This window comes from Centroberyx gerrardi, chromosome 13 (assembly GCF_048128805.1).
Source record: "Centroberyx gerrardi isolate f3 chromosome 13, fCenGer3.hap1.cur.20231027, whole genome shotgun sequence".
Taxonomy (NCBI): Eukaryota; Metazoa; Chordata; class Actinopteri; order Beryciformes; family Berycidae; genus Centroberyx; species Centroberyx gerrardi.
Window position 1 is genome coordinate 23,627,569 of NC_136009.1, and position 72,089 is coordinate 23,699,657.

Sequence of the window (72,089 nt, forward strand, 5' to 3'; positions counted from 1 at the left end):
TATTTCTACCTATTTAAAATCTTGCACTTTTATTTTAAAGGCTAAACGGCCAAACTGGAAGTCTTGTTTCTGGTAATTCGCGCTAGTCTTACCTATCGAGGCCGGGGTGCAAACGTTACGTTTTTTTTTTTAATCAACAGCTAGAGTGGCGATTTCAGCTAAATAATGGTGTAAATGTCGGTCTTTTCAAGTCACTCTGGGGTCGTTTGGCTTCCGGAGACTTGGATTATGCTGGACGAGCTGCATGGAGCCATTTTATGGATATTTTCCGTTATTTTTTTAACTGTGAAGTGAGGTCCCCAGCAACTAAAGTTGATTTGGAGAAGGCTTCTTCTCCGTTCCGCTGTGGAGCTCAGGGCGCTGTATGGACTAACAAACTTCACCCGAGTTTCAGCTGGCATGGGAGTGAGTAGATAATGACTGAATTTTCATTTTTGGGTGAACTATTCCTTTAAGGATTCATCCCCCTTTAATACTACCCAATTAGCACTTGTTGCTAGGTATGTGAATATCAAAACGATGTATGAAAGGTGATACCAAAGCAGCAAATAATACATGATTTGTATAAAAAACATAGCTTATTTTTCTTACACAGGTGCAATTAGAGCCCCTCACACCTCTCACAGTCGGTCACAAACAGAGCGACCCTTCACCCAAGCTGCTGTGTGCATACAAGCAGTAAGTGTAAACACGTCGTCTTGTACACAGCCTTAAAAAGACCTTTCATGGTGATTAGGTCTGCTTTACTTGCAGCGCCTCCGCTCCCCAGTATTCCCATTGATTGTTTTCTCCTGACTTGGTAAATGGATGGAAGTCAATACGCTCCTACAGTGACGTCAGGGTTCACCTAGCTGCAGGTCTCCTGGGCTTATCAATTACAGCGTTAAGAGTGCAGCCAAGGATTTCATTTGTACCCTAAGCTATTATTAGTAACGACAGGTGGGTATTGAATGTGGCGCAACACTGTGCTGGAGAAAATTGTGATAAATGACAGGAGAGAGGCTCTCTCTAAAGAGCCGAGCAGATAGACGACTGCTGGTCATTAGACAGAAGGTGTGTGTGTGTGTGTGTGCATGTGACACGTGTGCACGGATGCATGTGCTTGAGAGAGAAAATGCAATAAAACAGACCCAGTCCAGTAATGTGTTTATAATGTAAAACAAAAACAGCAACTGGTTTCACTTTCAAATGCTTGGTGCCTGCTTTGCAGCGCATTAGCCACACATTTGAAGTCATTCATCCGCCCACCGCTGCATTACGGGAGACACACACACTGCCACATCTGTTTACCTTATGGTCGATGATGCCACTGTAGCCCTGGAGGACCGGAGGGTGAGGCTTGGCCACCCTGACGGGGGCCCCAGTGGGCCGGCGCAGCTGCTCATGCTGGCGGATGTGCGTGTCGTTGGAGTCCCTGGAAGCGCTGTTGAAGCTGCCGTTGTACACAAGTAACAAGCTGGCGCACAGGAGAAGGACCAGAAACACGGCTACCCCATGGCGCTGACACAAAGACACAGACAGATGCTGACAAATTAGCCTTTCTTTTTGCATAGGAGGTTACACCTATCCAGGCTCGAGCAGATGAGAGCGCAAAGTAGCCTGGATACGGCATCATCATCATCATCATCATCATCATCATCATCATCATCATGTCAGGTTAGTTTAGACAGGGGCGTCAATCAACCCCAAGGTATGGAAAAGTCCCTGCAATTCATATCCTTTCCTGCCAAAACTTAAAAAACCTGCACATATCGACTAAATGTCAGGGGACTTGTGGATCAATGAGTGCTGAGAGACAAGTTATTAATGATAAATCATTAGAAGCATGCGCACAAAGCATACAGGCAACATTGTCCCTGATTGATCCCCTGATGAGCTTTTTATTTATATAGCCTGTATGGGGGTTTTAATTTCAATTTCTAGGGATTAAAAACTAAAAACGACAACTTCAAATCTGGACTCACTAAAGCAAGACAAGTGCCACACCTTGCCATACCCCGTGGACGCCCATTAATTTAAACCATAAAGTTATAGGCTATATCGATTTCCTGAATCTGCAAGTTAAGAGGTGGATCCGTCTGAGCTTCTCCTCCCTATAAATCCATATTAAGTTACAGGTGGATAAGCAGCCCGTGACACTTTTGATTGGTTTCATGGCAGGGCGCTACGCGAGGAACACATTATAGGCTTGTTTTTTTTAGTTTTTTTTTAATGAAAAATTCAATTTCACAGCTGCCTAGATTTAGGTGACGTGCATTAAAACAGCACAGCCAACACATTTTCCGAGTAATAAAATTCAATGCAATAGTTTTTCTTAATTGGTCTGGATTAACCTTAGAATAAAAAAAACTGTCCAGCGCGCTGTGATCCATGCTGTAGTGTGTACTATAAGAAATGTCAGAGCTTAGTGGCAGACAGAGCGCGCAGCTGGATGTCTATTGTTCAGATCCTAATCTTTTGATCCGACAGTGTTCACACAGCAGCATTACGGCGATTGGAGCGCACTTCAGAGAACAATGCTTCATTTAAAGCGGACACAAACAGTTGCCTGCGGGTTACATGATATTAAACCTTTACCATAGGTGTCTTCATTTTGCGGCGCGCGGTCTTATTTCTGCGGCTCGGTGCGTGTGGCTCCACTTTCTCTCATGGTCGAGCATCATCTGTTCGCATCCCGGATCCACTCCAGCCCGTCCACACCGGGCTTCTCTGTGCCTGCCGCCTGTGTGTCTTCAGACTGGAACCAGGCGCAATTCATACAGCGGAGACCGAGGCGACAGATGTTGACTGCTGTCTCCTCCGCGGGGTCCTAAAGCCCTCCGAGTTCAAGGCCTGGAGAGTCGGGCGGCGAGGCGCAGTTTAATTAAAGCGACTACCTGCAGGAGGATGATAAGGACGTTTTGTTTAATGGTTATTTCCTACTTAGAAATATATGATGTAAATCTATGGTCGGATGACTCAAGAGTAGCAGAAACCCACTTACGTAATCCTTTGACGGTCGAGTGCATAAAAATATGAAGCGGAATATCACTAAGATGCAAGACAATTTTATAGTAGCCTAATCATGTGTGTGTATGCCAATATGCACCGTGTGAGTGTGCGTGTTGTATGTCTATGTATTGAAGTCATAATCTGTGACATTTTCATATTGTGATTTTGCCACTCTCTATCTGTTGATTGGTGAGTTTTGCTGTCCGGTGTCTGGTAGGTCTTTCCCGGAAAAAAATCCTCTGGTGCACAGGAAGTGATGCGTTTTATATTTCTGGCAGCAGCAACATCTGTTTGTTTGGGATAAATAATAATAATACGCCTACTAATAATAAACCTTATTTATGGAGCACTTTTCAAAACAAAGTTACAAAGTTATAGTCTCTTCGCAGAGCAGCAGAAAAGGAAAACAATAAAAACAACCAACAGCAGTAATAAACAATAAATGAGAAAAAGAGAGAAAAGCGATCAGCAAGTTTATAAAAGTACTTCTTAGGAGTGATTTAAAAGAAGGCGCTGATGAAGCCAGCTTGAAGCTACCGGCGCCCTGACTGGGAAGGTCCGATCGCTCTTCGTCTCCGGTCTGGCTGTTGGATCTCAGGCTGCGATTTGGCTCGCAGGGGATTAGAAGGTCAGAGCTGCAGCTGGGTGCGAGTCCAACACGAGCCTCGAAGGTGATCAATCAAATCTAAAAAAAAATCGATTTGCAAAAATTTACAGGCAAACAGTGTAGTGAGGCTAAAATAGTTGTAATATAGTCACGTCTCTTAGATTTAGCTGGAAGCCTCGCTGCTGCAGTCTGAACTAACTGTAGACAGCAGAGGGGATTCTGACTGAGACAGGAGTAAAGGGAATTACAGTCTAAACCAGACTGGATCACCTTTACCAGGTCAGCAAAGGATGAAAAAAAGGACTGTATTTTTGGAGATGGTTTTCAACAGAACTGTTCAACATGAATGTGATCGTAGAAGAAGAACTGGGTAGTTAGCGTGAGCAGCGATAGCCACCACGGCTGAACAGACGAAGAAGAGAGCGTCACCTACAGAAACTCAAACTTTATTATCAGAAAATCCAAGGAAAAAGATAATTAGATACGCAATACGGGGTTCACGCTTCGATACAACCATGATACGATGTAATAAATAAAAGTTCAATGACAACAAAGTCTGACTGTGCAGAATTATGTTTTTTACTGAGCCACAAATCTTTCTAGCAATGGCATTGGCTGCTAGAATGTAAACAACAATTTAAAAAAGTGACTAAATAGCATAAATAATATAATTTAGATGGAAAGCTTGTTAAATTGTGATGGGCAAGCTGTCTCATTTGTGATTACTACAGCAGAATAAAATGTAGCTAACATCGCTGTTCAATTTTCTGCCCCATGATACATATTTTCACTTTTTTGTATTGCGATATATTGAATTCCGACTTATCGTCCCATCCCTAAAAAAGTACTGGACACACTGTTTGATTGACAGGTGATCCCTGGGAAGTGCAGTGCAGAAACACCACAGTGATGAGCAATGAGCAACAAAGATGAAGACATAATAAAAAAAAAACAAGAATCTAACAGAATACCACTTTAAAGAGTATGTAGACACACATAATCTCCATGTATTTCCTCCTATACCTGTAATCACCTGTATCACTGCAGCCTGCACACACCAAGCTGCCTGCCACACTGTGGGCAGTTAACCACAGGCTGCAGATAACAATGCATTAAACCCAGAGAGGAGCTGCTGCATGTTTCACCCCCATTGCGAGCGATTGTGTATAATCTGCTTATGAAAACATGGGTCCTCCCAAAGGAGAGGCAGAAGAGACTTCCTAGAAGCAGTAATCCACATCAATGTCACCATCAGCGTCACCAGGGAATAATGTGAGATAACTCACCATAAGGTAGAGAGAGGCTCGACAACAACAACGGCACATCTAAAAGCAGTTTCAAACAAAGGCTGTCTTTGAAGTGTGCACTTATTGAAGGGCAGTGAAAGGACGGCAGGCGCATGTCTCCCCGAGTGTCTGCGAGTAGCGAAAACAGACTATACTTTATTTTTTATTTATCAGGGACAATTCGGCAAATAGGCAAAAAGCAGGCGATAGCAGAGGCAACCGTTGCATAAGTCCCCCTTCATGCATTTATTTTGCATCTTTTTCGCACTAAAGCTGCAGTCAGTTCTCGCTTGAATGTTATACAGCAGACCCCAAACAGTATGTTGAAACACAAAACTCTAATGTCTCTCAACCAGACCATTCACTGTAACTTCCAAGGGCTGAAAGGAGAACATATAGCGGGATTTTTCTGAACAATTCCTCTTGGGAATGGAGCCAAAGTGTACTTGTAGTTCAACAAGCATACAGTAAATAATAGCTACATCTGTGCTTTAATTTCCCCAGAGTTAGTAAACTACTAATTTTGTATCTACAGTGGAGCAAAGGCTACATTCACACATTTTTATTTCCATTATTTACAGAGTCTGTGGTCAGCGAGCTCATGTGAACATGAGGTATAGTTGTACATGCTCTCAGTACTACAGCTTCTCAGCAGCACAGCACAAGATTTACTGTCTGATTCTGTGTTTTATTCATGTATTCTGCTCTGTCTGTGTGAGCCGTATCTTGATTTGTGCTTTATTCTGCACATTATATCGCTGTTCATGTTTCAGTAATGGAATTAAATGCAAGGAAATTTCCACTCTCTGCTCAATTTAGAAATTCTACTACTATATTGTTGTGCAGGTATTTGAACATTATACATGACTCTATGGCTTGGCACTTGATTTATTAAAGAAACTTGCATGGATCTAAGTGTGCAGAACCTTCTTCCTTAATACATGACTCTATAGTAAAATAAAAAGATCTTCCCCCTAGTGTAAGTTTGGCCAGTGACTTGACTGTGCAAGAAATGGAAAGTCACTAGTTGCAGCTGCTCTAGTTAGAGTAAACTTTCCCAGGCACTTTTTAAAAGTCTGTGCTTATACTTCTGCTTGAGTCACGTTTATTTACCTCTACTTTTACTTCAATGTGTTGTATTTTTAGACACGAGACTGGTGAGTCATATCTCATACTGTAGCTTTATTGGTATGAGCTAAAAAAAGGAACCATGAGCTGATAGTGAACCAACAAAATACTTGCAAGGACTCTGCCCCAAAAAAATGGTAATATGCTAATTATGGAAGGTGCACCAAATCTCAAAGTAAATACTATTTTATGAGGAAAATTCTCATTCAGAGAGGACAGCAACTCCCAAGGACTGCAACAGTATTTCTCTTAAAATAGCTCTCTCTACTGTTAAAAACGAACTTGTTTCGACATATTATTTTCGTCACAGTACTATTTTAGTGAACTTTTACTTGCGTATTTTTTAAAAGTTAACTTATTTAATTAATAACAGTACTTATAAAGGGCCAGGTTAGCTGTTTGGGTGGCTCAGGACTTAATACTCACCGGCCCATAGAGCTTTGTGCACTGGTACAAATCACCAGACAAGCAAGCTCACACCCGCAGCACCAGGCGCGTGTTGATCAGCGTTAATGATCCTCGTAACGCTGAGGTTACGGCACTTACAGAGCAGCACGTGAATGCCAGGGCCGGGCTGGTGATAAGGCTGCGGTGAAAGATGGCTGCTGAACACTCGGAGAGCGGCGGGATGCTGATCAGCAGGTGTTTACGATGCCTATAACACGCAGGGGGCTCAGGCACCTACTTATTGCCTGTCGTTGGCCGTTACATGGTTGATTGTCTAGGGTCCACACGGGCCTATATTTCTCCTTTTATGTTCTCTCTAATCCGCTGCAGATCAGTATCCCCCTCCTGATTTACGAGGGAACGCAGCTCCCTGTGGTGCCGCTATAGGGGGACCTTGACGAGGGAATCTCACTGGCTTTTTGTCCTTTCCATAATTAGAGAGTACAGCCAATTCACCCTGTTCATTACCCCCGGGCCCAATGACAAATGATGAGGAGGCCTGTTTTAATGCGGGCTCACTGGGTGTCCTGTGTGGGGTGAATGACCAGCAGTGCGTACAGGTGGATGGGAGAAGGGAGAGGCATTCACAAGGCACTTCAAACACTATATGGCACAAAATGTAATTAGGAGTTTCTCTTTTCGCACATCCCTCTTGGAAAATACCTGTGCGTGTTTCACAGGTCCTTGCTCAAGGACACTGTGACAGGGATTTGACACGCCGGCTACTGTGGGGATCGAAGCTGTGGTCTCTCTCCCATCTCTCTGTGAATTTTGGGGTTGGTTCTTTGTGTGATAAACGCATTGTTAACATGTGATAGCAGCTGACAGGTCATTAGGGAGAATGAATGGATCGTATTACCAAATGGGACAAAAAATGAAACCCATTCAGTTTGGACTGCAGGTAAATTAGAAAATAGATAGGATTTCCCAGTAATGGATTCCATTTAATAATGTCAATCATTAGGCCGTTCTCATGAAAATAACTAGATGCTGAAACAAGGTTCAAATCTGCCCCGTTCCCCAGTAAATTATAGTGTTTAACATCCCTCCTAGTCATTACACAACAATCTGTTCAGCTGTGTGTGTTTACAGTTACTGTAGCGGGGCCAAGACATCGTCCGCTAGAGGATTTGCTCTCCATATTTGTTGACTGTAGAGGCGTCAAGAATAGGGTGATGGGTGTCCGATGCTCTGCGTTGGCCTTTAATTAAATTGTTCCCTCAGGCATGATGGAAGAGGGAATCTAGTTTCAGGGGTGACTGGGCCACGGGTACAGAGGGAGACCCGGCGCTCTGTGAATGCCTGGCTTTGTTGTGCGTCTCTGCTGGAGGCAAGACAAGCACTCCCAGACTCCGACTTTGCCAAATGGGAAAGCAGCCCTGTGGTGATGCATCACTGGCTTGCACCCCCCCCACACCCACCCCCACCCCCCCTCTCCTGCGATGCCACCAACCAGCTCGAGGTGCACATAGATGCTTTATGCTCCTGTATCATCTACATTCCTTTCCCTTTCCTGCGCTGCTTTATGTCGACGCATCCTGCTGCCAGAGCGGCACTGTGGGATGCTAAATGCTTATTAGTACTAGTATTATTGCTTATTTCAATATTAGAGCTTAACCAAATACAACTGATTTGTTCCAATTGTTCCTCTACTTCATTGTATTAATTGTAGGTGTAGTGCAACCCTTCCTAAAACACTGGTTTATGTGCACTGCCATTAAGTTGTCCATCTTCCGTTCAAACTAATGGAAATGCACATTTAGTGCACCTAAGTGCTCTCTCAGAGTACCACTCTGAAGTCCCATTCTCAGTGTTTGCCCTCCATTTGAATCTTTATTGAAAGTCATACGCAAATCCAAAGAAAATTCCCCCTGATGGTCTGTGGTTGGGAGGCAGATTACAGTTTGTGTCCAAGGTAATTTCAACGCTGAGTGACTTTCTCTCTACTCCAATTTGCCTGTGAACAGGACAACCTGGTCTCCAGCTCGCCAAGCCAAGAGGCTGGAGGCCAGACTCCCATGAATGAAGCCATCCCCTCTCTCTCTAATTTCATTCTCTGGTTATGACTGACTGAGTGACAAGCTGGCTGGGTGAGCGGCTGTGAACGGCCCAGTCCAGAGTCTGTCTTCCTCTCTGGCTGACAAATGGTTTGGCTGAATGACTAATGGCTAATTAACTTCCTGAATATGATTGTTTATCTGACTTTGTGAGCTGACTGCGTGCCAGTTTGCCTGGCCGCCCGTGTGTCGGTGAGTCCGTCTGAAGACCCGGCCTCTCCTGACGTTAGCGCAAACCCACCAGATGCTCTGGCTGCACGCTCTGCGCTCCACAGTGCTGGCAGCGTGCCACTGCTGCCGCTTCACTAGGCTAATGTAAATGCACTGTCTCATGGTCCGGGCCCTGAGGGAGACACACTCGTCTGCCCCCACATGCTCACTCTCACGGGGGGAAGCGAGCGGGCCAGGAGCCTGGGCAGGCTACCTGGGTGACGAGGGAGATATTCGAGGTGAGGAGTGAAGGATTGCAAAACAGGCAGTCTGAAACCATTTGTAATCCTGTCAGAGAGTGCAAAAGCCAAGGGAGCACTGCATTTGGAAAGTCTGTAAGGTACGCACCCCTTCAGACCTAAATAGGTTCAGCCGTCGTTGGTGAGTCCAGCTTTCTCCAGACAGAACACTTGCTCCCTGTTTTTTACAAGAAGGTTTTGCATTATGTTAAGGTAAATTTTTAGGCATTTCTGCTTTATTTTGGATAGTCACAGTGGAGAGGAAAGACAGGGCAGAGAGAGGGGATGACATGCAGCAAAGGGTACAGAACCAATGCCGCTGTGATTAGGACTTAACCTTAATGGTACGCGCTCCACTGGTTGAGCCACCCCATGTATTTTGTTCTGAAGCTTCGATTCGACACCTCCTGTGCATGGAGAAGATTTCTCGTCAGTGACCATACCCGCCAATTTAATTTGGGCAAATAGGGTATATCTATGGTATTTATGGACAATAATCTTGCCTAGTGCAGCTTTAAGTCCTCTGCTATCCTTTAAAAGGTAAACTCATTTGTTTTCATTTTATGCTGTGCAAGAATAGATGTCACTTTTTAATAGTTTATATAATATTTTGGAGCCAAACCGTGTGTTATGCAAGATGGTGGTTCTGATTCTGAACCAGCTCCCTCCCCCCTTACATCTGTAACGCCATCAGAGCTACAGATGTACCACCGCTTGTCAACAAGCTTCAGACAGCTGCATGGTACAGCGAAACAGAAAGACAGCTCCACTGTGGAAGAACCATGAATCCTTTCATTGTTTCGCACAATTTTTTTTTTTTTGTTGTTGTTGCGTAAGTAGTCTTGCAAGATATGTGATTGGGTTGGACAGATCTAATTTTTGGTGAGGCTTTCGAATACTCCTCTATCGCTGTAGTGGGAGATTCCCCGGAGAGATCAGTGCCGCCTCAAAGGATTGGACAGACAAGTAAACTGCTCACCATACACGCTCAGTTTCTAAGGCAGGGAAAATAACTCTGCTCATATAATGAGAGGTTTTGCAGGAGAACAACAGTAGTGTGGGGCTGTGCTGCATTTTTCCTTTGCTTGTTGGTAGCATATTTCCACCAGAGAGTCGGGATTCATAAAGCTGTCAATGGATTCAAAATTTCACCCAAGTTGGAGAGCACAGTCAATGAAACCCTTCACGTCTTCAGCTGTCTGGCATGACTGTGAATGCGCTGTGAACGCTTCTCTCACCGCCTATAAAATCACCGCTCAGACGAGGGGAAGGCAGCGCTTTTCTCATTTCACGTGGGGTGGCTGTGGCCTAAGGGTTAGCGAAGCAGGTTTATGAAGTTCAACTCCCCGGACAGGCTGAAGAAATTTAGGCGCGGGGAATGAGTTACTGAGAAAGAACATTTGTGATCAGCAAACCTTCCCAGCCATTGAGAGATCCCCTTGATCCCCTTGAACCTTGAAAGGAGCTGACATCTCCCAGCAGTGTGTCTGACAGAGCAGTCCATCACTTCTGCCCGATGTCACTCAAAACAGAGCGTCATCAGCATAAAAGCTGAAAATGCGTGAATGAATTAAACAAACCTCTGGCTAATGCAGCTGGAGGCACATACATAGACATCAAAGAAAGTGATTGATTGAGATGGGCGAAGGCGGCTGTGAGGAGATAAGAACTTTTAGAGCAATTCAATTACCATCAGGCCCCCAGAAGATGTAAGATGTTGTAAACTATGATTACATCAAGGTTGGTGAAAGGAGATGGGAGGAGAAGGGTGTAAACAAGGGCATTAACCGAGGCATTATTTCGCTTGTGACAATAAATTACACTATCCAGGCTGGGGTTGATGCAAAAACACTTATTTCTGTAATTGTAGGAAGTGCTTTAAAAATTTAAAGAAATTTCCAGGGAGCACAAACACAGGCTCCAAAACGAATATAACTATTCATGACAGTGCAGAGATTTGTTTTGTCAGTGCCGGGGTTGCAATTGGTCACAGCTGAATGTTTTCTGTTGCTTCAGATAATCTAAAAATTGTTGACATTTAGTGCCAGCCCGTACACTTTATCCTTCGAAAGCTCCCGATTCCTGACAGGCTCGATATGCTTAGAGAAAGTAAAGATGGGGAGGATGAGCAAGTACCAGAGGAGGTGGGTGTAATCAATAAAAACATGAGGCAATTAGTGTAGCGCTCATATTTCTTTAGGGAGGTGGGTGTAAAACGTGGCGATCAAAGTAATGTCTGCTGCGTGCGAGTCATTAATGAGGCACCAGATCTACTACAGGGAGATATAGTTAAAGAGCCTTTAGGAAGCCGGTATGGAGTAAAAAACCCAATGCAAGCACCCCATCTTTCATGCACTTTACAAACGTTACAGATAATTAGTTAGCGCGCGGAAAAGAAAAATGAAGGCTCACCGATCACTCCCACTTCCCACATTGCCTTTCTCACTAGTTCCTGCATCTCCTGCCAGACACTGTCAAGTGGCCAGCCATTTCTGGACTGGCCTGCCACTTTGAAACCAGCGAAATAAACCAATTAGCAGGATCTGGCGACAAACACAAGCGGCGTGCCAAGTGGACAGGACAGACTCCAAGGAGCATGATGTCACTTCGTCCACGGGAGCTCGTGAAACGCGCAGACGAGCGGCTGCAGCTCTCACAACTCGGGATGCAAACATTCGAAAGCAAACACTAAACAAACTCGCGCAGGAACACGGTGATCTTGAACGCAGCTGGAGTTCAGCGTTGGGGAGGTAGGCGTTGTGTTATGATGTGCTTTGACTGGATGCGTCCCACACACACACCCAACTAATTGGATGCACCTGTCAAGGAACAATGTTTTAAAATTGTCATTACTGTAGTCTGTCAGGGTTCATTTAAGGGAGCAGACAACTTGGACTGAATGAAACGTCAGAGACAGAGATAATTAGATTCAATCGTTTATTAAAAACAACTTTCAGACTGAGTGTACAAAAGTCATGTGATGCAAATGGAGATTTGTTTTTTTACAGATATCATTGCCTATGGGTTAGAAAATGATCTCGACAATGATAAACCTTTACAGAGAAAGAGGATGAATCATAGACAGTACAAAGAGGCAGCACACACACACACACACACACTGCCAACTACAAGCGTGAAACATGAGCACAAGGAAGAACGAGCATCGCTTTATGTTCACCCACAACAAATGTAAACTTACAAACAATACCACGGAAGCATTTGCTCAGTAGCTGTAATTGTTTGGCAAAAAAAAACATTTTCAGATGATTTATTCTCTTTCAGTGGCTTTGAAAACAGAATCTGCAGAGTAAGAAGACTCACATGCCAACTGATCACCTTGAAAACAGCAGCTTTTCTGCACTCTTTAAAGGGATGTGATGCTTTCCACATATCTGTGTCCACATTGATTTTTTTTCTACATTTTAGACATTTAGCTGACGCTCTCATCCAGAGCCATTTAAAATGAGAGAACAGGCAGGAGGCATTTTGTGATTCTTTATACTTTTACTCATTCAGAGGGAAATATTGTACTTTTTACTCCACTACATTTATCTGACGGCTGTAGTTATGAGTTACTTTGCAGAATAAGGTTTTAAGTGCAAAACATATGATAGGCTCATAAAATATGATGCATTTTTAGAGTTTAAACTAACAGTATATGGAGCAGTTAGACCTACAACATTAAAATACTTCTTATAGGTTAATGCATCAATAATTTATCACTCTGAAAAGGGCTATTCTTCAGAATGAGTACTTTTACTTAAGTACAATTTACTGCTAATGCTTCTGTACTTTTACTTAAGTTAACTTTTGAATGGAGTATTTTTCCATTATGGCACTGCTACTTTTACTTAAGTAAAGGATTTGAGTATTTTTTCCACATCTGTTGAAAAGTAACACAGATGTGCTTCAGACAGGTGTGTTGAAAATGACACACCCCTCTTCAGAGTGCAGAGACAACACTTCTGAACATCATGCACCATCCTCCTCCTCTCTCCAGTTCGGGATAACTGGGGGAGCGAGGGAAGACTACATCTTGTAGCCCCATCTGGCCCTGGAGAGCACATTCCCTTGAAAATACGTTTCGGAGGTCAAACATCCTGCAAGAACAAATTTGCCAACACAGAAACGAAAAGATTCCAATTGTCTCATTGACCTTGCTCAGTTGTGCATCTAACAGAAAACGTTGCGGCGTACCAGCTGCCGGCGAAACAAAAATGATAAAAAATAAGGTAAATAGTGGGGGCAGGCAGAATCTAACTGAGGTCTAACACAGTCAAGGTAACGGAAGTGAAGTGGGAGGATTTTTCCTCTCCAAGGTAAGGCAGAGTGGAAAGTTTACTAGTTTTTTCCATTTAGCCAATGGCTCATTAGTTTCTCTATTGTTGTAAGCTTGTGGAAATTACATCATGTCCATTACTCTCATTGCTCTCTGTCTCTGCGACTCCACCCATGATGACAAATGAATGGAGTTTGGAGGCACGCTCGCAGCTATTTAGTTATTAGTTAATACATCAGCCATGTCATTGTACTGTCGACAGCATTCATAAACATGACTGAGGAGCCTGATGATTTGATGCGGCTCCTGAATAACTCTCTACTACTGTATGTCACTCTGACTGTGTGGACGCCTGACACCTCGGCTGTAAGATGCATTTGGCAGAGTCTTCACCGACTGAGCTGAGCGGAGCTGGACTGTGCTCATGTTTTGACGATGCGACTCAGCTGCCATAATTGAATCACCACTGCAGGGCCGGGGAAATTGTTTTGATGGCGGTCAACTCCGGCAGACAACATCTCAAACTAACAATTAATTTAACTAAAGCGAAGGGGAAGTAATACCATTAGCCTAGCCCACTTTTCCTTTACAGTCTTTTTTTCCCTGTGCAGTGAAACACTTTGATAAATGCCACAAAAGGCAATACTTGGCATCCTCCTGGGAACTGCATGGCAGTTAGTGATTAATTTTTTTTTAAATGAGAGTGAAGTGTTACGCGATTAAAATAAACCCCGGCCAACCGCATCTGAAGTTAGTGCTGGAGCTGAAAACATGTCCGGCACCAGGGCATGAAATGAGACAGGCTCAGCTCGCCGACCCACATTTAATTTTCTATCTTGATACTTTATTCATTACTCCGGCATAAAAGCCATGAACCATGTGGGCATTACTATTTCATACTCTTGTTAGTATGCAAAGGTTACATAAAAACCTCTTACGCCCACCTGAACTCCAGAGAACTGTCTCAACGCAGCACATCTCCGCTCCATCATTGATGTTTTAAAAATCTCATGAGATCCCACAATTGAGAGGTCAGCTGAGCTCGGGCTGTATTCATATAGCATGAACACAATTCACAGAGTTTCTCATGTTCTCACACTGCTTACTCTGGTTTTAAGAAGGAGTTAAATCACATGAGCGGTTTGAGATTTTCGTTAATCTCCCCACAGAAAAAACAAAAGACACAGAAGACAGACTCCATCCAAAAATAAAAGCATTCACAAATACAACAAATTTGACATAATGCTTAGAGTGAACAGCAAACAACAGGACGTTACATATAATTACTGCTCTTATTTTTTTAAGAAAATGTACATTTGAGAAGAGTCATTCAATCCTGCAACGATCCATGCAGCATTTGGAGAATGTTATTTCACCGCGGGTAAAGAGGAGTGTGTTAGCTGTTGTCAGAAACAACTTTTCTGTGACAATAACAACCTCAGTGTTATATTACATTCTATAAACCTCAACCACACTCATGGTTACATGCTTCACAAGGACACTTGACTTGAAAATGAAAAAGGAAAGTGCTTTACCACACAAAAAAAAGAAAAAAGTTAAGACATGGACATGGAAACAAACATTTTTTTTCAAGGTAAGAAAGCACTTGAGTCGTTTGAGAAAATGGCAACGAGAACAACAGTCTGGAGGGAAATGGGGGGAAAATGCTACATACTGAACTGAAGGGATTTCTAAGGGAAACCAGACCAGTTCTTTTGAATCTGATCTCTCACCTCAAAAATAGATAGTAATTACCTCTACTGATCGCGCCAAAATAATGCAAGTGTCTTAACGGTGAAGGACATTGTAATTCACAGCTTTGTTCCACTGGCCTCAACACCCAGACCTTCTAATCACAACTCTGTTTTCTTTTCTCGCCGATCTCTGTTTTTAGGGAAGTGAACTTCAATTTGCTTTAAACGTAACGTTATACAGCGGCATACAATTGGAGCCATTCCGCTGACACTTCAGTTGCCAAGCCGCACAAGCAATGCTACTGTTTTTTTTTTTTTTGCCATTTGCATATATACAGCACGGGACAGGTAAAGATAAAACTCCGCTTCAGGTTTGAGGATGGATGAAATCATTACCAGCTACATTTCAGTCAGGAGAGGGAGGAAGAGAAAGGAGAGGAAAATAAGACCGACGGTGGTATGGATCTGGCTGTAACACCCACTTTGCCGGTCTAAATACTTCATACTGCAGTACTCGAAACGCTACATTAGCCAAGGTTTGACCGGTTTAAGTCCTGGATCAGTTCAGGCTGTGGAGTAAGGGTCAAAAATGTCCTTTAAAGTTCACAAAATGCCCATGAAATTAAAAACGAAGGGGCAAAAATAGCCCCTGATAATTAAGAGCGCCCTTTTTTGCATTTCACCCTGTTCACATTTTATTTGTTGAGTAATTTGTTGAGACTACTGTCCCCCGAGGGCCACCACAGGTGATTCATGGGAGCTGATGACTGGCCAATTCTTTCCAGTGTGTTCTGGGTGAGAAAAACGGAGCAGTTTTTGATCAGAAAACAAGCGAGTACGCAGCCTGAAGCAAAATATTGGCACGATGCAGCCAGCAGTAGGAGTGAACGCCGCACACAAACCACTGCATCAACAAAAAAATAAAACAACCAATATTGCAAAAAACTCGATTGAGGGATGGAAGATGAACAGTCTGGACACAGAGAGGGGAAAACATCACCATGATCTTCTGTAAGGCCTGCTGCCAGTTTCCAGCAGTGGGTAAAGAATTTAAATCAAATCTTAGTGGCACAAATGTATATTATATTAAATTTATGTATTTGCCAATAAGCAATGCAAATGTATTATTTCATAGTTCAATAAAATTGACCACAATGCCCCTAAAAACTAAGATCAAGGGTGCAAAAAATGCCGTCTGAAAAAGTTCATTTCTTCCTCTGGTGTGAAGTACTTTATCATTATGGGGGATGGATGGTAGCCGCAAAACTGATTGGTGCACAGCTGCCAGATGATTGCACAATCAAAAGCTGAGTAGAAATGTATGAAAAGATCTACATTAATCATATAAAATGCATGCTATATGAAATCATAGATTCAGTATCTACGGCTGTTTTCCCACAGGAACTGGAAAAAAAAAGAAAAGATTTTCAAACACTTCCTGACCCAGATCTCATCTTCTCATGGCTGTCTAAACAGGGAAAATCATATTCCATGATGTTCCAGCCCTCTCATGTCTCTTCAGCGTGCGTCGTCCCGGTGGGAATCGAACCCCTGACCCTGCCACTGTTTCTGCCACGCTCTACCCATTCAGCTGCACTGGGACGAATCTAAAGCAGGACATTTTTACATTTTGCTGATGCTTTTATCATCCAGATTGACTCACAATGAGAGAGCAGGTGACAACAGGACAAACAGCTACTGGTGGGGGTTATTCGGCACTTGACCGCCATGAAAACCAGAATATAAACTGCTCGCCAAGATCAGATGCAGCTGGACGAGTTTGTAGCGTTCTGATTTTTCCTTCCCATTAATTTGAATGAGGCCACGAAAATAACCTGAAAACTTACATTTAACACGTTGGTGAACAGATTCAACAACAGATGCTGCTACTGTGATTTTCAACTGAGTGTGGGTTCACTGAACAGCATTTTTACGAAAAACATAGCAGAGGAATACCATTGACGAGAGATAATTCCTATTTGGGAAACCTAGTTTTATTTTGAAATACAAATTTTAGTGCAAAATGACGACGGACCCAGGATGCTTTGTTGTCTTAAAAGTGGGATCTGTTGATGAATCTGTTCACATACGTGTTAAATGGTAGTAGTAGTAATATTATGGTTTTCATGGTGGTCAAGTGGCAAATAATCCCCATGTTAAAAAAGCGGATGGCTATGCAACGATTTCTGTTTGAAAAGCCGAGAGAGGGTAAGATCTGTGCCGCAAAGAGATAAAACTCAGATTTTTTCCGTTCTCGATGTGAAGGCAGCCTCTGGATTACAGCATTAAGAGACCTAGCAACGAAAAACATGCAGCTGACAACATGAGAAAAAGCCTAAAACGGAGCGGTTATGTGGTGAGTGATAGTAAACAGCAAAATACACCGTGGTGGAGGTGAGATTCAGATACTCGGCTGCAGCGTGTTACAGTAGTCAGCGACCCGCTGCATCAAGTCGCCTGAATTACAAGTCTTTGAATCCCTCCACTCCTCCCCTCTGGGCCGAGCTGCGGACCAGGAGACTAATCACAGCCTGGGGGGGGGATGGGGATTGGGGATTTGGGGGGGAGGCGGGAGTCACGGTCACAGTTCACACAGCCAGTCTGTCTCGGCCGTCCGCAGATCCAATACACTTCAGCGCTTCATTGATTATTCCTCACCGACACTGTCCTGAAAGAGCTGCATTCAAATGTAATGGCCCGAACCTGGAGACATGCATGTCACGTCCAAAGACAAATGGGAAGATGTGTTCACACAGTGATACTGTATACGTAGAGGCACAACACTGAATGAGAAGATGAGTGAGAGAGAGAGAGAGGAACTCGTGCATCGTCCTCTGTCTCTATACAATGAACTGCAGAGTATATCGGAGGCACAAATGATAATAGAACGCAATTAACTTCAAACGGTTTCACTGCACACATAAATCTCTCCCTCCGCGGGGTCACAAATGACTTAACTCCGTCCATAAGGATGGAATTTCTAATTGCACATTGCTCTATGTGCTGTGATGCTCACATTGTCAAACAATGGCACACAATGAGAGTGTTAGGAACTTATCTCTCTGTGCTATAGAATAAATTAGCGACCGAGCGTCCCGGGCATCAAGCCGATGCCAGAATGTGTCTCTTACAACTCCATTTCACAGCATTAAAAAAGAAAAAGCTGACATCCTCAAATTGGGTGAGTCTGCACACACATAGCGAAATGATGAAAAGTGGAATTGGTGGGAAAAAGCAGATTTACACCTCCGACTAAAACCCCCCTTGGATTAAGAGTCTTGACTGAATTCTGATATAAACATTAATTCTGTTTGCTTCTGATGCTTTTCAAATGACCTTGTTTGCTGAAGCTTGTTTGATAGACAGAGGAAAGCAAATTGAAACTGACAGAGCATCTGCCTGCAAAACTCCCTCAGTCAAAGATGAAGGCCTGAATGATACTTATTATAGATTAATTACAGCTTGACAGGAGACAGACACGCACAGGAAACAGAGTGAGGGAGCCTGTCAGACGTCAACGTGACTATCTGTGCAGCGGCTGGGCTGTTCTCCAGCAAAAAGTCTTGAAAATGAGTTTGAATTCAGCCTCTGCGATATACAGCGCTGGCGGACATCTGAGGCGGTGAGGTCACTGCGAGTTGACGGACGGTTGTTTTTCCTTCATGTTTTCTCCCTTCTATAGTCGGTCTTCAAGGCATCCTTTGCTAGACTCACAGAGCAGCAAGTGGATCGATTTGTCAATTTGCAGCCTCATTCGCAGTACGACGCTGTGCACTTCCATCAGCGCTCAAATTCAAGAAAAGAAAGAAAACAAAATATTCAAGAAGCTGGAGATTTCTCATTGCCTTCCAGGTTGCCCGTTACTTTAACAGGCAAGTTTGACTGATTGAATGGCCATTGTCAAATCAGGAACTGCCTGGCTCCACCTCCAAACCTGGACATTAACCAATCAGGACTGGACAAGCAACCCTCAACCTAAAAATGGTTAATGAATGGATATGGAGTGGAGCTTGTGCAGAAATGAATACTTGCACGCGTTCAGACCACAAGAGGGGAACGCGCCGAGAGTGTGAGATTTGGCTAGTCCCTGGATGATGATGTGGCGTTTCCGGATTGGTCCAGCCGGGGTCACGACAGCTGCCAGGGCGGGTTGAAGAACTTGATGGCGTGAGTCTTGGCCCACTTGGCGAACACGGCCTTCTCCGTGATGAAGCGGTGCCCGCCGTAGGGGGCGCTCTCATGAAGGAGGTATTCCGCGCACTCATCCCGACTGCCTGCCTCATAGTAGTGGTAGGGGACCTTTCTGTAGCCCTCCGACCTGATGGAGAGAGAGGGACAGAGAGAGAGAGAGAGGGAGAGAGAGGGAGAGAGAGAGAGAGAGAGAGAAAGAGAGAGAGAGAGAGGTTATTCATGTAGCTACTCTTCAAAAGGATGTGCCACTTACTAGTTCAGTCTAGTTTGTGGCAACACACGTTTGTACTGCTTTTTAAACCCAACATGTCAATGACAACATATTCAATTCAATTCAATTCAAAAATATCTTTATTGGCATGAAATACCAGAGTACATGTTGCCAAAGCAAACGTATACAATGCAGAAAACAAAATATAGAATGATAAATGACTCTGTTACATATTGTTTATATAAATATATATGATCCATATATATGCTCCATCTATACATTTTGATATGATTATATATGCTGTGTTGAAAAGTAACTCAAATGTTGATTCAAGCTAGACACATGGACATGCTGAAAATTGCTTTTGTACTCTATGTGCAATATCAGTTTAAAGAGGCCCTAGAGAGTTAAACAGAGTTCAGATTTTCTTCTATTTATATGAACATATAATATATGTTCATATAAGTAATATGATAATATATTGTTAAAAGTTTATTTTGTTTGTGTAGTTATTGCATTTTCAAAAATTCATCTATTTTACAGGCAGTTTGGGACAATCTCCAGTCAATGCATCACAACTGGACTTGGTCTTGATTGGCTCAGCTCGCAAAACTATTATCGAAACTATTAAGCTACACAAACTAAAATCCCTCCAATCAGCCAGTTTGCAGCTTTGAACTGACACTGCCTGTGGCAAACTCAAATTAGCAAGTTTGCCTCATTTGAATCAGACGAACTGCTGCTGTCAGCCAATCAGGTTCCAGTATTGTGACTGTTCCACCTATCAGGACTTAGTCTTCCACCTTATTTCATAAATACCCTTTAAACTAAACAACATTTATTTGCAAAACACCATGAGGAACATTGTATGTGTCCTGAGCCATAGTCTAAACAGACAACTATGAAAACTGATGTATGGCACCTTTAAACCATTCCAACCTTAAGTACATGATCTGAGTCGCTCTATATTTACAGTTTGCATCTTCAAACCATTTGAAAGAATGAGAGCGATCGATAAAGAGAGAGGACGAGAGACACAGCAGTAGAATAGATTCACTGTGCACTCCTCGGTTATTCTCTAATAACAAATGACAGCTTTATGTGAGGATGACTTGTGTAACAATTTCATTTGGAGAATGAACAAAAACAGAGGAGAAGCAGCCATCATAACAAGCAGCCAGTGGGTCCAGAGCGAAAAGCCCACAGAGCGGCTGTGGCTGTCTGCCAGCTTAATACACGGCCCAAGCACCGCTTCTCTTCTCTGTGTCACACAGCGGCGCGCACCAGTGTTAACAAATAAATTCAATTTCACCCTCTCTGCGCCACCTGTTGAATCTCCATTACCACAAAACTGCCGAGGTCAATTCTGACAAAGCCATAGAACATCGTAACACAAAAGATGGCTTCCTGTCGTACCGGCGCAATCCGCTGCCTCCAGTACTTTGTGCGACTCTAAAATTGGCCGCTGAGAAACTCAATGAAACACAATATCCTGTTGTCTCTCGCAGGAGGGAAGAAAATGAGTGAGAGAAAGGCAGCGAGAGCGCACCGCCCCTTAACTGCCTCACTGAATCATAAAATCCCCCTTGCTGCTTGAATTATCACTCCTCTCTATGATGTGGCTGCCGCTATTTTTTTTTTTAACTCCCGCTGCGCACGGGGAACACGGGATGGATAAAAGGCAGGATTTTCACCGCGCATTAGGTAAAAGTGTTTGATTCGGGGGGGATAGGGAGAGCTCAGGTTGAGTTGTAAGAGCGGTGGGGAGACGGAGGGAGCAGCGCCGGCTTCGATTACGGCTGAGATGCCTTGAGAATGAGCAGCCGAGCCCGGAGCAACAACATCTTGTTTGTCATCCCTCCTACGGCCCCACAGCCAACACAGTAATCACTCACCCTGGAGTCAGAAAGAAGATGCCAGGCCAATATACAAATAAAACTTCTAAGGAGAGGAGAAATAGGGTGCTGCAGTCCAGCCACCCGCAGCGCCGGAGATTCTGCGCCAGCAACCTGCTGGGTATTCTAGGCAGGGAAACATAATGGTATTCACGGCACAGGGAACCCAATATGGATTTCTGCATAGAAATTCATCCATTAAATTCAAACTGTGGCATTGAAAATATATTCCAACAGGGCAGTCCATGGTTACAGGAGGGAACGACTGGCTGCTGCCGTGAATGCGAATCTAGTTTTCTGAGTTTTGCAGGAAGGTGTGTGTTTTTCATGGCGGTGCGGAGGGGTGATAGTTGGTGTCTTACTTGCAGTAGGTGTCATTTATCATGCCGTAGATATGGATCTCTTTGCACATGTCCATGGCGAGGATGAGCGTGAACCAGCCAGTACTGAGGTAGGAGCCAGACTGGATCCTGCAAACACACAAAGACAGCTCTTATAGTGTGATATTCATTTGGATTAAAAAAAAAAAAAAAATCCCAACCTAAATACTACATCATTTGCATTAACATCTGTTTTCGGGGCGCTGTGGCTCTGACCCTTGCTCTCCATACTCTTGGTTGTTTGTAATGTTGGTGATCTGGGATTTGAGATTATTCTTGGAGCTGCTCTCACTGCAGGTCGCTCCGGATAAGAGCCTCAGCTAAAGATCGAAAATGTAAATGTGAATGCATAACACAGGCATCCGCAGCACAGCAACACGGCCCTGTTTTACCGGAAGATTTCAGATGAGAATTATTTTTTCTCGTTCTCAATCCAATTACGTTAAGACTGACTTGCTATTGTGTGCATTAATAGTTTGAGACAGCAGGTGGTTCTTGGTCTGAAGGTTGAGAGAGATGAGGAGAACACACTCCTGAAGAGCTCACCATGGTATAACACAACAGCACAAGGCAACAGTAAACTTGAATGATGCAGGCGCCCCATGGGCCGATCAATAACAAGCTGCATCACGCTTTCAAGTTTAATAAACACTGGATCAGTGGTGTAGCAGTTCAAAGTTTGAAAGTTTGAGCTTTAATTACACCGTCACCATCAGGCAAATCAGTGTTGAACACAAATGCATCATCTCAAGTTTTGTCAAAATTGGACGAGTAATGTATGGCTGGATTTGTGTAGCAAGGTTCTTGTCAGTTGGATTTACAGTGTAGGAGTTATGGCCCTTCAAATTTAGAAATTTTGACCTTTATATATGGGACACACATCAGGCTAATCAGCGTAATTTCTTTGAAACACCAGAACAGGATGCCATGACGCATCTTCCCTCCAAGTTTCGTCAAAATCGGACCAGTGGTGTCTGGGATATCACGTTTCCAGTTTAAAATTTGACCTTTAACTATAGCGCCCCCATCAGGCCAACCAAGAGCAACGTTTACACCAAACTTTCCTTCATCCGGGTCACAAGAATAGACTTTTTTGGGTTGTGGTTGTATGGAGAGAGAAAACACAGGGGACCTAGTTGCACAGGCATTATAAAGCAAACTCCCACACACACACACACACACACACACACACACACACACACACACTGGCATTCTGCGGCTTATGACCTGGCCTCTTAGAATATATTCCACAGTTGCTGCAAAATATTATGCAAAAACATGCATCATTATATGCAAGGGGGGCAATTTTAACATGGGAGCTAAATTTACATCTACACTGCTTTTACATTTCAGGTTTATCTAGAGTGACTTACAATGAGGGCGGAGTGTGAATGACAGTGTGGAGTCACGCCCCCCTACGCACCTGGGCTTATGCATGCTAGGGGTGGGGTGAGGATGGGGTGGAGGGGGTGGGGGCTTTGGAGTTAGGGGTGGTAACTTGATGATGGATGAATGTGGAATACCTGCTAACATGTCATCATTTCAAGAATACATTTTCCACTGCTAGTTGCCGTAAAAAAAAAACAGGATTTGCACATAAAATCCATGAAGACGACATTATGCAATGTATTGTCACGATTACAACATGGATGCATGTGTTTCATCACAAAATTGGAAAGAAGAAAAAACAGAGGCAGGGCTTCCTTGCATGCAAAAAAAAATCCCTTTAGTAGAAGTAATTGCGTCCACATGTCAAAAATGAACAGAGGTGGCACATCTTCCAAAGTCAAGAACAAAATGTGCCTGGGTCCAGACCTTTGAATCCGCCGACTCCACCGAGGTGACTGCTTCTGGTCTGGCATCGTGACATGAAGCGGTTTCTCTCGGTTGAAAAATGATCGGTCCAATCAGCACCACGGGCGGGACTAACGCTGTTGTCAAGCTGTTGTCAAGCATTGTCGAGCTGTGCACCAGAACCAAGGAGGAGTAATAACAACAATGGCGACCGCTGTAGACAAGGTAGACGCTGCTATCGAGGCTGTTCTAAATCCATTCAAAGTACCAATTACTTTGAAATCCGAACAGCACTCTGCTTTGAAGGCATTTATTCAAAGGGGAGATGTTTTTTTCGCATCAGTGTCGACTTAAAATGACGTTAGATTCAGGCGGATACGTTGGTCTCTAGTGATTGGTTAGGGAAAATCGAATCCCCCTCCCCCACGGAAATCGGTTAGAGTGAAGGCAATGTCAGACTGAAGATGGAAATGGAGTGTAACGAGATGACAATTCTGTCTGATATCAGGCAAGAACAAAATAGCATTCAGCATTCAGGTACCCAAGTGGGCAGGTGTGATTTTTTTGCATGCAAGGAAGCCCTGCCCGTTTTTTCTTGTTGCCTCTGCCAAGTTTCCCATTGATTAAGAGATGAAAAAAGTGAATTTAGGGTTTCATCCCCCTTTAATGATAATTAGGGTTACTCAATGAGCGTAAACGACAGATACAGGCTCAAATTGATTTAGAACAAATTAGTTAACCAAACTGAACAAAAACATTTCAGAATCCATTTCTGTCCAGGGCCCGATGTGCAGCGTGTGGTTTTGGTTTGGGCAGCCCAACACGCTCACACACACACACACAAACACTGGGGTTGTGGGGAGGTGAAATCACAAAAAAGGCAATTTGTTGTAATAAGGGAGTGGAGTAGCACAGAAGGGAAATGGCACATTATCACTGATACACAGCTCGGCAGCTCTCAGCCGTCAGAGCTGTCAACACATCACTATTACCCTGCATTATTCATTAGCCATTTGCCACTCTAGCAGTCACACACACGCACACACACACACACACACACACACACACACACACACAGACATACACAAACACACTCCACATCTCTAGTTGAGTGCCGAATGTCCCGGAGCAAAAAAGCTTGCTGGAATAAATAAGGGGGTGGGATCTGCTGACCTGATAAATAACATTTCAAAGCAGATATGTGGAAGTGGAGATGTAGAGTGAACGATTGACAAATTCAAGGTCAACAACATGTGTTTACCTATGATAATTATAATAGGGCAACTTTGCAGAAATTGTGTTGTTACTGTGTGGGCAATTTAAATGAAAGATAAGGCATGGTGTGAAGCAGCTTCAGCAGACTACAAATAACAATCAGAGCCGGAGGACACAGAGAATGCAATTTGCTTGTTTTGTTAAAGGAGAAAAACACAGTCCTTTATTTAAAGAAGGCAAACAAAGGTGTCATGAGGTCCGACTGTTGCCTGGCTTTTTACGGACTCTCTTTCAGTCCCCTCTGTCGCTGTTGCTGAAAAATGAAACATAATAAAGCGTGTTTGGGCATGGATGAGGCTGGATGGAAAAAAAAAAAAAAAACAGACTTCAAAATCCCTCTTTTTCTTGCTCTCTCCGACGTGAACCTGAGACAAGTGAAGCAGGAGTGATTGGGACTGACATTCGAGGACGCTGCTGCGCTACCGGCGCTGGGAAATGAAGGGTGTTTGAGAAATGAAGTCAGACACTCTGAGCGGGGTCTAAGTAAATAATCCCCTAAGTCTGACTGAGCTGGAGCTTGTTGTGCTTTACCTGCCGGGTGCCAGAGGCTAAGGAGCGGTGGAGAGACTCCTCTACCTCCGACTCTGCTCAATAACACGCACTTGACATTCACAGCAGGGGAGCTGTCCATGTGTGAGAGAAATCCGCATTGACGAAGTGGTTTATTCGAACCGCGCTTTATAATGCCTGTGCTCTCGCACAAATATGATATGACACCTGTCAAAACCGCTTAGCGGAATTTAGCTCAACTCTATTGTGAGAAGTGTCTCTTTACTTTGCCAGGAAATCGGCTTGGCTGTAAAATGTTATACTTGAATCGTCACTTAATTATTATACAAATATTACACAGACGCAAGTATTCACATAGTAATACCACCTGCGTCACACCTGCATGATGCTGCTTTGCTGTATACACACAGCAGCACCTGCTCTCATCATGCACAGCTGAGGGGTAACACTAATCTAAACTTGTTTTTTAAGTTCAAACACTAATATATGGTAATCCAATCAGTGCAGTGCAGTAACTTTCCACTGCTTCATGAAGGTCAGTGTTGCTCGGCGTGGAGAGAACTGGAGAAGCAGACCCTCCAAGTCATCCATCCTCCATCGAGTGACTTCACAGACAATCTGGAGAGAGAGCCTTTCATCAGGCCAAACCAAGTCTCCCTCCTCTCTCCGAGGAGGATGGGCATTATATCAAGCATCTATCTCACTCTTTATCTCCTTCTCTCTCTCTCTCTCCCTCTTCTTCTCTTCTGGCTCAGAGAAATTGCCACTCAGGCAGAGCCTCGGCGGTATATTGTTGGGCTGGCAAACGCACCATATAGCCATCCCGGGGAAACACAATGGCTTTTTAATGATGGTTTCTCCACTAGGCGTACTGCTTTAAAAGCCGCGCATTGATCTGAGCTCCAAACATGAACAACAGACCGCCCACCCCGCCTCTCTGTCTGTCTGGCTCTTTCTGCTGTCAGACATGTGATTTCCTCTTCCTGGCGTGACACACGGATGTAGCCTGATGCAAATAACTGCGGTCTTCTTTAATTGATTGCCTCATACAACATCAGGCGAGGAGATGAGCTGACTTTGCCCATGGGTGAGTTTTCTATAGAGGAACAACATATTGTTTCTCCCTCTGCCTGTGAAGCAGCTGAAAAGCCCCTGGGACAAAACAATGACAAAACTCTGAGCAGAGCCGCAGGGTGAAAAGAGAGTTTTTTTTTCTTGTTTTTTTTTTTTAAACTTCTTCTCTTACACAGACCACAGAGCACGGCAATTTATTTTAATGATGGGAATGAGCAATGCGGCCGCGTAGGTTTGCTGAGCCGTTTCTTAATTCTGCCGGGAGGCGATAAGAAGGATCGTGAGTGACCTCCACAACCTGCATTACCAAAAAGACAATTTGCTTTCCCTGAGTTAATGTTTGTTTACCTTTGGCGCCACTATGCGACGCTATTAATAACCGGGGGAGAGGAGCGGTACCCCTTGAAGAAAAGACGTATGTGGCTGCAGGAAACACTCCAAAAAACTCATCTTTTGTTTGGATGATGCCAGGTCAGCAGGAAGCCTCGGGGTAATTCCTCTCTGAGCCGCTTCTCTCTCTCTCTCTCTCTCTTCCTCTCCAATGACCCTTTGCCTCGATCACTTTCCGCCCATCCCTCTTTCCCTGTCCGCCATCACTCTCTCTCCCTCTCTCTCTCTCTCTCTCTCTCTCCAGCTACCCTTTTCTCGCTATTTCCTGTTCACACTCAATCTCAACTCCTCTCGCTGTATTCACCATCTCTTTTCAACCCCTCTATCCACCATTCTGCTCTCTCTCTCTTTCTCTCCAGCGACCCTTTTTCTCGCTATTTCCTGTTCACACTCAATCTCTACCCCTCTCTCTGCATTCACCATCTCTTTTCAACCCCTCCATCCACCATCCACTCTCTCTCTCTCTCTCTCTCCAGTGACCCTTTCCCTTGCTCTGTCCTGTTCACACTCATCTCTCTCTCCCTCTCTCCATCCCTCCCTCTGCCCTGCTGTCTCTCCTGACCCTCTGTTCCCTGCCTTCCCCCCTCTCTCCCCTGAGTTAATGGCCTCGTTGTCCTCCTAAAGCATATGTCAATACGAGCAGCGCGAGCGGACGGAGGAGCGGAGCGGCTCTGAACTCCCCGTGCGGACGGGCCCCAGCCGCCCATCTCAGCCAACAGCCAAACAGTTGTGACATTGCCCTGACATTTAGCGCAGAGGATTTTTTTTAGTAAAGTGAAGTACCCGCTGAATAGCTAATCCTGGGTACACCGAGCTCACTGCCATCGGTGTTAAATTGTGCTCCGTTTCAGCGGCTGTGGGGACCAGGAGGGAGGCAGAGGAGCGCCGTTCGCCTGCAGCACCGTGATACCAGGAAAAAATGACACAGCACCTCAGAGATGTATTCCAAACATTTCACGCCGTATCCCAGAGAAACATCCGAATGTGCTGATGGTGATATTCTTAATTTTCAGCTACGCCGTCGTCATTACTCAAGTGGGAGAGCTTGTTTTGGCGTGACATCTACTTTGTGCTTGTGAAGTATAATTTCTAGCTATTTAGGGAGGCAGACGTCACGAACATCAGCGTTAAAAGAAAACATTTACAGGACCTTTAAGGCTGCCCTAAGCGAGATTTTTAGGTAAAAATACACCTGTCATATCAGGCTAAAGTGGGCGTGCAACAGCAAAAAACATCCCATCACCCTTATTTCAGATGCTGTAGAGCAGTGATTCTCAACCTTTTTCATATCAAGGACCACTAATTTAGTCCACATTAGAGCCACGGACCCCCATTTGATGAGATTTTGTCTCTCGGACGCAAATCTGAGAATATTTTTATTGTTAGATATGATTTTGTCCAGAATTCCATGACTATCTGTATTGCAGGTAGAGAGATAACAGTGAAACTATGATCAAAACAGTCATTCTTCTACATTCTCTAATTGTGTAAATGAAATAATGGTGAAGTTTAACAATTCATCAATTTGCTGGGGACCCTGTGGAACCCCCTCAAGGACCCCTGGCGGTCCCCAGACCCCACGTTGAGAACCACTGCTGTAGACCCTATTTTCACCAGAATTAAACTCTGATGTCTGGTATGGTCACTGGCAGGAAATCTCTGACACACAGACGCACAAGTAGGAACAAACTGAAACACAAAACTTGAAGAAGCTGAAGAGCCACTAAGAAGAAATGCAGCTCTGAGGAGTGAGCAGTTTACTGAAGTCACGTCACATGATTGCTGCAGCCCTCAAAATAAAACAGTTACCTCTCGCTGTGACAGCATTTTTAAGATAAATGAGGGAAAAATCTATGACAAGCCGTTACATGGGGAAACAGTGTTGCCCTTGTTTGCTCTCCTCTCCTGTTCTCCAAGCCTGTAACACTGTAGTATCTGTAAAACTATTAGTACCATCTTTGTAGCTCAATTTTATACTGGGTATAGGCGCATTTTTCATATATATTGGTACAAATCTGTTTTAGCACATCAGTATTCATGGCTCGGAGACTTATGCTCAATGTTTGATAATGTATTCATATACTAGTAAGAGTATTAATACCATCTTTTCAGGCTTGCTCAGTTTTTTACTTGGTATTGATAGAGTATACATATCGTATCAGTACAACATATCCATAAGCACATCTTTATAAGACGACTAACAGTTATTGTACTCAATATTTGAAAAGGTTCTACTACAGCTGTTAGGAATTAGTACTAATCAATATTCTCTATTCAGTGCAGTATTTGATTAGGAAATAGTAATCTGTACGAATATATCATTAGGCCATTCCTGCTCCATTAGGAAAACTTTTTTGTTGTTATTATTGGATCTCATTATTATTTCTTATTTGCTTTTGTCTGTTTAGTCTGGAAAGTTCCTCACATGTATGGTTGTTTATGTGTGTCAGGGAGATATATGGGAAAAGGCCTGTGCCTGTTTATACTTGGCACCAAATAGTGCTACAAGCATTTAATCTCCAAACCTAACCTAGACACTGAATATCTATTAACTAACTTTCACACTACTGTGAGTAGCACCTGAAACTCAGTAGATGTTTCAGTGACACATGATAGTCACTTGATAGTAAGTTGAGTATCAGGATTGGACTATCCAAAGTAAAGTATAAAGTATAATAAAGTGTGACTGAAGCACCTTTAATAGAGTTAAAGGAGAAGATACTTATGTCTTTATCTTGTTATATTTTTTTTTAGAAATATACTAAAGTAAAAGTAAAATCCATGACAGGATGACATGAAGTGCTGCTGTTGCCCCTGAGCACCTCATCTCTGACATGTTGCCCCCTGTAGGCTGTGTGTGCAGTTAGCATGAGCCAAGCTCCTGTGTTCGCTGACACTCTGCATGTGGAGAACATCCATCATCCCAACTTGCACCACACTCACAGTTTTTGACAGCAGTCCAAGCATTTGTTCTCCCGTTGTGTTTACAAAAAACGGAAACACCCAAATGCCCGACCAGATGGCGCTAAACGGCGAGAGCCAAAAAAAACATATTTTTCCCCCCTCCGGTATGTGCTTTGCATCCTTATGGCGCTCCTTTTCCCCCTCACTGATATGCATGAAGCCCAGCGCGAGCGGCCTGGCACTGATCTCCCCATCTCCGCCTGGCACCCAGCACTTTAATAATTCTCTCAGTGTAAGAAGGAGGGATCTGACGCTTTTATGCTCACCACCACCCCAGCAGTTTTCTCTCATTAATTTCGTAGCACCCTAGCGAGCGCGTGCCTGTGAGGCGAAGACCTGGGGAGAACAAAAGAGAACTCCCTCTCATCCTAATCCATTTTTTTTGAGTCTAGGTCTAAGGTGAACGTGCGAGCCGTGCATCCTCTTCCCCCCCCAAGCAAAATGAATGTATGATTCTGCCATACCTAGTTCCTATTTAGCGTTACACCCTTGTTATAATTCATAATTCAGGAACATTCAGTGTTAGATTAAATGCATTACAGTACTGCATATAGCTCTGAGAATAAATCATAATTAGCTCTGTGCTTATCCCTAAAAATAGAGCTTTGCTACTGCCATTACCTTTGATGAAAAGATCCTGTCTGAAGTCCTTTAAAAAAATTGGATACAGTAAAAAATATTACATTCCTAATTTTCTATAGCCCTGGGGAACAGAAGATAACTTTTCTTTTTTTTTTTCAAAGGAGCAAAATGATGTGTGTATGATGCTGTAATATAACTTCCATTTATTCTTTTAATTGAGTTCAACTGACTGCACTCAAATGACTCAAAAGAGAGTGAAAGTCAAAAACAGTCTGCCGCAAGCCTGCGCTGATAGTTGTTTCACACAATTACCGCCCACAGATAATTTCCCTGCTTCAGTCACCCTCAGCCAAACTTCAGAGTGAAGTTTCACTCCCGTTTCATTTGAAGCAACTGGATAGATATTTCAAACTGATTACATAACCTTGCATCTCATTTTAAAAGACAAAGCCCGCTTAGTCAACAACAGCTCAGTAGTGAAGCGTAATGCACCACACAGCATGTTTTATGGTGTATTTTAGGCGTTTAACTGACACTTTAATCCTCAGCGACTTACGAGTGCAACAGCAATAAGCTTCAGCTCCTACTAGGGTTTAGCAATATCAATATTTTTAGACTCAAGTCACCGATAGCTGATATTCTGCGCCAATATTTTGTGCCAATACTCAGTATCTTTAAATAAGACCATTTTCATGCCAGAACGTTACAAGTATTCAGTCTTTCCCGCAGAATTTTATTCTTTACCAGGGTGGAAAAGCCTCTGAAACAGCATTTACCCCATCATGTGACACTAAAACTCTCCACTGAAACAAATGAAAATGAAATAACAAAACAAAACAAAACAAAACAAATGAAATTCTTTTAGGGACTTAAAGCCGCTCTTTAAGGCCGGGTACATTAGCTCTTTAAATGAAGAATTCATCTACAAAAAACATAATCAAACAATTGAATGAACAAGTAAAAACAAAGAAAATTTAATTTAATTGCAGGTTTTTTGGACTGTTTTTGTGTCATCATATCAGAGGTGGGCGATATTGACTGTCTGATATCCGATATGTAATAAAAGGCTGATATTGCTGATATATCGGTCTAATTGCTACATCATTAAGGTTACAACCAATCATAAGGAGAGTAAGGGTCGACGTCACGCCTCCCAGACAGCACCTATAGGTGGCAAATATCCCCGTGTTAGCAGAACGATCAGGTATGCACCGCCGGTCTCTCTCCCTACATATTCAGATGAGAGTGGGCTGGCCACATGTAGCACTTGTGAACTGGTAATGAGTGTGTGCTGTGGTGTCATGGCAACAGGCCACCTGTCAACCAGCAACCTTCCCACAACCCACCTGTCATCTGTCAACAACCACAACATCATCGTTTTAACTCAAACACAATCAGCATGAAGGGCGAGTTCAAATTTTTATCGGTCTGCTCTAAAAGCTTCCATTATGATGAAAAGGCAGTAACAATAACAAAAAGATTTTTTCAAAAGCCTCCCCCGCTCCACTAAAATCAAACTGGTCAAAGTAGGATGCAATATGAAGTACTTCACACTGAAATATTGGGATTATTTAGTTTTCACTTTCCCTCCTCTTATTGTACATCTCAAGAATCCCATCAATATTCCTGTTTATTTCAGTTTCATTTGCATTTAACAATATGCATCGAATTCCCTGAAGTGAATGTGCATCTTCAGATGTGCTGCTGCTGCCGCCGCTGCGGTTATTTGGCTTCTTGCCTTTCGCAAAAAGTGCCTCAAAGAACAAGTAGAATCTGAATGGCCCAGCCGGAGTTTCATCCCATTGCATTTGTTTTCTGCCTCAGACTGCCTGATAACCTTCAGACTCCGAGCAATTCCCCGATTCTCTGATTAGAATTCAAGTTCAACTTCAGTTCAAGTTAGGCTTCTGCAACTTCTGCAGACTCGATAAAACATGAAATCTGAGTGGATAAGTGAGCAAACCAGCAAAACATAAACAAACACTCGAAAAATCGAAAAGTAGTCCCATGAACGAACCTCAATTCTTTGGAACAGTTTAGATCATTAGTAGTTAAAGACCGGCCACTGAGCGAACCATACTCCCTAAATAGAAAGAAAGAAAGGCCGTTTTGTATCCTGCAATAGCAATTACGATCGACTTCAGCGTGGTGACAAAGTGAGTTTCACAGGTGATCCATGCAATAGTTTTATTCATCATGCAATTCACAGAATGATATCTTGATATAACTCTATATAGGCCTGTTAGCTCCACTGAAAAACACACAGCCCCAAGTGAAAGAATCCCATCAATATCCGCTAAGATCTTAACACACTTTGCCAAGAGTAAACAGCATTTGTTTTGCTAAAAGAGAGAGGATTCTAATTTAGATATTTTTCAAAATGGATAGATAGCGTCTTGGAAATGAGCGTCTGATGTGGGTCCGGAGGTTTGTGTGTGTGTGTCTTAACCATTATTAACCAGAAACATTAAGTGCACGCATTACTACACAGCCGTAACCCTGGCAGTGTTAGTGCCACCGTCTCCGGGCACAAGAGCTATAAACATTGTATGAAGATTTATTCAGCAGAAAAAAAGTAGCGAGTAGAAAATGGCCAGTAAAAAGCAGGAATTTGAATAGGTTGGGTAAAAGCAAGCCATTTTGATAAAAAAAAAAAAAAAGTTGCAGTACAGCTGGACAAAGACAGAGGGAACAGAAAAAGAGTCTGAGGTAAGTGGCACACACTACGAGCTCCGCAGCCTATTCAACATGCTAATGGGATGCCTGTCCAAGACCGAGGGAGGAAAAAGCAAGGATTAGCAAAACAGATGAGGACCAACTTAAGAGATTTCTCTAGGGACCGAGATCAAGACAAAGACCTAACATCCAGAATTACACACAGAACTACTGATTATCATTGATTTAAAGCTCAATAATCAATTAATCCCAGATGTAGTGCTGAATAATTTAGAGCAGCTCTCTCCAGCTTGGCGCCGCACCTTGCAGAGCTGAACAATAGGGAGTAATCCCATGCAGAAGTCCAATAACCATACAACTATTAAGCTCCCCCCGGCTGCTCAGGGTGCTGCTTAAGCCACACTGGGTCCTCTCTTACAGTAAAGAAGATTTATGGCGGCTCAGAAGAAAATGTGTTATGACCTTAATATGTAAAACCCTCTCGCTCTGACAATGCGGCGCTGCTTCTGGTTTTACAGCAGGCTTACGGTTCCACATGTTCATGCTCGTGACACTACATTATGAAGATGAAAGATGGTGCCGCACGCAAATCAAAACACTTTGAAAGGTGTGACAGGCAGAATAGTGAAGTGATTATTCTTTCTTTAACACGTAATGCATCCACTCATTTGACAAATTTCAATGCCAGATCTCATATATGTCTTTGTTTCCATATATAGAGTAGAGTTTCATTCCAACGTGAGATATCTACTATTTTGAAAAATGAGATCCGTACTCTGGCAAAATGAGTATTGGCATAAAAGCAAAACTCATTATAGAATAATCTCGACATTAGGTTTCTTGAGTCCCTCATTTACAAAATAGTAACATCTTAGAGGATGTAATTATCGGTGCGTTTTAGATACTGAGCAGTGAACATCAAATAACACTACTGAACACAAAGTATGATATGGTAGAACTTCTACTGAGGCAAGCATCCACATTACTGAGACTTGAAAGGCCCCGAAATCCTTGGGAGCTGCATTGAAAGCTGACCAGAAAGTAAACCATCTCATTTCACACGGCTCTGCAGACGCACAAGAAAAACGACACTGAAAGTCTCTCACTGGGATTACGATGATTTGTGTGTCAATGCCTTTAAAAAATCGAAAACAAAATGCGAAGCAATAAAAAGCCGGTTTTCCTGATTTAAAAGAATCCGAAAGCTCCTGTTTGTCGGGCCAAATGACTGAATTATTATTTGTCGCTGGCTGAGAAACTCTTGAGAACAGGCGTTGCACTGTTTGGGAGATGACGGCTTGACAATTTTACAAGCGGATTTTAATACTGCTGCCAAGAGGTGATTGCTTCCCTTTTCACACAGCGTCCTACAACTATAATCTGAAGTGACTAGTTCACATCCACTTGAGAGCTGAACGTATAACAGAACATGCGCATCGCTGACAGAACGCATTACGGCTGATGCTGCACGGAGCGTTACAGCTGCACTTATTCTCTTTTCCTCTGGACACTGATAGGAGATCCATCAGCGTCCGGCCCGCGCCATTAAAGTGCGTTACTTGACATCACAGAATGAATGTTGCTTCACTCCGTGCATTAAAAATCATCCACCATTCTGCATATCTTGCATATTATGTTTCGGCATATCTTGCAGATTATTTATGATTGTGCCCCGCAGTACAGTGAGCATAGAGAACTGTAATTGGCCGAGTCGCGAGTCTTTAGTCAGCCTCGACATCAGAGAGGCGCTTATTCAAGTTTCAAGTTTGTGTTAGAGGGTCCAGGAGGCGTACGGAGAGAGCGAGTCCGCCCCGGCCTGTGAGAGACTTAAAATTCTGCACCTGCTGCACTTAAAATGTCAAACACTGGCTTGGGGAAAGAAAAAGGGAAAGAGTGGGAGGAGTGGGAGGAGAGCAAGTGGTAAAAATTTACAGCGTATACCTGCAAAACAGTCTCATCCCTGACCACAGCGTTCCACATTTCACTCGCTCTCAGGCTCTTCACTTTCACAGCCGACTCCCAGCTTCCTCACACGCACACACACACACACACACACACACACACCAGTACAGTGTGTATCGTCTGCTGGCTGCAACATGCATGATGTGTCAGAATCAGAAACACATGAATCGCTTTTTTTTTTTTTACACCGCTACTTCACACATCTCAACACTTTCTGTGCATATGTATGGCCTGTATCTGGAGACACATTTGCCATTTATATTGCTGTAAATTCACATACTTGATTTCAGTTTTTCCACATTGTTACAATTATATTCTGCAAATACTGATCATATTTTATGTTTTCAGGATCCCACTATTTCATATACTTGAATACTACTATTAAATACTACTATATTTATACACACATACAGTATATATAGCATATATGTCTACACATACCTATATTTATATATATTTATATATCTACTTATATTTAGTTATATATACTGCAAAAATTTAACCTCCATTTGCTACACTGTTTTCCCTTCATATTTCAGCATATTCTCCTTCTAAGTGTTGAAATTGTCAGCAGCATATCCTATTTTATTGTTTTCATTGTTTTACTGTTTTTTCTTTTCCTATTGTTTCTACTGTTTTTTCATTGCCTGCTTTGTATTCTGTTGCTTGTGTAGAGTATATTACAATTTTCTTTTTCCCCGCTGAATCCTATTACTTTTTGCTGCTGTAAAAACCTAATTTCCCCACGGGGATCAATAAAAATTCATCTTATCTTCTTACCCTTTATAAGGACAATATAACTCTTATAAGGGCAGTAAATATGCAAGAATTTATTTTGTTGACACTGGTGAACCGACATAGTGGTGTTACATACTGACACATGCTGGGGTCTTGTGTTATGAGGCAATTTTATCTATTTAGTGTTTTATTTTTCTAGAGCCAAACAGGCGTTTGATCTAATAAGGCTTATTAAACGGAGTCTTACATGACTAGTGATGCAGGTGTGTGTCTGAACATTGTGCCCAGTGGAGCTTATTCAATTGGGTTCAGCAAAGCAGAGCAGAAAATGCATTTACTTCTTTTGTGGCTCCGGGGTACCCAGCATGTCTACCTGCGTTACTGCTCGGCTGCTAGAATACATGATTCCTACGAGCCTGACATGATTTGGTTAGCGTCCACTCTCCTGCAGAATGGAGACGTTATTCACAAATGCTACAGAGAACAGACAGCCACCTGTATGTAAAGAGCTTTCTTTTCTACAAAGAGGTAAACACCATTTGAAAGAAAGTCTCATCTTGCGTTACAAAATTATTGTTGACAGAAAAGTAAAACTCATTTTGTAAAAACATCAAAGTCATTAGCAATTTTAAGATCGTTGCCTAGCAAACAGCAGCATTGTTAATGACTGAATCATCTATATTTCTGAACTACTGAGTGATGAATTTCAAGCATTATTGTTTTTGTAAACATGAATATGTGGAGCATCTGGGAATAAAACCCTTCATACTGAAGATGGAAAACAGATTTAGCAGCGAAGGATAAAAGGATTTTTGCCACTTTCCAAATGGAAATCCAATGGCCAATCCACGTCCCTCCCCCGCTAATAGTTTTGCTAACATCCTCACAGTGTCATTACATCATTACAACATAAATGCAAATGGGCTTTAAGGAACACTGCACGTCGCCTTCAGCTGACAATTGCTTCCCTCCCTCTGCCGATCGGCTCATTTCTCTCTCCGGCGGGGTCAGAGGAACACAGAAAATGGCTGGCCTCTTCCTTCAGAGAGGACACTGAACACTTTTTTGCTCTCCCAATTTGACCGGTTTTGACCCGTCAACGACCGCCCAGAACGCAGGGTTATTTTGGCTTCCAATTTCCAATGGCTTCATTTAATAAGATAATTTCACAGTAATTACAAGCATTCAGCACAGAAATGTAATGTCATTACACGCTTGCTCAGTGACAAATTCTTGGTTTGGATTGAGAGCAACACACTCGGTGTTGATTTTCAAGGCCCTATAGAATGAGAATCGCAGCTTCATGCGGTGAGAAACACCATGAATCCTACTGTTCTCTTTTCTCTTTAACGGCCCATCGTGATAAGCATGAAATTACAGTTATGCGGTGATGCTACGAGCATCGCCGGCTTGTGTTTCAATCTCCTAAACAAGTCAACAATAAGGTTTCTACTATCTACAGTTTCTCCTTCTCTTGACATCCAATACACAAAGCAATTACAGATACAGTCACGTACTACACACTCTGTAAACAAAAGACTTTGCGCTGGTGGAGAGTCGTTTGACATTGAAGCCAACGGCTGCTCTCTGTCACCTCGGGACGCAGATTGCATCAATAAACTAAGTTCAGTGAGCGGTACTTTCTGTCACATTCCCACACTTTTAAGTTTGAATCTTTCGGGGTCAGGGAACAATTTGTACCTCCTGTGTCTGGAGCATCACTCACTCCAGAGCTGCACTGGCAAAAATACACTGTGATACATACTGAGGCTGCAACTGAGAAGAATATCTCCTCCCCTCTAATTGAGATTCGCCCCCTTTTTGCCAAATTACATTATTTTGTCAGATACAGTAACTTGTGGGAAAGATAGTGACGCCCAGAAAAAGCTGAACTCACTTTTAGATGTTTTTCCTCCCTTTGGCTTACTTTGGTATAAAGCATCATTGACCAGCTTGAGCTTGCTGTGTGCAGTTCACCAACGTCTCTATACATGGTTTCTTGGCACTGAAGTCAAAAAATTCAATTTGTTACTTCTCGCAGCCATTTGCGCCCGCCAACGTGCAAAGTTGCCTGGTGCAGCTTTAACAATATACTGCATGTTAATCCGATCGATATTTTTGAGCCTGAACAACTCTCTCCCAAAGCCAAGAAACCAGAGAGCCAAGACTCAAATTTGCAGCGTCATCAAGCGTAAAGTCTGGAGCTGCTCCACAGACAATAAATGGGAGACTGAATTTGTGGATGACCACAGTGTTTTTCTGAGTGTTTATATCAGAGTAAGCTTTTATTCTGTAGCAGCGTTGTCAGTTTTGAACCAGAAAATACTCCCACATCTCCAGAAAATGCCTTTGGGTGCTCTGCCTTTACTCTCTTTGACTGTCTTTCACCAATTCATTCTCTATGGAGCCGCTCCAAGCTTCATACCTGCCAACATTGCAAGAGTGAGTCTCATCTCGCTGTTCATGTTCACAAATATTGAATAGAATCTCCCGTATTTCCTCTAATAGTGGCCCGGGCCTTTATTTACCTCAACTGCAGAGGGTACCAGGCCTTTATTGGAAGCAGGCTTATATTAGAGACAGGCCTTTATTTCTAATTTCCTCTGTTTGATAAGTATATTTGCTCATATTTTAGTACGAAGCCTCCTTGTTTTCTGATCTGCTTCTGTTGGGGTATGTTAGGTAGACGTTTTTTTGTTACTGCAATGTATTACGATAATTACGGTAATCGACGACGGCATGCTCCAGAGACTTCCGCCGGCCGAGCCATCTTGTGGCACTTGTACGTTACTACAAACTACAGTTACAAACAGGCACCAAGAGTTTACTGGTATCCACCGTTGTTTGCATGTAAGCTGAAGCTAACTGAAGCTAACTGAAGCTAAGAATAGAATCTATACAGTTATATCATATCGCCGTTTATTTCGATGCATATGCGCGAGCTCAGTCCACCTGACAGCCCTCTGTTCTGTCGGCGGAGAGAGAGACACAGACGAGCATGGAGGTTTCGGTGCACCGAGGGCTTTCTGCCGATGCTGTCCGGTGTTTCCCGGGGGCACGGTTCCGGCCAGTGCCGATAGCTGGGCGCCGATGTGTTCCCGGTGATCCGGCTGAGATTTCGGTGGGGGTCCTGATGCCGATGTGTCCCCGGGCGTCCGGGGCTTGGATCGGGAGGATCGATGCGGGCCGTGGGCGCGGTGGAGAGGACAGCAGCGGAGAGAGGAGACGGACACGGTCCAGCCATGTACTAGGTTTTGACCTAGTCTTGTTTCCTTTGTTTTTTCCCCCGGCCTGTATTTGAGGCCGGCCTTTATTTGTTCGTGTCGACCACGGCCCCGGCCATTATCGGAGACCCGGCTTTTAATTGACTACCGGCCACTATTAGAGGAAATGCGGTACTAGACCAAGAGGGTAACATGGAGAAACTGTTAAACTTAATGGAGTTTCCCCTTTAAACTGTTTTAGAATGAGGAAGCACTGACTGCCGGGGGTATTAACACTCATATGAAGTGGATGGAGATTATGAAGCACGATTACACAACCGTGACATTCACACTAATAAAAATGGATTTAAAAAAAAACCTCCCCATATATTTGGAGACCCACGAGAGTGGAGCATCTGCTATTAAGCTCATCTGCGATTAGTGTGACTCACTCCTGATGATGAATTGCAGCTCAAATATCCATTTTGGTTCTTGTATCAGTCTGTCACTTAAACCGAGGAATCACAAAGCCCATAAAGGATAATACCGGTGTTTTATTAAGTTTGTGCCAATCATCTAGGTTCCCCCTCTCTTTACACGATTCCTAGTTTGTCTGCACACAGTCAGTATAGTTGGAGATATCAGGGCTTGTTTTCCACCCTTCAGAAGCCATTTGCTGCCATTCATTCTTATACAGTATGAAAAACAACTTCCACAGATGTGAAAATTGCCTGAGCGAGATAATCCATCACAGTAAACATGAAGCCCTGTTTTGGTTTTGAGAGACTCTCTGTTTTATTGTTATTTCATTGTGCCTGAGTTGAGTTGTTTTCATATCAGCGCCGCATTACGTTGCGCTCTGCTTCCCGCCAGTCACCTGACACCCACAGGAAGAAATGTTAGTCTCCTCCAGGAAATAATCCCTCAAAAACATGTCGCCTCTACAACTTTATTGTCACATGCATGTCTTCTTATTTAGGGCGTCTTGGTCGGCAGGGACAGCAGTTGCAGGGTCCGTGTGTGTCTTCTGCGTCAGCGATGTGAATAACAACAACAAATCAAAATAGACATACAGTATGGCTTGGCCCCTCCTCAAGCACGCACCGGCTGTGAACAAGTGCGAGCCAAGTCTTTTTGGGGGAGCGGGCGTCACGACCGTGGGAAGGTACGACACTCGAGCGGTAGGAGGGCCTTCAAACAACAACAACAACGACAACACAGCCTCGGCCCGCTCTTGGGTTTATGAATGCAGAAATTGTTTATTTTGTTTCACTCACCATTCAGCAACCCCTGCTGATATTTACTAGTCGTATTATGCCTCAGGAATGCAGAAATAGTACACATTGCACCTTTAATTTCAAGCTAGTTTTGAAACCGTTTTGACAAGTTTGTATTTTAAAAACGATGAACAATTAGGAACTGTTAAAAAATCTAATTACATACGGCATGCGCTGCAAAATGATCCGGGGAAATGTAAACTAGAGTAGAAAGAAGTAAATGGGCTATAACTCTAAATGACACCGGTATTCTGCTTTGATTAAGGCTGTAAGGAACATGGGAAGGAAGGTTGTAAGGTTATAAGGAAGTAATGCTGCAGCTCAGCTATGGGAAAATCGAAAAAGACACATAGGAAAGAATAGGCACGCATTCCCGGGGACAAATAAAAATGTCCACACTATCACACGCTATCGAAAACAGAGGGAAGGTATTACACCTGCGCGCACACATGCACACACACAGAAACACACACACTGTTGTGAATGAGCAGCTGGCTGGGAAGCAGAGACCCGGGTCACAGCGGCCCAGGTGGCACTGCTGTAATGTGACAGTGTGATTTAAGTGTTCTGTCGTCGTAAGGCCCGTTATCTGCCGCCGCTAACAGGGCCGCGCCGATACGACCCGACAGCCAATGACTGCGGCTCAGGAGGCAGCGCTGATAACGGATAGGTTCAGGCCGTACAACTTCCAGCCACCGTGCGCAATTACATAAAACTCTGAATCATGCGTTTAAACGGCTGTCATATACGTTTAGATCCGGGGATGTAGTGCTTGAGTCTGGACCTCGGCTCCTATTAGATGTCGACTCACTCTTTTTTTTAAGATAATTTTTTGCCGGCGTCCTCATGGCTCGGTAGTCTAAGGCGTGTACCATGTAAGCGAGGCGTCCTGGGTTTGAATCCGGCCCAAGATCCTTGTCCCATGTCACCCCCCCCCCCTCTCTCTTTCTCCCAATCTTTCCTCTCTCTCTACTTTGAACTATGTAATAAAAAGGCCCAAAAAAATAAATAAATAGTAAAGATAGGAAGGATAGGGGTTGGGAGAGAGAGAGGGGGATGACATGTGACAAAGGTCCCAAGCTGGAATCGAACCCAACCACCGAACCACCAACCAAACCAAAAACATATAAAATGGGTGTTTTCTCCTCCAGCACTGCAAACAATTTAGAATTAGAATTTCGAATTTCACTTGTAGTAACCTGTGTACGTAATGAGCCTCAAACTGCTACGCATTGATTAGTTAAATCCTATGCATTGATTAGTTGGAGGTTGAATCGTTTACTACAGAGCTGCTGCAGACAGAGCTACATCTCTGTAGTTTCCTTTAGAAACTCCTTAGCCATTATTTTTACATTTGGAAAGACATAAACACTGTTTTGACTCGGTCTGGACCCCCTTTGTACCTGGTCTTGACAGAATATTTGAATATTTGAATATTTAAGCTATGATTCATATCATCACAGGTTTTTCTTGTCAGCCTCTGCAATTTGCAAATTGCAGAGGCAATTCATATGGTGACTTAGATTTTTATTTGATTAATTGTTCATCTCTAAAATCAACTGGACTCGGTCTTGGAATTGACTTGGCCTCGACTAAGTTGGTCTCGACTACAGCCCAGCCTAGATCATCATAAACCCCCTGAACGACTCCTGAAGTTTAATTTCATCACCTCTGTCCCTCCCCGTCCCATAAAGCTACCTCCGAGCAGCAGAAGCGACTGAGTTTCCTGACAGATCCGTACGTGTCGCTGTGAATTACTGGCCGAGAGCCAGCCGGTCAGCCGGCAAGTCAGCCGGCAAGCCAGCCGGCAAGCCAGCCAGCCAGCGCAGTGTTCCGCCTGATCAGCAAGCGGCAAGCTGAGGCAGCGCGTCTGCTAGGCTGCTCACGGCAATCTGGATAATTAGAGTTGGGTTCGATCACTGTTCCGTCTCTGGCAAGCCGATGATTATCCCCAGCACCGTGCTGACAGTAACCCAGCGAACACACACACACAGACACACACACACACACACAACTGGGTGAAAACAGACTGAGGGCTCAAGTCAGAGTGTTTCAATTTGTGCCAAATATTTACAGTAGATATTGTGTTATGTTGTTGTGAAGAGATAAAGAAATCTTGTTTGTATAGCTAAATGGCAGACATAAAGAGCTGTAGTTTATATTTTTAGAGTGATACTGAGTTTTACACAGTATATGACCATACCGAACAAACCGTGACTGCTGCCATTGAGGCCAATTTATAGGACTGTTACCATGGATACTAATTATCCGTCAATACTGGAAGACAAGCAGTCAAGCTTCAGACGTACACAAACAATGACCGACAGACGGGGAAACAGAAAGATAGGACGGACCTCTCAGCACTCATCACATTTTCATTAGATACGGTTCATTGTTGCACCTCGAGTTTGGTCTCTGTTACCAATCAGTAATGATTGAAGCGCCGCATCACACCCAGGAGCATTATGTCCTGTAATGAGATTCTTCTCCCCGAGCGTCCATCCCTAATCCCACATCTCTATCTGCGCTTCACGGGCCTCAGGAACAGCTGAGCCAGGCTGAACATGCACGCTCTACATGAAATTCAGTGTTAACCCTGCCATCTTGAATAAGAACTAGACAATGGAGCTGAAATGGAATGGATGCTATGCCTATTACTGAACATGTTAATCCTCTTAAGAAGTTAAGAGAGGTCTTGATGACATGTGGGAGCGGCTGGGGTGTGGAGCCCGGTGGTAATGAGCGGAGGCTAGGCGGAGAAATGAGGTTCATCCTAAACAATGGCGGGACTAGAGCCTGCTTCTCATAGTCATTAACCTGCAACTCTCTTTGGGGGACTGAGAGAAAAAAAAAAAACAGACCAGTGTAAGTGGGTGGGTCTGTCTTCAAATTACAGCGTGCAATTTCAACAGATTTTGTCGCCAAATGTCTCCAACAAACGATTAATGATGATAAATCTTCACGAAACCACTCCTCCTCAAACTTTCCAAGCCATCCTACATGGATCTGCGGCTTGAATAATTTCCTCATTTTTCATGAGCAGCTGAAGAATGTGCCAACACGCTGTCAGTGAAGTTGTGATACCAGCTGCAACTCGGGTGTTTAGAGAGACTGCCAGAATCATGCTACCTCATTAACCGGATTTTCCCCAGACCAACATTTGGCTGATGTCTACAACCCAACCAGCGCGTGCATCTGAGGCGTCTCATCAAAGCTTCTCTTTAGAAATGGCCTCCAGCGCAGTGTAGAGCCTCTTCGGGGGGAACGCTAAGTAACTCACTTTGATAACACTTCATGAAAGGGGGGCTCTGAGGCGAGGAAAGCAAAGAGCATCGAACAGAGCATCAGCATCGATAAGGTCAACCGGATCGATATTACACCGGAGAGCACAACACAGAATGTCAAGGTACTGAAGGGTAAACATTTGAAAACTTTGTCAGAGTAAAAGAAATGGAGGTGCGAAAAAACGGGGGAGCAAACAAACAGAGAGAGAGAGACTGGGACTGACCTGTCTTTCCCCGTCTCCTTCTTGAAGATCATGTCGCAGTAGTTCATCCTGTCCTCCGTGGTGACGAAGATGCGAGCGTGGGGGTAGTTCTCCGCCGCCTGCCGCAGCATGTTGTACACGATGCCCTTGCCGTCCTTCCTCATGTTCCTCAGGGGGCCCCAAACCACGTAGACCGTGTCGTTGCCCTGGCCGAAGAAGTACTGGGGCTTCTGCAGCAGCAGGGGGACGCTGGTGTGGGAGACGACCCTCAGGGTGGTGCGCCGGCCCACGTCCTGCTCGAAGCCCCGCGTGGGCGCGTTGTTCATCCGCCAGATACAGGAGGAGCGGTCGATCTGCGGCCCGGCGGCCTGTCCCAGCATCTGGCCGGAGCTGGACACGATGCTGCAGAGCTCGCAGTGCAGCTTCAGGGGCTGGAGGAGAGGGAACATTTCAATAACATTCAATAATGAATCTCCGCAGGGAAGCTCTCTTTTTACTTTCCCCACGCCACAGGGAGGTCAGAGGTCAGGCTCAGCGACAGAGCAGCAGCGCTGGAGCGAGAACTGATTCAGTGTCTTGCCCAAGGACACTTCAGCATGGCGGATGCTTGCCGATATAAGGGCATGAACCTGGGCGCTCCAGTTGAAAAGCGGCCCCTCTACTCACTGCATCACCCTGCTGCCAAAGATTTGAGAGTTAAAGGAGCATTAAGTAATCTGTGACTTTTATCGACCTCTATCGGTGAGCAAAGAAACAACATCGACAGCTCTCTGGCACAGCTGACAGTGGCCTGGAATTGACATTAAAGTCACATGTGCACAATAGAGACGAATAACGTTGCTAAATAGAGCAGAGATCCAACAGAAAAGTAATATATCACAATGTAAAATACTGTAATAATAATAATGTCTTGTCATTTGCTTTTTTGGCTTGTGAATGAGGCTTTTTAGCCTTCATAGAAGAATTATGTGGTTGTACTCCATCGCTCAGCAGCTGAAAATGTGAGTAAGTGGGGGAGAACTGAAGATGTCTTCCAATGGGAGGGGAGTTTTTGTTCCAAAACAGAGTATGAGCTGGAAAGTGAGTTGAAAGCCAGAAATCTCAGGACCTGGCAAACTTATTGTTGAGTCATTGGTATCGATCAAAATCCCAGCAGATATATTATGGTCATTTTGTACTATGGGGCAGTAAAAATCTGACTTATTGCACCTTTAAGAGTTTTGTTCCAAAATGAAATATCCCCCATTTGAAAAAAGTTACTTAGAAAATGACTGCTATCACAAAATTAAAACATAGGCTGCTGTATTATGGTAGTTTTTTTAGGATAGTAATTAACTTAAGTCCTTGGTTGACAAAATTATAAGTTTAAAGACTGGCTCCACTATGTTTCAGATATATTGAAGTGTTTCTTCAAAAATACATTACATGCTATGATGTTACAGTTTATGACACTACAGTTAACATAATATAATAATACTAATAATACTGAAGTGATGTTTTGGCAAGTGGGTAGCATGACCAGAACAAAATAATGCATTTGGTAACTATCTATAAAGATATTCATCAGGGTTTTACAGCCCTATATAATTTTCATTTATTTCCTAAGATTAATGTCAGTGTGCTCAGAACTAACATTGATTAAGTTAATTGAATGTGGGCGCTCTGAGGTCACAGCAGTCACAACACACCAATGAAGTTTTGTTCTCAAAATGACAGTGTCTTACTGCAGCAATGCGGAATGGAAAAACATGGAAGTTGCGTCATTCATCTACACTTTACTGAAGCAAGAGGATTTGTAATGAACCCTCAATAATTGCTCTTAGCTACGCTTTGCCAAGGGAGGAAGAAAGCCCTTTCTGACTCTGAAATGGGAGATTTACCTAATTGGAGCTAATATGCTTGGTTTGTTTTGATGAGATTAAACTTACTTAAGTGAATGAATGCAAGAGAAAGTTAGAAAAGAACGAAAGAAAAATCCCGGTGTCAGGACTAAGCCGCGCTTGATCATTTGCTTAATGGAGAATAACACTAATGTCACTGGTTTGAATACAAATTGCATTTGTGCTGCATTATGGCCAACTGTTTAGGCAGCGTAACATGAAATGGGCCTGGAAATTCCCTTCTTGCATGTTCTGCATTCAATCAACAAACAAGAGCGCTTTAGTGTGCAAACACAGTGCAATCCAACAAATTGTATTACAGCTATATGGCGTTGGTTTCCTAAGGTTCCTGATTAGCTCCGTGTTTCCTTTATCATCAGTCACAGCTGTGCTCGAACTGAGCCCAGTGGCTTAGAAAGGCGCCAATGCAAAAACGGTGTTGATTTTTCAGGAGGCATAACTCTGCGGAATACTTCACGAGAGCAACGTGCGTGGCACTCGCTCCCGTACAGGATTCAATCACGGGCTAAAAAATGATCTCTGGTCCGGGGCTCGTACCTCTCCATTTACTGGTTGGTTGAAACACACATCACTGCAGCCTTGAGCTGTCAGCGGCTCGTCCATTAGCACCCGCTCCCCTCAGCCCGGCTCATAACTCCATCACGCCTCTCAGCACATATAGATTGGCTGGGCTCTATAGGGAACGCTGGCTGGCTGGCTGGCTGCAGGTTCTGTTAACCCTCTGTGGCTGTGGAGGTTAGACACACAGGCTTGGGACTGGAAACCTGATGTTGAGCTGCTCTTGAGCAAGGCACTTAACCCAACGGCTCAGTGGCAAACAGGAGAAGGCCGAGGCTGTACTTGAATGTGTATGACTGTATGAAGCAGGGAATTGATCAAACAGAGCGTGTGATCTCAGTCAACTTTCCCAGGATAAATTAAGGTTAATGAAAAAACCAAAAAAGAGCATCATAGTAGTTTGAAATCACTAAAATCAAAGTGACATGATCCTTTTGACTGTACATCTTTCAGAAAAAGAACAGTTCTTAGTTTCCCAAGAAAACTCTGAACACTTTTCTAAAAAACACTGATCAGATTAATAAAAACTAACTAACTAGGAACCCTACTGGAACCCTTATTTTTTATTGAGTGTGTAGGGCTGGAGTCTAGCTGATCTTAAACCCTGGCACTTCCTCCTTTAACTGTTATGTCCTGTAAATCAATAAAAGGTTATGACCCCACCCACCAAAATGTGACTTTCTGTCACAATTCATACCCAAGAGGTTCATGTTCATGACGGTGCTGTTTCAGTGTGGCATGCACTAATCGCAAGCAGAGTGCACTTTTATAATCCCAATAATGTTGGCCCTCGCTAATAACCACAAAATCTACTCACCACATACTGCAAAGCCTCAGATTTTAAAGCATCAACGTGTTAAAGTAGGTTATTTAAAAAAGCAGGCTTAATGCCGAGGACACGCTCATCATTAATTTATAGCATTGGAGAGTGCATTTAACCTTGACGTTCATTAAAATGCTCCAAACACGATTTATTAATGAGCAATAATTATTACATTAACGTGCCAAGCGCCCGTGTAACATGCCTCCCTGGGACATAACAGTCCTTCTGTGCAAAAATCCATTGATTAGCTTTAGCTGTCCAGCTTTGAAAAATGCAGCAGACCAGCCTTTAATTCCAATTGCCTTGCTAATGTCAAACATACTATATTAAAGCAAAAATGCAATTTACTTCTGAAATGCCATCTCAGAGAGACTAAATGGAAGGAACTGAACAATTGCTTTAAGTTAACAACCTTTTTTCTGATCAGTGTTTTTCTATCATAAGGTCATTTTGAACTATCTGGCTAGCAGATTTCTCATTAAAATTATCAACAAAGCAAGCCAGACATAAAAGTACTTTCGCCCATGTTGGCCATTGTTTACATTTCAAAGGGCCGGAATTCAACATTTTTGAGTCGAAATGAAAATATTGAGTTTCTGTCTCAGTCTGTGATGGACCAGAGGCTCGAATGCAACAGCTCCAGAGAAGTGTCACAAGACAAATGTATTCTATTTCTCCTGTAAAGTAGAGTAGGAACAATTTATCACACGCAGAGACAGACTCAATCAAATCAGGAAAATAAGGCAGACCATTCGCACGCCACTGGGTTATGCATTATACATGCTCCAGAGAGGCTTATAGCACCTCAAATGACACCTCACCGTGGATCAAGCAAGATTGCCTCACTGTCCGGGAGAAATATTACCGCTTCTTAAGGTGTTGCTGTGTGCTTAACAGAGGTTGACAACTCACACAGCAGGCTTTCACTCTGGACGTAATCGTTTACGACACCTGACACAAGGGTATCACCTTGACCGGCACGCCGCAATTCTGTCCGTCCCTCGTCAGACATTTGGGAAGCATGCAGAGCGCTGTTGACATTCACCTTCAGGCCAATCACTGCCCCTTCTGATTTGCCGTAGAGAACTCACCGGAAGGGAACTTGAGCCGAAAAGAGGCCTAATTCCGCTGTAGCTGCCAGTCTTTCATATGATTTACATAAATCTCCGTGGGGAGCGGGCAGAGTGATTTAAGCAGGCTTGTCTGGACCCAGAAGGAGGTGCAGACGTAGAGATTGGTGTAATGCGTGATTGCCTCTGGGCCCATGTTGTGTGGATGAAACTCTCCGGAGGCGGGGGATGACGCTCTGCATTAATCTGCCAATACTAGCCTGCGGAATATAAGGCATCCACTCCTCGTTAAGGAGGAGCGCATCCAGTACGACTCTAGATGTAGACGCGCCGCCGCCCGATCAGAGAGAGCACGATATGCGAAACGCTCATTCTCTGTCAACTGGAAATGTTGCATGCGTGTCTCTGCGTGCGAAATATATACGATTTTCCTGTGTGACGATCCAATATCCACCACTACGAGTACAATTTCAATTTTCGCTGCCTGCCTCCCCAAACAACAAACACGCGGCTCGGTTTTACATTTTGATGTGGTGGGAATTAAATGGCTTTGATATTTCAATTTCCATAAATTGTGCGGGGAATATACAGCGCAGAGCTGTTTGAAGGCAGAAGAATAGGATCATGGACATGGGTGTTTGGAATTACAAAGAAATAATGCACACCAGAGACATCAAACAGGGCTTTTCAGACCCATCACAGAAAACCTGATATAATGAATAAAGAAAATCCATTAGGAGCCACTGCTTTTGTGTGAGCGCATTTGAATGAATTTTTAGTATCAAGGTGAAACAGTGTGATCGTAGGTTAATGCTAATAGAGGGTTATAAAGTGTGCCTGTATCATAAAAGAAAAGGTTACCTGTATATGACATAAATCAGGAAGCTCATTCTAATATGAAAAATGTCTAAAGGCTCGCTGTAAAAAATGAGAAGTTAATGCCGTCATCTGAAGTCGAGTCAAAACCTATTTGAGATCTAATATCAGTGAGTGAAATACTAGAATAGGTGTGTGTGTGTGTGTGTGCGTGAGTGTGTATAAGCTAGAAAAGGTGTGTGTGTGTGTGTGTGCGTGAGTGTGTATAAGCTAGAAAAGGTGTGTGTGTGTGTGTGTGCGTGAGTGTGGATAAGTGTGTAAAAACCATTTTAGATAGAATATACCTTAAACACTATAAAATGTGTTTGTGTGCATGGCTATGTATGCGTATGCTTATGTGCATATGTATGTGTGCGTGAACGTGTTTGTGAACATGCATGCTTGTATGTGTGCGTACATGTGTGTGTGTGTGTGTGTGTGTGTGTCCCTCACTTCCTGTTTGGGGATGCTGATGTAGCCCAGGTGGGGTTTGAAGGCCTTGTGCGGCTGCTTGGAGAACATCCAGTGGCTGCTGAACGTCTGGCCGAACACCGGCTGCAGGAGGAAGTACGGCTTCTCCGAATAGTTCACCACGACCACGAAGAGGGAGACCGCCACGACCAGACTGGTGGCGATCAACGACTTCCTCTGTGGAGCGAGAGAGAGAGAGAGTGAGAGAGAGAGAGAGATGAAGGATGCTGTGAGGACCCCATCACACTTCTGCCAAGTTTGAGAAATACAGCAACAGTAGCCTAAACGTAACCATACATTCACACAGGAAGCCTCGCCTCGCTTTATTCGCATGAATTTAATTACTTGATTTGAAAAATAAGCACCGAAATAGAGGCTTTGAAGTTTAGCGTCACAGATCTCCTAGCAAGCACAGCTGCCACCATCATGGAGGTCCATTAGAGAACTGGCTGTGCGCACATAATGGCTAAATATATAACAACCAGGCAAGAAAAGGAAATATATCTGTAAAAGATGGCTGTGGTGTGCATGTCAATTCAGTAATCTAAGTTAAGTAGATCTTTAATTATCACCTTTCAAAACCGTAGCTAGAGAGTGCTTCATAAAAAGAGAGAGGGAAAAAGGTAAAAGAATAAAAAAAGAATACAATACATATATAAATACATGAGCATGTTTAAAAAACTGCCGTACAATGCAAACTAGGAATACAACAGTACATACAGTCCACATTATTCAATTAAAAGGTCACATTAAAAGTGAATAGTCAGATGTTTCTAGATTTTGTATTGAGAGTCACTGTGTGCTGTTGTGTCTTTGGCCCAGTGGTCTTTACTCCAAATGAGTTGTAGCAGAAGAGTCAGCTCAACTTGAACAAATGGCTGGTCTTTGGTATTGTGAGCTAGCTAACTAGTCAGCAAGCTAACTTAGCAAAGAAACCACGCGACTACTAGCTCCTACTAACGCTAGCTTCTACTTGATACGTTAGCTAGTGTGCAAGTGTGTTTACAACAAGACGGCGATGGTTAGATAGATTTGCTAGCTAACAAGCTAACAACAAGTCATTATCTAAATCAAATCAACCATGTCTATTGAATTCTGTTGAGATGGCCGAGTTGTATGTTATACGCAATCAGCTCTTCACGGCCATTGTGCCCCAGAAGCTGCAGACCTCCACTATGGCCGCCAGAGAGTTCAGTCGACAACTGAAAGCGCTCTATAGGCCGACGACACTCACACAGCTTTGATGCCACCATTTTGAGAAAGCAGCAGGCTACAGTCCCTGCTATTATGAATTGTGGTTTTGGTTGACATCTTTCTTGATGATGCAATGTAGATTTCTTGAAACTGCATTATATTTTTTATTCCGTTATGCTTGCATTTTAATCCTTTATCACCCGGTTTGGCACTCACCACAACAAGTGTCTTCTCTGGGGAGTCTAGATTTTATAAACTTGTGTCATTGGCCATGCAGTGCTGCATTCATATTGTGGCAGTGAGCAGTATGCGAAAGACAGCAAACCGGATGTTCATGTTTTAGTTCAGTAGGAGTATTATGGTAAAGACTCGCAGAAAGTGCCGCCGATGAATCCTGCAGAGGCAACTTGGCAACAAAAGTTACATTTTCCCAAGTTTTACCTCCTGTAGCGCACCAGATGTTGAAAGATCTGGCAAAAAGGATGTACGCACATATGTTTGTCCACCTGCACATCTTGTCTCCGTTCCAATTAAGGTAAAATAGTGACTAAGCAACTCTTCTAACTGACCTTTTGACCCACGTTCCCAACTTTTCCAGGAGAAAAAGATGTACCATCAAATCTGGTGTGCCTGAGCTGTTCCAGTTCTCTGCTTGGCTCATTTATATAGCATTTTGAAATTAAATGAGACTAGTGCAGTGCCCGTTCAAAACATGCCCGATTGCTTGGCCTCCGGTATTGCTGCTTGCAGCTTTCTCGAGAACCGCTCATCCAAACAACTTCACACTCGACACCGCGCTTCCAGTCGCTTGCTTTGAGCCCCGCTGCTGCACAGAGCGCTGTTCGCTTGTTTATTCAAAGTTTATTAATATTGAACGTGTCGCGTGTCCAATCCGACACTGCACGTCCTTAGATCCCCAGCAATACACCCGGCAAGTGTGAAGTAGATTGGACGAACGGTTCTCGAGATATGCGAAGGACACAGACAGACAGTATGTGTATTATAGTATGATATTGAAAATGAACACAATAGTATTTAACAGATCAGTTTTTAATATATAAATGCACATTGAATGCTTAAACCTTGAACCTCTCTTAAACCTCTTGTTCAACTTCTTGATCAAAATCACCATGGCAACATTAAGGCAGTTTGCCGTTGATTGACATCATGTGATGCTGACCAGTTTGTCTTTTTTAAAGCCACAATCTGAACATCTACCAGTGTTACAACCCAGCTCATGTAGGCCGTAAACAAGTTTAGTTTAGTTTAGTTTATTGAGTTTATTTATATCAGGGACCATGTACAAAATACATTCATCTCAAACAAAGAGAGAAGATGCTTTGTACCAGATTTAGCTGCTAGCTAATTTCCATCTGTAGTCCCTGGGCAGGTGAACAGAAACAAAAGGGAGACATACGCCAAAGTAAAACTTAACACAGTAGTGGAGCTGCTCAGTGGCAGTAAAAGTAAAAATGTGTGATTGTAGAAGACTGTGATTGTACTGCACATCTTACAGGTATAAATACATGTAACTGTATCATTGAGAAGCAGGGAGGTGCTGAAAAAACATCCTTCCGCATGTCCAGTAAAAAAGGCTTCTGTGGATAAATAAAGATAAAAAAAAAAGAGGTACTCAACTCATAATAAACCACGTGGAAAACATCTTACTCAAGACTCTTCAGTATTAACTACCTATTGAGAGAGAGAGACAGGAGCGCTCTTTCTTCCATGGGCAACCGTTGCTGAAGAGAGGCTTTCTGATACAGAGAAAAGTTAGGGTTAAATTCAATCAGCAGTTTTTCCATTCAACACAGATGATTCATGCTAGCCTCTTTTCTTCACTCCAGATCTATTGAGTGCCCAAGCGTTTATTAATAGTATGAAGGAACCGCTGAGAGCCCCTCCCTCCCCTTAGATAATCCATTTGCAGAGATGAACACTTAATCTCTGTTCACTGAGAGAACGAGAGAACTTCTACTTTTCACTTTTTCAAACAAGACCGAGCCGTCATACTTCAAAACGAAAAGGCTGAGCTGGCACACAGTTGCAAAGTTGTCATCAGTTTTTATCAGAATCAGAGGATTAGGGACCTCGTCCACTTTGAACAAATATAATAATCTACTTTTCTGTTTCAGCATCTCCAACAATAAAGCAACAGCCGGAGCATCATTGTTTCATACGTTGCTAAACAGCAAAATGATCGTCTGGAGGTAGGAGGTATTACGACTTGGCAGAAAGCTCTGGGAGCTATGAATAATGGATAAGAGATAGAGGACGGGGAAAGGTCTCACAGAGGAGACACTATTGGCAGGGTAGAGCTGGAGATCAATGCACAGGAGAGGGAGCGAGAGGGAAAGAGAGAAAGAGACAGAGGGATGGGGGGGGGGGGAGGGGGGGGGGAATGAGCCTGACTGTGGTGTGCTACAACATCTTAGAGCCTGAGGTGGTGATAAATTTCAGAGGAGTCGGAGGCTTTTTTGAGGAAACTTCAATAACGTGCTGCTAATCTAACAGACAACACGGGTGGGGAAACTCTGGATTTTAGGATGGTGGTGTTTCGCAGATTCTTTGAAGTTATCTGATGGCAAGAAGATTGGATGTGGTGCGCAATAATGGTGAAGCCTGACAGCCAAAGCGCATGCACCAACACCAGCTCTGATCTCCAACATCAAAAGTCCCAAGGGAAGGGCCGGAGGCTCCGCTGCTCAGAGAAAGATCAAACATGGGGGATGGATGAAAAAGACGGCGACCATTTGCTATCACATTTTACCAATTGCATGTATGTTGCATCACATCATTTCATGGCATTACAATCCATCTTTGATCACAACAGAGGGGCCTCAACTTTGATCCGGCATAAAACAGCACAAAGAGGACATGCGGGAAATGCTCTATTGCCGCTCTATTCTTGAGGTATTTTTCTACCTCACAAAATAATAGATGTCACTATCCTGAAAGGACAGGCAGTCCGTCATCACGAAAAAAATAGCAGGTCGTTCCCTGAAAATGCGCTGTAATAGCTGGTCATCAAGAGCCCATTATAGAGCATGGAACCAATCCCTTATACAGCAAGAGAGTTCTTCAGGAGGAAGGAAAAAAAAAAGCCCTCGCCTCAGTCCGCAGTGCTGCAACATCCATCTGTTCTCGTGACAAATAAGAATGAGGACAGAAAATTTCCTTGTCTCCTTCAACCTCAATCTGGCCACAAATCACCGGGGAAATGATGTGTCAAAGTCTGGAGGCGATTGGAGGGCTTGGAGGGGGCGTAGCGGGCTCTGAACTTCCCCCAGCTTGAATGCGAGACTCACGACTCCTCTCCTCGTTCCCTCATCCATCAGGGTAATCACGAGTCGGCTTGTGGAGCATTTGACAGAAAAGTTGTAAGACTTGATGTTGATGTCAGAGCAAGGGGAAGAAGTACAATAGGGGAGGGAAGAGGAGAGGAAATGGGGACCATTACACCATGGGGGGAAGTGGAAGAGTGGCCATAAAGTTTCCACATAAAAGCTTTCAGTCAATGTTAAATCATTTGGCTTGAGGAATATGACTCGATATGCAGCTTCAATTACCTTATTTGTGACCATCAGATCAGACAATGATAGCCATTAACTGCAGTACCACTCCATGTTTCTAGCCAAGGGACGTTTCAGTTAACACATACCAACCAAAAGCTTTGAGGGGCTATTTTCGGAGGCGCTAAAACCCACTCTGTGAGGGTATTGATCTTGGTTCACAGACAGAGTGTGTGGGATCATTGGGACTCAAGACACGGGAGGGCCATAATTCTCCCCAGCCAGCCAGCCAGCCAGCCTGTGTGACTGGGTTTCATATAGACTTATAGAAGGAAGAACTATCAGGCAGATATCGATGGCCACCTCATCCATTTGTAGTGATGACCTTATTGAGATGGTCAGTTATGGAGAAATTGAGCTCGTGGGAATAGATAGCGTGTTCAGTATCAGCGTATTACTTTCTTACTGTGGTGTTTTTTTTTCTGCTCCCCGCTTTGAAACTGTCTCCATTGTCTGAAAATTAATCTTTAACCATTATTCTCTGAATGTATCACTGCGGCAATTTGCCTGTTTTATGAGGACAGAATAGGCAATAAATCAGTGAATTACAAAATGATCAACAAGTAATGCCCCATCCACTTGGATGATAAATAGAAAACTCAAAGCAAATTAGCCATTTATTTCCCATATATTGTGCAATCAAAATTTCACCTCCATCAGTCACTATCAAGGCATGAAAAGAATACAATTTCCTCAAAACACCAGTGCGTTTGCTAACACTTCAGTTCAGTAAACAACGGGGCCATACTGTATTTCATTCCAAAAGCTAATCGCGATGGGTATTGAAATAATGAGAGCTCAACCTGAAGAAAATGGCTCATGAAAAAACATATCTGGTAGCTATTTTCGAGTGCCTCCAGGGCAATGGCAAAAAACAGAAAATTACATTTGCATTGCAAAAACGCTACCTCCCTGGCACCTGATTCCCACCACCACGGTCCAGCGAGCAGTTAAAATCCAATTTCAATTAATCAGGCATTCGAGAAAATATTTACCAAGTCTCTCTCTCTTCCTCTCTCTCGCTCCCTCTCTTATAAGCCTTGGTGTTGTTCTCCAGGGCAATGAAACGGGAGCATAAACAAAAAGCCACTCTTGTGATCGAGTGGGTTTAGACACATTACTTCATTTGTATCATATTTCAGGCAAGGTCTCCCTTGGAAAGTCATTCGAGTACAAGATAACAAACTATTCCTTTTTCCCAGGAGGAGATAAACTGTTGGGTGCTGGTACAAGGGACAAGTTCCCTTCACAGTTTCACCCAAAGGAGATAATGTTTTAACAAGAAATGTGTAAGAGAATTAATAAAGTTATAGATGTTATGGCATATAGGTGAAGATGAAGAAAACTGATTTATTTCACTCATGAGCTACGAATCCCTTGGGTTTTTGTTTAGCTCACATGCACAAATTTGTTACTCTTTCTCTCCTTTCTATTTCTGTTTCATCATTTCACTGCATAAATAAACTGAACTAGAGCTACACTAATGCAGAGGCATAGCAGCGTATCTCTGCACCGCCTCCATGCATAGCCCATTCATTCCAGGCTTGAAGGACAGATGCTGATATTCCAGCAGCATGAATGAGCGAGCAGCAGCGCCGCAGCACAGTTCATGACTCGACCGGGAGCTTTGTGGTGTGCTGATCCCTGCCGAGCCCAGCAGAGGGGGTAGTCCCCTCACACAGCTGTCCTGCGGCTCCCAGACGGGACCAGCAGAGCTCAGGGAGGAGGAGGAGGAGGAGGAGGAGGAGGAGGCTGTGTCTCGGCTTGCTGCTGCTTCACATCTTAAAAGGATCTTTGGAGTTCTTCTGTCTAATCCTCTGGTCTGGAGGAAAGCCAAACATCCACTCCTATTGCTATGCTTTACATAGCATTACACTCCCAGATTCCAGCAGCAGATGTTGTTGCTGTAGGCTTACTATTTGATGTTTTCTGAGCATGCTCTGCAGTCGTATGCAAAGACATTTCTGCATAGTGTTTACTTGGCAAATACAAACAATACAGCTCATGCATTTACATTGTATTTGCATAGGGTTTGTCAGTAGTTTGGTTGGACTATCAAAATATTCCTCACAATCCATGATATGTCAAGAAATCTCTTTTTTAAAGCTGCACTTGTCAACTTTGCATGTTGGCATGTCCAAATGGAAGCAAGAGGTAACTATTTGACTATAAACTTCAATTGTAAGAAAGAAGAAGAAATTGTGCAACATGACATCAATAAACTGATCACTATATACCAATGGATACTAGAGGAATGAAAGAGGTGAAAGATGTAATGTTGGTGAGTCTGGCTTTCTTTGGACAGAGCGCTCACTCACAGTTTGTGATTTGCTCTTAATTTTCAATGTTTCACTTCTTGAAGGCGGAGAAATATCTTTACCTGACACCAGAATTTCATTTGGGCTAATAGGGTGAATCCGCAGGGTCTCAATTAGTGGGGATGGGACACTCTTCTCTATTGCAGCCCCACTTTGTGATTTAGGCTGATATTTTTACATAAAATCCTTGCCTAGTGCAGCTCTAAACGTCCGTGCTGTGCAGATGAAACTTCAATCGCTCCTGAAATGGGCAGCGGCGCATCCCTCCAGTGTTATGATCCATTCTCATAACTACAACATTACTCAGTGGAATTGCAAATCCATGTGTGATGTCCCCGTGCTGCTGCTGCTGCTGCTGCTGCTGCCCTGGGTGCATACCACTTCAGTTGTGTCACCCCTATCAGCGGTGACATATGAAAAGGAAATCCCTCAATCCAGGTCAAAAAAACACTAATCCGTCCTGGTGGCATGATACTGCATCACTATGACACACAGCAGCACAGAGAAACTTAATCTGGACCGAAAAGGGAATCTGTTTCTTTGTTTATATGTGGGTGTGTGCTCAGCAGGGAGCGACAATGAGGAGGAAACACCTCCCTAGCCCCTTGTGTTGTTCATTGTGAAGAAAATCAATACAGCAAATCCCTGTCATACTCAGTGGATGCGAATATATGTGTGTGTATGTGCGTGTGTGTGTGTGTGTGCATGTATCTGCACGCGTGTACACGTGTCTGCGTGCCTGCAACGGTGTAGCGACGGAAATGCTGTCGAAACCCATTTTGCTAATGCATATCTCATATCAAATGGAACATAATCCCCAGAAGTATAAAGGATTAAACATTGTACAATATTCACTTCCCTTTCTGTATCTGGCAACCTTCTGGGAGGAGGGAAAAATATCACCATATGTTCACAGAGACAGTTTGGTGAAGCGCTATGCTCTGCTGCGTAGGTTGATGTGCGCTCACTTGAGAAAGTAAAGAATTTGTCAAAACCAAGAAGAAGAAGAAAGCTGCTGTTTGTGGCACTTCCAGAGAGCCCGCATATCTCCGTGAGCAGAATGATCCACCCGTCAGAGACAAAGCGTACACAGACTTTATATTCCACTCTAAGTCTTCCTATATGCCATAACCCCTCTCTGCTGGGCAGAGAGTCTGACATAGCTGTTGATGTTTTTTATTTTCCCAGAGCACTTAAAGCAATTGTTTCTCCCTGGATATGGCCCCCGTCTCATTTGATAATGCTCATGGTAATGTCTCCGGTTGATCATGTTAATGTGACCCACTAGGGCTGGCCGATAATTCAATATTATCGTTTATCGTCTTTCAGTGGAATCATATCGTGATGATATGAAGATATTTTAATATTGTGACACACATTTCTGCTGTCTAAATTGATGATGACAAGCAAATTTTACTTAAAAACTCTGATAAAATGAGGTATGGTAGGAATATTATTTGAAAATTTCAGTTTTGTTTGACATCACACCTAACATTACCATTTGGTTCAATGAGATGAACATTAATTTTATTATTTAACATGATTTTGCATACATGAACCACTATCACTATTGTGATATATATTGATATCGAGAAAAATCCTTATGATTATCATGATATTGATTTCAACCATATCGTCCAGCCCTATGGCCCACACACACACTGCACTGGGCATCAGTGCTAGAATGTATAAAAAACAGATATCCAGAGATGTCGGACTAGGAAAAATACAATGGATCGGCCCTTCAAGTCGGGATTTCAAGTCGTTTTTCAAGTTCAGTTTTCAAGTTTTCTCAACCCTGATGGTTATCTGACGTCACATCAACATGGCGGCATACAATGTAGACTTAAATATATTTATAATCCTTAAGAAGACATTTAAATTGAAATTTGAATTTGAATTGAAATGTAATGTTGCACTTAAAGTTACTAATATTCTATGCTAACTAGCTAGCTAATGTTGCCAAATCATTGACATAACATTATCTGCGGCATGGGGAACAGGATTTTATGTTTTTCTTGCGGGCGTCCATGTTGAGGTTTTTCTGAGCTGGACCACTGGAGCACACGGAGGGTGTAGCAGCCTAATTTCTGTGAATTTCAGACTTCCAGCTTTGAACAGAACACAGCATGAAGCCGGGGACAAACTAGAAGACAGCTCCATGCATCAGACCACCTGCTCTGGTTACAGGAGCTTCATAAGAGAATAGAGGCCAAATGCTGGCAAAAAAACATAAAGTGTCCTCTTTCCCCCATCTATAATATCTATATTTAGAAAGAACATCATGCTGAAACTGCACTCTGCCCAGCCATTGAAAATGACTTCTGCCGTTTACTTCTGACAAGTGCCGTTTTAGCATATCCTAATATCTGAGTTTTTAAGTGCTGGCTGTTACGGCCGCAGATGGCCAGTGGAGCGGGGCAGAGGAGACTGCGCTAGCGAGCCAAGGACAAGGCAGTGCTGATGAAACAGCCACGCTGCCCTCCATCCACCACCCAGGTCCAAACCTCAGGCCACAAGTCAGGACTGCAGCCTGCAGCTCTTCACACACAGCACAGATACACACTCTGCAAGAGAGACTAAAGTGTGCGAATGCAAAAGCATCTGCGCTCACATGTAATATACAGCAGATGCTGGACATACAATTTCTGAATTGCTATACTTTACACAGTCATATAGATAGACAACTAGTTGACACATCCAAATGATTCTCTCTCTCTCACTGCCCCTCTCTTTCCCTCTCGTCTCGCTCTGTCTCTTTGTAGTTGAAGGGCAAAGGCAGTGGGGAATCTGGCTGCTGAAAAAACATCGACCAGAGAAAATCCATTTCAATTTGCCAGATGCGAGTGCAGGATTACTGACATTTAGCAACTGATATTTCCCTTGAAACTCAATGCTAGCACTCCATAACTCCATAATATTTCATCGACAGTGATTACACAGAGCATGATTGCCCACACAGAGAAATTAGGTTGTATATCACCAGTGCAAACTACAGTATATAGACATCTGAGAATCTAAAAGGATTAGATAGACAAACAGACACATGGATAGATCATCTGCAGGACAGGGAACAAATAGCATTGCCAATTCCCCTCTACACTTGACTAAACAGACGCCCGGCCTCTGCAGAGATTTTCCTAAGGTGTTATTTGTTGAAGAAATGTGTCCAACAAGGAATTTTCTCCTCAAGGCTACCGGAAAGCAGCAATGCACACTGAATTTTCAAGTGGCTCCGCAATAAAAGGAATGTGTCCTTTTTCAAGCTCGGTCCTCAGAGCAATGATGACTAGGATACCTTGAGGTTACGGACGCAAGGTTATTTTCGCCTTCACCTACTTTAAGATTTGAGGGATGCTGTTGTCAACAAAAAAAGCTATTCCACTCTTTCTTTTCAGCCCACAGAAGAAGAAGAAGAAGAAGAAGAAGAAGAAGAGGAGGAACGGTACAAAAACATTCCAAAATGCTCATACTTAGACTTATGATTAATGGGGGTTCCCACTACATCAACCAAAAACCTTTTCTAAATGTCTGTCAGGATGTAGGTTGTAGGATCGTGAGTGCCAAGCATAAGAAAAGCCCTAATCCAAAAGAAAAGGAGGATGTGGGGGAATTCGCTGCTATCTTCCTGAGCCGTGGATCAACAAACCCCTCGGAACGGAGGTGAAATTCTCGGTTAAAGGTCCGGTCCCTAATTGCAGTACAGTGCTTCCTGCAGAAAGAAAGACTGCCGCCCTACGAGAGGCCGTGTTTACAAAAGGATATGTTGTATTTAAGACATTTTTCACTCTGAAATTTATGGCCTGAGCGTTTGAGTCAGTCTATGTCAGCTGAATGTGTTGTATGTATTTTGTTCACTATATCTTAAAAGCTGCAAACATTTCTCCGAAGATTTGCAACAAAATACCTCAAACACATCCAAATCATTCACCAACGCAGTATGAGCTTTTTTTGTTTTTCATTAATCCTCTTAGATTGTGGAAGTTTCACCAAGAGCTACAATAACAGCATTATGAAAGTTGAGTGTGCTGCAGCTGGTGCACACCATAAACACCCAGCCAGGTGAATCAGAGGCCATCACCGGCTCCGCCATGCAGCACACTCACAGGTGGCCGTTCTGGAAATAACAATAAAGTTTTGATGAGAGTCTGTTCTGTCAAAGCCTCTGCAGTGCTGCCGTTCTGTGTTGGCAAATCAGAGGGGCGTGAGAGCGCAGCGTGCCATGGGGTGTGTGCGTGTGTGTGTGTGTGTGTGTGGAGGCAACAGCATCTGCAGCCAACAAAAAAGTCAGCAATGAAAAACAAAAACAGCAGCAACCACCTGCAGTCGTGCGCGAGATCAATAAGAAGTCAAAACACAAATCTGCATAGACAAACAATCGCAAAACCGCCCGTGAAACCTCAAACAAAACAGTGTGACAAGACAAATAACAGCTCCGGTGAGTCGACGGCCCTCGACAAAACAACAGCAGGCCCATTGAACAGATGCAACATTACCCAGAGAACACTGTGGCATTTTGAACCGCTGCCCATCTCCTCTTTATAATGACCGACACAACAGAAAGTTCCAGGGCACGGCCAAACATAAAAGCAGACGGGGGATTATATTTCATGAAAAAATTGACTGCACTTTATTTAATACCCTCACTTAACCGTCGGGCTCTATTTGTGTCTGTCAACCTCTTCAGTTCGCGGAGGCAATCAACCTCCCAGTGCTGGCGCCCAGAGCGCCGCAGGGCTTCCATTAGACTCCCATTGGGGATAATAACAGTGGCATTGATATCTTTGATTAGCTGCCTCGGTCAAGAGCCCTCAGGAAGGGCCCTCTACTGTGACCAGACCTGGCTCCCACTGAGCACATCACCGACTTTATAGCATAACCTGACACTTCAGTAGGAGAGAGGGAGGGAGAGAGAGAGAGAGAGAGAGAGGAGAGAGCATGTACGCGCCAAGTGTCCATGTCCTTTGCTTCCACATTTCAAAACCAGGACATGCGCCAAGGATATATGAAGTCCTGTACATATATATGAAAATAAATCACAACTTGTCAAGGCGCTAAATTAAGCTAAAAAGCCGGTGTGGAGGGAGCGGGCGTGGTGCCGGGCTTGCAGTTGGACAACACTAATGCAATTACAGGGATTTTCTGCTTGCTCAGAGGCTCGGTTCAAGGGCGGAGCACAGCGAGCTTAAGGCGAGCTGCACAGAATGAGGCGTTACTCAGGCTGCAGCCGTGCCCCATCTTGCCACCTCACTGTCTGGAGAGGCTGTTGAGAATAACACATAAAGGATTACAACAGCGCGGCTGTGTGTGTGAAGAAAAGAGATCAAGGGTGTGCCGCTTTTCTGATAGATCCGGTCCAGATAAAATTGAGCTTCGCTGGTTTGGATTCTTGAATTATGCGAGGCGAGAATTCATTTATTGAACAAGGATACAAGTTTGTATCTAAGTCGGCATACTGTTGGCATTTTCCAACAGGATTTCTTTGGATTGTGATACTAGCTGATCCCTGAAGGAGTAATTCTCTTTTTACTTGCCGTCCTCCACAGGGAGGTCAGAGGTCAGAGGTCAAGCTCAGCTGGAGAGCAGCACCTGGAGCTGGTAGGGATTCAGGCCACATCCACACGTTTTGTTTTAAAACGAAAACGATCTCCGTCCACACGAGCGTTTCAGAAATAATCTCCGTCCATACTAACACGCCTGAAAACGCATATCACATGACCATTCACGTACACTGGGCACTGCGGTTGGTTGCTTAGTTGCAGAAAATACTACAGAGGAAGAACAGCAATTGGCGAAAAGTACGACCAGAGATTTCTTTGCTTGGACTGACGACAAGGTGGAACTGTTACTGAAAGTAACACACGAGTATAAGGCGGTCGAGGCGGACGTCGTGACTGATAAGACCCAATCAGGAAGCGAACGTGGGTGTCTGCGTCATCGTTTTCAAAAGTCTCCGTTTCCGCCCGTCCAGACTAAAACGCAATCCCGGAGTTTTCGAACTAAAACGGGGTCAGCAGCGTTTTCAAAAGTCTCGGCGTAACGTAGCAAAAGTTATGTGTTTTAAAACGAAAACGTATGAGTGTGGATGTGGCCTCAGTGTCTCGCTCCAGGACACTTTCTAGTTGAAGAACAATCTCCCCACTTACTGCAGCACACTGCTGCCCCTTTGATTCAGTATGACTGATTCAGTTTTTTCTCAGTCTGTGAAGTCTCTGGAGGGTATAACTTCTTATCAGACATGGCCTCTGCTGACCTCTCCCTTCTGGGGCTTTTGATTAGCCCCTGCCAATAGGCAGTTAGGCCTTGCCAAGTGTACAATGAGCAGTTAGGCTTTGCCAAGTGTACAATGTGCAGGGCGTCCCTTGCCAAATGTAATCCAGCAGTGGTGCAACACACTCAAACAAATCCAATTGGCTGAGAGTCGTCTGACTCTGTAACTACTTCATGTTATGGCTGGAAATTAACAGGCTGAAAAAAGATAGGATAGAAAATAAGCACAGCAAATTGTAAAGCTACAGAGTGTTGTAATTCCACATTAATGCGTCAGTTACTTTTAGTGAAGTCAACTAGCCCTTTATCACGTCTCAAAGGGCTTTACATACCATCATATACCATACTACAACATATACAATACCACATCATACACACTCAAGCTCACATTCATACCTACGGGCAATTTAGAGTCTCCAAATCACCTGACCTGCAAGTCTTTGGACTGCAGGAAGAAACCGGAGCACCTGGAAGAAACCCAACACCAACACAGGGAAAACAAACACCACAGAGAGAGGATTTGAAGGGTTTTGATGAAATTAAATATATAAAACCCTATGCCCCCCAGAATCAGTTTTCATGAATCAATTTTCATGAAAAAGTACATTTTCTACCCTGCTACGAGGCAAAACCACGGGTGTACAAGACACAGCCATGTAAACGCAAAAACATTGTCAGCTCATTCAACCAGAGGCCCCACACTCAAGAATAGTCAAGAACTCATGGTGAAATCCTTCATGTTAAAGCTGCTGCTGTATCAACACAAACCTCAATCAGAGGGTTTTCCTCAGGATGTGAACTATTGATCCTGGGATGGAGAGAGGAATGATGAATTTGGGTGCTACATTTTAATAACAATGTGTAATTGTGTAATAACAATTTGTGTTCAGTCAGCGTACAATGTGTGCTTCTTTTTCAAAACGGAGCTGCTATGATTTTGCTGTGAAATTTCAGAGAAATCTGACAGTAAAGTAAGTAATAAAAAACAAAATTAAGTACTTTGAAGGCATTTCATTTTCAAAAGCTTTTAAGGCCTTATTTTATTTTTCTCAAATCAGTCTCATCAACCATTAGCCTCTCCTTTAATAGCCTCTCCATCCAGTATAGGACATTTCCACATATTTTGGCAGATCATGCTCTGACTAAGACAAAACTCCAGTGTGCCTTCAGGAGGCGATCAGAGCAGCATGATACCACCTGATCACCAAGGATCTGCCATCTTGGCTCTGTATGGGAGCCACAGAGTGAGTTGATGGCACTCAGTCTGGCACTCACTCTTTATCTACAAGTGGGAGTTCACATCTTACTGTCAAGAGGTCAGCCTTAATCCCAAAACGGTGTCACCCTTTAATCCCTGCAGAACTGGTGGCCCCAGGACTGCTGAGTGTGCTGGATGGATTAGACAGGTCCAGTTAAAATAGTGACACTGTTGTCTGCTGCTCATAAGCGAATTATCCTCACCTTCCTGAAACTACTAAGACTAAAGCTACTTGTTCATTAAACCTGGGTATTCATGTGCAAGAAGCAGAGGAGAGAGTGGCGGCTGGGATAAGTGTAATAAAACAGTGGATCAAACTGCTGGGACCCCCAAGGGAGGCACAAAGTAATTTGGGAGCAGTGTGAGACGATTTAGAAATCTGAAAAAATGCATGTTTTTAATCTTTGTGATAAAAAAAAAGGCCTTTTCTCAGCAAAGGAAGAATATTTGCAGGGTCTAGTCCAATAATTAAGAAAGTAAAATAGCACGAAAGAGAAAATAAAAATCACCATTTGGAACCACTGAAGTAAAACATCAAACCAGTGACTCTTTGAGAATGCGGTTTTCAACTGAGTTAACAAATAAAAGGGCCGAGGCAATATTCACTTTTAAATCAAAGTGCAGTTAAATGATCTATTTGACTCCAAACTGTTTCACTGTTCCTTCAAATATCACAAAAAACCAAATAACTTAATTGTACCGGTGAAGAGCGTTTCCGTCCTGTTGTTCTGAGTGAATTAATATACAGGACTGTGCCAATACAGCTTCAGATGACCCTTCTGCAAACGCATGTAATCACACAGGTTACGGTCCAGAGGTTTCTTCTAAATGACATATAATTTTATGTGGTTGACCATAACCGTGGAAGTTAATTTGCAGGTTGCTATATCGCCTCGTTCATTAAACTATGGCCGTCCTTTTGTCGGTTTGTCTCCTTTCCCACAGGGGTGAAGTGGGGACAGAACTCGAAACCAGCCAGGAAAATGACCGGCGCTTGTGTCAACCACAGGGTAAACACCCTCATTTGGCAGAGTGGAGTAAGATTAAACCACCTAGGATTAGACTACCTGGACGACACGGCTGATGACACGCAGCGAGATCAAATAAAGCCTTCAGTCTTCCCAGATGTTGATAAGATTCCCTGTGTGCTGCTTCCTGAGAGCGGAGCGAGCGCGGGGTCAGAGAGCTCGGCCGCTTATTACCGCTGCAGGATGGATTACTGCCAGATCTGGAGGGAGGTTATCACCCTTGGTTACCGCCGTGAACAAGCTAACCCTCGCACTGGCTTCGCTGCTGGTGTGTGTGTGTGTGTGTGTGTGTGCGTGTGTGTGCGCGTGTGTTTGCACAACAGATGTAGGTTACATTACCATGATAAAGCAGCCACACGCTTAATGGTACCATGTTGGCTTAAAAAGGTTTAAGGATGGATGGCAACAACGAAGCATGTGACAAAGACTTTTTTTAGGTCATTCAGTCAGGATGAGGATTCAGTAAAGTCTGAGTATTAAACTAAATTAAGTGAAATACTTAACTTTTATCTAAAATACATTTCACAGAAAACTTTCTGTTGCATTTGTGACAAGTTCTCACTGTTCTTTCTGACGGAGGCCTTCATTGTGACTTTTTTCTTGCATTGATGCATATTTAGCATATTTATGAGCGAAAGTCACATAAAGTGACATAAAAAATGTATTGTGGCTTCATGTGATCATTATTGTATGAAACATCTCTTAAGAATTTATCTATCCAGGGATCAAAATGTGGTGTTTTCCCATGGGGCGTGCAGACAGACACCGCGGGCCGCCGCACCGCAACTCTATAAACTATAAAACAAGAGATTCCAGGTAAACTTCACACTCAAGAAGGAAAACAGATAAAGGAAAGAATGGCACAAAGGGTAATCGGAGAGCGAGTCTGATAACACTCTGAATATGAACTGGAGCCTCAGACCCATTCAACAACCCGCCGCTGCCCCACGCTTTCTCTGAAACTGTGGCAGGGCATTTTTTATCAGCCTGCCTTCCGCTGTAACACAATCACATGGGACAAGAGGCAGTCAGAGAAGTGCCATTCATCCCTGGAAGTCTTAAGAACTGGGACACTCACAACATTCCCCGTAGCTTTTAAAACACCTCAACACACACAAATGTCTGTCTGTGTCTGTCTGTGTGAGTGTGTGTGTCTGTGTGTGCGTGCATGAATTAATTTGCACTCTTCCGTATGTGTGTGTGTTTGCGTGCATGTAAGTGTATAGTTCTTGTTTGCAAATGCATTTGTGCATGCGCTCCTTTCTATGTGTGTGTGTGTTTAAGCGTGTGCGTGAGTGTGTGTGTGTCTGTCTGTGTGTGTGTGTGTGTACCCGCATGAACCCGCCGGTGCTTCGGGGCGATACAAAAACTGGCTGCGTTGGCCTTGTTATGCCATATGTAGTTAGAAATAACAGCAGCATCACCGTCCTTTGATGAAACATGATGGAAAGCTCATCCTGAATAGTTGATGATGGAGGACAACAACTGAAGCCTTTCCAAGCTCAAACACGGCTCTTCACGGATGAACTCACTCCAATTAAAACACAAGCTAACAAAGGGGAACCCTGCACGTCAGATCTCTCTCTGCGGGCCTCTCGCACCAATTATAAAAATGAACTAAGTAGCAGGCTGTGAGTCAAGCAGTTCTCACTGTCAAGATCCATTCTGGGGCAAGATGGAGGGTTTACAAACACATTTTCTGATGCACTTGAACACATCATGAGCAATTAATTGTGCATACTGTGGCTCTGTTCTGATCTGTAGAGTCAAAGTAGAGTAACAGCCATAAATCTGACAAATCAAACAGTCCATTTAAGAGACAAACATACAACAATGCATCTCCAACATTATTTTCCTTCTGCAAATATGTACAATAATGCAAACTGAACTTTCAATCTTCAATCAAAGGTTTTTATCAGAGAATACCAATACAGACTGTGAATACAGCCAAAGATTAACTTTTCAGAAAATACTTAAACACATTTTTTTACATATTTGACCAAACATATTTATTTATTTGCTTGTTTATGTATTTGTTTGTTTATCCATTAACTCGTTTGTTTACTTATTTATTTAACCAGGCAGGTCAATTAAGGATAAATTCTTATTGACAATGATGGCCTGGCGAGAGGATGGATGGAGGATTCCCCATTAAGGCCTCTTAATGGGGAATTGGGGGAAAGAGAAAAACAACAGGGCAGAAGGCAACACAAAGCACTCTACACAAACACAGTAAAAGCAGTAATGTTGACAGACAGTAAAGTAGCACAGGCACAAGCTGGACAGACACACATAAGGACTTAGGACAGCAAACAGCATGACAAATAACACCAGCAAGCAATTAAAACATGACAAAAACATACAGCAGTCAGCGTCATTTTGCTGAGAAACAGTTACATGTGTGCCTGTAAATGTCTATTATTATATTAAAACCAACTAATTGACTAAAAAAAATCAAAAAATCAACAACCTTGACAACCTAACAGCTGACAACAGTGCAGTATCAGAGGATGCCAGGTTTGCTATGGCATATCAGCAGCTTCAGCCAGTAGCTCAGTGGAGGTTATGTGCACATACAAAACCACATACACATACACATACACATACACACACACACACACACACACATACACAGTGCACATACAAAACCACCTGCTGTTCTGGGCAGTCGAGTGTAACTGCCTGTTAAACTCAACAACACCTAAATATACGGCATTTGTTTACCTAATAACCTCTAAAATATATCGATGGTGGGGTAACACAGACTTGTGTTTGGCTACTTTTCAACACAACACACATTAAAGGACAATACTGGTGAATTTAAAGTTATAGCTCATTTACTACTGTCTACGTCTAGTTCACATTTCCCCCAATCATTTTACAATTCATTCTTTATGTAATAAGATTTTTTTAACATTTACTGATTTTTCATTATTTTTAAAAACAGACTTTACAGTGTGAAATAATGAACTGCTGAATGAAAGTTTGTGAGGCAACATGTTTTTGGGGGGATTATTTCCTGGGTGAGACTTCCATCTCTTCCTGTGGGTGTCAGGTGATGTAATGCAACACTCAACTGGGGCACGACTAAGTAGAGATAAAACCGAAACTTTGACTAAAACCAAATGAAGGCTTCGTGTTCACTGTGATGGATTATCTCGCTCTGTGAAAGTTGGATTTTGTTAATGCACAAGCAAATGGCTTCTTCTGCCGGGAGGAAATCAAACTATATCTCAAACTACGCTGACTGTGAGCAGACAAACCAGGAGGAATAGAAAGGAGAGGGAAACCGAGACAACTGGCACAAACTTAAAAAATACACCAGTATTATCCTTTAATGAGAACACATATTGACAGAACGTATTATGTTGTTATTTACTTGCAACATAGTAAGTGGGAAAGTGATACAAGTATGTGTTGTCCCACACCCAGATGTGTGTGTGTGTGTGTCTAGTTTGGGTGTCTGGGTGACTCATCCTTTCTAAGAGTGAATAACAACTTCCTCATCTGCCACTACATCACACACTGAGATTAATGCCACTGATGGCTGCAGCTAATCAATGCTTTGCTTTCATTTATTCTGATAACAAGCAAACAAAGTGGGGATTAATGCAAATTGCAGAAGGGAAATGCACTGGGAGGCAAGAGGGAAGGGATGCAAAACCAAATGTTTCAATGCAAAGTGTGTGTGAAAGAGAGATACTGACACACACACACACACACACACACACACACACACATGCACACACACTGATACACAGGGAAGAGCAACTTTATCATACTGTATTTTATCATATCAACTGTAACTGAGGCTTTGGCAGTATTGTTGATTTTGACATTCATGCTGATAAAGCATATTGAACAGAGAGATAGAGAGAGAGAGAGAGAGAGAGAGAGAGAGAGAGAGAGAGAGAGAGAGAGAGAGAGAGAGAGAGAGAGAGAGAGAGAGAAACTTTTAGTAACTTTGCCTTTATCAGTTAATTCCCTCTCGAGGCCGTCTGGGTGAGCTTCCACTCCATCATGAAATACCTGAACAACACAAGTCATGTGGGGTTTCTGTGTAACGGCACGGCTCGGCTCGGCTTCTTCTCCGTGAGGAATAAATCACACATGGACAGGATGCAAGTGACACAAATGTTTCCCAACACCTAGGGGCCTAATTTCCTTTTATATGGCAGTTTGCACAGGCGAATCGCACAAATCGGGGTGTCCAAACAGGCGAGGGAAAAACACAGGAGGGTAATCACCTATATAGGGAGCATCACCGCTCCGCCGGCTCGCGTTTCACATCTGTTAAAACGCATACTAACGTAGCTGCTGCTCCTTATTTTTTTTCCTCTTTTCTCTCTTCTGTTTTTTTTTGCAGTAATGTATGTGAGAAACCCCCACTTACCTTCCACATCCAGGCCATTCTTATTTCTACGCAGACAATGGTGGACCGCTTGTTTTCGTGAGGCCGAAAACACCGTTCTGCGTTTGTTTCGGAGCGCATTTATTTATGCGGGCGACGCGGGTGCGGTGTTAAATGCGGGGATCATCTCCATAAATATTGTAGAGTACCGTTATTCGTCTCCTCGTCGCGTTTTCCATGGAGCTGCTGGGACCTGGACGGCCGCTGCGCTGCTACTGGCCGGCGGAGACGCAGAGCCCCGCCCCCCCATCTGCGTCACGTGACCCCGGCTGATTCCTGACTCCTGCTTTACAACAGCGGGCCAGTCTGCGAGCGAGGCTGCGTTCACACTGCAGGCTGCAATTTCGATTTTTTTTTTTCTACCTCCTAAGTCAGTGATTCTCAACCTTTTTCATATCAAGGACCCCTAACTTAGAGCACATTAGATGAGACCCCCATTTGATGATATTTTGTCTTTCGGACCCAAATCTGAGAATATTTTTTATGATTTTGTCCAGAATCCCCATGACTATCTGTATTGTAGGTAGAGCGGTAACAGTGAAACTATGATCAAAACATTCTTCTACATTCTCTGATTGTGTTAACTTCTTGTAAATGAAGTAAGGGTGAGGTTTAACACTTCATCAATTTGCTGGGGACCCCCTGGAACCCCCTCAAGGACCCCTGGTGGTCCCCGGACCCCACGTTGAGAACCACTGTCCTAAGTGACATGGATCTTATGTTTTTAGTGCAGTGGGAATAGAGAAAAACAAAAACAATAACAACATTTGGAATCTGATTTTGTTCATCTCTGTTTTTGACCAAATTTGTTGTGTTTACACTGCAGCTGGAAGTGGCCCAATTCAGATTTTTGCTTTCTCATTCTTAAGTGACACAGACCTGATGTTTTTAGTACAATGGGAACAGAAAGAAAGTACATGGAATCAGATTGTTTATATCAGATTTGGACAACATTTGCTATGTTTACACTGCAGCTGAAGTGTCCCAATTCTGATTTTTTCCCCTTGTATATAACATGATGGATCTGATGTTTTTAGTGCAGTGGGAATAGAAAAAAAAAATACCTGCAGCTGAAAGTGTCCCAATTTGGACACTTTCAGCCCAATTCAGATTTTTGCTTTCTCACTCTCACGTAAGTGACGCAGATCTGATGTTTTTAATGCAAAACACACTCTGATGCACTTGAACACATCTTCAGCGATCTACAGTATAGTGTGACTAGGACTGTTCTCACCTGTAGAGATTCAAAGTAGAGTGAACACCCTAAAATTGATAAATCAAACATACAATAATGCAAGTCTGTGAGTTCAGTGGGAATAGAGAAAAGGCAACAACACATGGATTCAGCATGTTGGCTAAGTTTACACTGCAGCTGAATGTGTCCCCGAGTATTTTTCTCCCTCCTATGTGATCGATCTGATGTTTTTTTTTAGTGCAGAACACATCCTCTGATGCACTTGAACACATCATCAGCAATCCGTAGTGTGTATACTGGACTTTTCTCACCTGCAGAGATTTGAAATAGAGTTGTCGTCCGAAAATTGACAAATCAATCATTTGTTAGACAAATATGCAAAAAATGTTCTCCCACATTATTGTCCCCCTAAAAATAATGCAAGTCTATGGTCCCAATTCTGATTTTTTTTCTCCCTCCTGTGTGACACGGATCTGATGTCTTTAGTGTAGTGGGAATAGGAAAAAAAAACACATGGAATCTTATCTTTTCATTTCTGATTTGGACATTGTTCATATGTGGTCCTAAATCTGATACATATCTGATCCATGGCCAAACTATTGTGTCGCATTGTGCATAAATACACATTTTATTTTGCAACAGTAGCACAAAATAAAAAATAAAAAGTGGCTAAGTTTACCCTGTTCTCCCCGACTGTATCTTTACTCACTCTGTGTTTTAAGAAGCATGGTTGAGTTTTACCAAAGCACATTTTGTGATTGGCTTCAGCCACAATAAAATGGAGCCCTTCTCCCTACTTGTTTGAAACTCCTTTTAATGCATGTCTTTAAAAGCATTTCAACAACAAAGTCGACTGCCTTGTTTCATATTTATTTATTTATTATTTATTTATTTATTTATTTATTTACCAGGGACAGTGCACATTAATCAACATTTCAGTTTCCACATCAATGTAAATGTGCCAGAGTTAGCTAATGAGTTAATTTTCATCTGTAGTCCCTGGGCAGGTTATTACAAATTAGTGGCCTAATGTTATCAATACAATGCTTCAGCAAGCACTACAGTACGACACAATACAATACAATACAATACATAAATGCATTACAAAAGTAACAGATATATGTAAAAACAATGAGAGTATGTAAAGGCAGTGCCAGAGATGAGGTAGTATGATTACTCATGATTGCAAGTTTGGTTTGCTTTAAGCCATCTCTTAAGTTTATGTTTAAAGGTTAGGTAATTAGTGCTCTCTCTTAATTCACTAGGAAGACTATTCCAGTAGTGGGTGGTTCTGACTGAGAAGACTGTTTGCCCAAACTTGCTACGTCTGTATTGTACGACACAGTCCCCTCTGGTAGTTGCCCTTGTTGCCCTGCCACTATTATCCTTATCCTGACTCATCGGGGGAGGTGCAAGCCCATGTAAGACCTTAAAGATGAGGCAAGCATCTGGAAAATGTTTAAAACTATCAAGATTAAATAAATTGTACTTTTGTACAATATGGCAATGGTGATAGCTATTGGCCTTTCGGTCAAGTGTTTTTAGTGTCTGTTTGTAAAGGGACTCAATTGGTTTCATCGTTGTCATGCTTGCTTGTGACCAGCTTGTAACACAGTAT

The 72,089-nt window shown here is 43.2% G+C and overlaps 2 protein-coding genes across 3 annotated transcripts in view; both read right to left on the reverse strand.

The window, feature by feature from the left end:
* The window catches only part of st6galnac5a (ST6 (alpha-N-acetyl-neuraminyl-2,3-beta-galactosyl-1,3)-N-acetylgalactosaminide alpha-2,6-sialyltransferase 5a), a 34,069-nt gene extending 31,454 nt beyond the window's left edge, over positions 1–2,615 (reverse strand). Inside the window, exons 1-2 of the mRNA XM_071924363.2 lie at positions 2,578–2,615; positions 1,291–1,500 (exon numbers count right to left, since the gene is read on the reverse strand). Of these exons, the coding sequence (XP_071780464.2) occupies positions 1,291–1,500; positions 2,578–2,592 (225 nt within the window). The 5' untranslated portion in view covers positions 2,593–2,615. The remainder of the gene's footprint in view (positions 1–1,290; positions 1,501–2,577) is intronic.
* Positions 2,616–19,066: 16,451 nt separating this feature from the next.
* On the reverse strand, positions 19,067–55,524 carry st6galnac3 (ST6 (alpha-N-acetyl-neuraminyl-2,3-beta-galactosyl-1,3)-N-acetylgalactosaminide alpha-2,6-sialyltransferase 3). Of its 2 annotated transcripts, XM_071924368.2 has the most exons (5): positions 55,505–55,524; positions 49,208–49,400; positions 43,569–43,978; positions 21,598–21,705; positions 19,067–19,256 (listed from the first exon to the last, which is right to left on the reverse strand). In XM_071924368.2, the coding sequence occupies exons 1-5, from the start codon at positions 55,522–55,524 to the stop codon at positions 19,067–19,069; spliced, it is 921 nt and encodes a 306-aa protein (XP_071780469.1). The 2 variants fall into 2 exon arrangements, with proteins under 2 accessions (XP_071780469.1, XP_071780470.1); XM_071924369.2 differs by lacking the exons at positions 21,598–21,705; positions 49,208–49,400; positions 55,505–55,524 and having other exon boundaries at positions 43,569–43,996.
* Between the last annotated feature and the right edge of the window lie 16,565 nt (positions 55,525–72,089).

Bases quoted from the DNA above. Each gene is read 5' to 3' on its own strand.
- st6galnac3 (XM_071924368.2), bottom strand. From the start codon at position 55,524: ATGGGCTATGCATGGAGGCG. The intron at 21,706-43,568 runs GTCAGTCCCAGT...GTGTGTTTGCAG, and splicing joins AAGGAGACGGGGAAAGACAG to GATCCAGTCTGGCTCCTACC. The intron at 19,257-21,597 runs GTAAGACACCAA...TCTCTCCATCAG, and splicing joins ATAAATGACACCTACTGCAA to GTCGGAGGGCTACAGAAAGG.